The following is a 72089-nucleotide window of genomic DNA, read 5'->3' as shown; positions in this document are numbered from 1 at the left end:
TGAGGGAAATTATTTTTTGAAAAACAAAAATTCTTTATCTTGAATTTAAACACAAATTACAAATAGGTTTTAAATTTTATCAAAATATATTTAGACGCTCAAAAGATACAGCCACATAAAGTTTAGGACCCCCTCATTTTTTGAAGGTTTTTAATATTTAGAAAAATGGTCAAAAAATGAAAAAAGATGCGGTTTTTAATTCGTTTCCAACGGTTTCTATTTCATGCCAACTTGCTCGAAAGAGTAGTCAAAAAAAATCTGAAGTAAAAGTAACTTCAACTTAAAACCTCTAAAAATGAGCAGTCAGGAATGAGAATAAAATGTCATCATTTAGAAATATAAAGCTTTTTACTAATAAAAATAAACACTTTTAAAATACTTGCTTCAAATATTAGGTCTGTTTATTGGAATCAAATGAATTACTATTATGAGTTTGTGTATTATATTAAATGTATTATTTACATAAAAAAGTTGCTTATTTTTAATACGTAAATAGATGAAGTTATCCGCAACCACCCTCCAAACATGTGTCCGATACCACCAGATTATACTTCATTCACAAACACTAGTTTTAAAACCAGTGAATTAAAGTATTAAATGGTTTTTTTTTTAATAAATATTGTAAATAAAAATGTATCTTTAATTAATAAAAAGCTATCAGTTTACATAAAAATTAGGTATATTAATATACGAATCAAATATGATGATACATCGCTCTTCTGGTGTTGGGAAACAATATCTTGTACACTCAGCCAATCGCTTTGGCATATTATGATAGATAATTTGAATATGCCATATTTTCAATCAAATAATGATTTTATAGTATTTAAAATCACACAGCTTCTTTAGTTTAAGCTGTATATCAAGTGTACGGAGTTACTCGCCGACCGGGACTCACCAACTTTCCCCTAAATGTTAAATAGCTACTGTTTTTTTTTCTATTACTTTTAATGCTGCTTTAGCGTTCACGTATCCTAGAATAGAAGAATCCTAATCTAGGTAAGTAGAACCTTATTCTGGGTAGAATCTTAAATAGGAGTGCTGCTGTATATGTTTTAAACAAAAAAAAAATTGCAATAATGTTAGACTTTTAAATGAATGGCTTTATTATATCTGATTATATTTGGTACCTTATGTGGATTTTTTTTATTTTCTTGGTTCGTCTATTACTACTTGATTTTTATGTATTTATTTTCTTGGTTCTTCTATTATTAGTGCGAAAACTAAAATTTGTTAAATCTAACCAGTAAGAAATTTTTTTCTGTATTTAATGTTGTGTATTAAACTTTTAAATATGTTTTTTTCTTTTTTTCAAAATATTTCCCTGTTCACACAACTAAAAAATAAAAATACAAAGAAACATTTTCATAAAATAAAAATACAATTTATATAAACAGACAGGACTTCAAAGAAGATATGGATAACCGTAGCCACCACAATCTTTTCAAAGGACTCCTATTTGGGCTTTTAACAAGTGTAAAGTAAAATAAAGTTATTATAACAATTATTCAAAACTCCGTTAAAATATGAAAAAAAAAAAACCTATCTCCATTATATAAGTAAAGTAAAAAACAACAAGTAAAATAAACTCCTATAAATATAAATTAAGTTAAACAAAAAATAAAACATAATATAAGATAGGGGAAAGGCGCCTATGATGGCATACCGGTCATATTTCCATTAAAATTGGAATTTGGTAAAAAAATGATTAGACTTACATGACTATACTGACTTTACATTAGTTTTAGTGAAAAAACGTCCCTTGTGCACAAGTATTGTTTTTATAATCAACAAAAATCGATTTCGGGATATGCTGTTGTAGTTTTATTTCCTTCATATATTTAAGATTGTGATTTTACTATTAACAGTGCAGAAATGAAATTTTCATGCATTTTATATTCAAGTTTTGTGCATTTAGTGGAATAGTTACTTTAATTTTATCTTTTGAACAAAGCAGACACAGCTTGTTTTAATGAAAATGATGACTTTTACCCATGATGGCATACTGACGAGTTGGGGGTGTTGAAATATTGACGAGTTGGGAAAACCTTTTTTTTTTAAAAGAAAAACTTATTTTTAAGTAAAGTTAAAGAAAGCGATGCTCCAAAATTCTTTTTTGGTCCAAAAATAACTAAAACGCAATATATCCTATGCGCATGCGCAAAATTTTACAATGCTGGTGCATTTTACAATGCATGAAATGGTAAATTAGGATGGTTTCGAGTAATTTCTGGCTTTTCTGAGGGAAGACTCTAAGGTTAAATGAAATCATTAAGTTACCCTCGATCCTAACTAGCCCCATCCTCCCCTATGCCATCATAGGAGCAGTGGTTGCCTATGATGACATATTTGTGCTTTTTTTTGCAATAAAAATAACTTATAAAAAAAATAAAACTGATGAAAACTCCCAGAGTAATTATTGTTCTAGATGTAACAAGGAATGTATCCATATCAAAACTTTTATTATTGGTCTTCAGGATACTGAATAATGAAGCTTCAAAGTTAAGTATGCCATCATAGGCGCCTTTCCCCTATTAAGTTAAATAAAAAGGTAAATATGTATCAAATTTCAAAGCTTTTATTTAATATGAAAATTTCTCTTTTTATATGAAACTGAAAATGAATTTAAATCTAACCATAATGAAATGGTTAGTTTTAAAGCTGTATCATATCCTAGGTCCTCGATATATTATGCTGTACTCTTTATATTTGGTTAATTTACAAGCTGCGGAGGTTTCAGACCATCCCGTAATGAGGGAAGGGGGGGGGGGACGGAAACATTTTACTTTTTTTTTTGATTTAGTGGATTCTGACCATCTAGTAGGGGGGATATTTTTTTAGAATATAGGATTTGTGGGCAGGCAAGAGCACAAATTTTAATATAATTTCACATCATTTTTAAACAGTCTGCATATTTACGTCTTCTTTTGAGACTCCTATTAGATCTTAAAAAATAGTTATTGTTTTGATTTATTTTAAATTTTGTTTCAAAATTTTTTAGTGTAAGATTTTTAAAATGATTATAAATGAAAATCATGTGTTGAAATCTATTTATCTCATATACACAGAGGCAATTTTAGGGAGGTAGGAGAATGGGGGTTGTGGGGGGAAGTTTTCTACTGAAACTTGAAAATCACCTTCTTCTCCCCAAAGAAGGTGATTTTCAAGTTTCATTTGGTTTTTTGACAAATATAGTTGGGTATTCGATAATTTAAGGATTAAGCCCCCCTCCCTAATTTTGTTCGTAGAATCGCCTCTGCATATACATGCATCATTTTCATTTTCCTCATTAATGGCTCTGCGTGCTCTTATCTATTTTTTGATATATAACTCTGCTAAAATGTTTTTGCACACTAAATATCTTTTTAAGTTTAACAGATTGTGGGCTAGCCCATGCAATGTTACCATAACTAATGTAGCTATGAATTAGACTAAAGTATATTAATTTACAGAAAACAGATAATACGGATAAGGTCTCTAATTTAAGGTATTGGAACTATCATTGCCTTGATAAAATGGGCAAACTTTATCTACTTTTTATATATATGGAAATGCGTCTTTATTTATTGAAAGTTTAAGAATTTAAAACAAAGATTTCCAGTAGTTTTTTCCTGTAGTAGATGACACTACTATATTAACTGATGTTCCATCAAGATCCGGAGATTTATTCATTTTTAAAGATTAGAAGACATCCTCATTTCTTTTACCGTTAATTCACTGTCAAATAATAAATTATTATTCAATAAATTTAAATAGATTTTAAATGAATCAATTGGAGATTCGATTTTACTAACTAAACTTAGAGCAACGTTTGTAAAGTAATTGTTGTAAAGTTAGTAAAATAATTGTTGTAAATCACTTTTGAGATTTCGATAGGGCAGTGGATAACGCAGTCAAAAAATATGTCGTATCAACTTATTTATGGTAATTTTTAACTATCTATTTTGTAACAAATTCTAAGCTGATCATTTATCTGTGTTTGCTTTAGAAATCATTTTTAAAAATCAAACCAAAATGCATCAGCGAACGAGACGTGAAGAAAACGTGTGTACGAGTTTTATCTAACCAATAGATCAGAGGAAAAACCATCCACCGTTAAGCAATTTGTAGCTGAGAAAATGCCAAAAAGTACCATCTACTGGATTATCAACCAAGCTGAAAACGAATCTGGTCATCAAAGAGCCAAAGGTAGAAGCAAAAAACCGGTAATCATGACAAAAATTACGTAAAGCGACTAAATCGATGTTTGACCATAATGATAACGTTTCGTAACGCCAAGCAGCTCGATAATTTGAATGTAGTCTTTAATACATCTCTTTAAAAATAAGTCTTCTACAACTTCAAGAAAAAAACCCAGAAAATACCGAAGCGAATAGAGGACCAGAAAGCAAAGATTAGACCAAGATGCTGTCGGCTGTGTGAAAAGTTGCGAAAAAAGTGTTGCATTTTGGACAATGAATTGTGCTTCAATTTATCTCATTTGCTTATTTGCACATTAAGGACAACGACACTTTCTACACCAGCGTTGTTTAGTATGACCCAACAGCCAAATACGAGAAGAAATTGCTCGTCTGGTTTTGCTTTTCAGAGCACGACATCTAAAAGTCTTTCTTCCTCCCAAGAGGCAGTGCAATCAACCAGCAGGTCTACTTGAGCGAGTGTATTTAAATTTTATTAATTCTTTTATTAACGCTGTTCATTGCAGAGCATCATTCAGATAATGTCTATATATTTTGGCCTGACTTAGCATCGGTGCATTACGCGAAACCCGTTACTTCCTATCTGGAGGCCAAAAAGTGATCCTTGTCCATAAAAGAAGATAGCCACCAATTGTCAGAGAATTGCGCCTAACCAAAAATTTCTGGAGCATTCTAAAAGGCAAAGTCTATGCAATGAATTGGAAGGCAAAAAGTTAAAATCATCTGCGCAAAAAGATTGAGAAATGCCTCAAAGAAGTTGAGAAGGTCAGCGTACAACGTCTTGCGCAACAGGTTTCAGCTCTTGTTGATTCTGTTTGGCGACATGGCCTAATTAAAGATCAATAAAACTTTTTACAATAAAGAAGCTGATGCTTTAATCGAACCATTTTAGTTTTTTAAAAAATATTGAAAATTAGAAAGTAATATCTCTTTAAACTTTGTCCCATTTTCAACCTGCCACCCGTTTGTAATACCATTAATAGTAATATTTAGAGGAAATGATGAACTACTTTTATTACGACCCAATATGACTTTTTCCCATTTCAATTCATACAGTTTTTGCGAGAAATTATTAGTATTTACCGTTGATTGCGTTTTTTTAAGTTAATTATTTTTAAAGGAGTATTTAAAGTTATTTTAGGTAATTTTAATGTAAATAGGAAAGTGGTCACTATAAATTTAAAACAAATATATATAATTACAAGCTGACTGGGGCAAGTAGAAGTCAAAATGACTTATCATCAAGCCCCTTTGTGAAATACAAAAAAAAATACAATTAAATTTTACATTTTCCAATATTGCATAAAAGAGTGAAATTAATAAGTTTAAAAAAATAATTGGTTAGAAATTTTAGAAGGTTAAAGAAGAACTTAAAGTTAAAAAAAGAACTTAAAGTTAAAAAAAGAAGAAATTTAAGATAAAGTTAAAATATAAAATAACAAATAAAAAATTACAAATCTGTACATATTCGTATACATATTAAAGACAATAAACAAAAAAAAAAAAAAAAATTTAATTCGCTTCACATGCATATACATATTCAATACAATATTAAAATTAAATAAAGTACATAAAAAATTAAAAATACAAAACTATTTCGATTTTTTTTTCAAAAAAATGAGAGAATGTACGTAATGTTTAAACTTAGTAAGTGTTTTTTTATAGTTCTTTTAAATGTAGCAATAGATTTTATTTTTTTCATATTTTCGTCAAGAACCGAATTCCACAAGCGTGGTCCCCGGCATATAGTCAAGAAGTCAGATTTTTTGAGTGATGTTAGTGGGATGTAGTAATTACTCATTGAATGTCTTGTTTCATATTTATGATTAATTCGAGTGAAACTTTTAAAAAAATATTTTGGAATCATTTCATTTTGAAGTTTAAACATAAATAACAAGTTATGGTATATATTTAGTTTGTATACATTTAGAGCATTTATTTCCTTGAGTAACGGCTCGGCACTTTCGTATCTACATGCGCCCAAAACTAATCTACTTGCTTGCTTTTGTTTTGTATAAATAATTTTTAGGAAAGATAAATGATTGTTTGCCCAGGCAATATTACAATAGTTAATATGACTATGTATAAATGAAAAGTATAAATTTTTTAAATATAAATTATTTAAAAGATGTTTTGTCTTGTACATAATCCCCAGGGTCTTTGAAACTTTGTTCTCGACTAGCTTTATTTGGCTTTTCCAATTTAAATTCTCATCAAAATTATTCCTAGTATTTTCATTGAAAAAACTCTTTTTATTTTAATATTGTTAATTGTTAGTTCAGGTAATTTGAGTGGAAGGTTCTCGGATTTAGATGACTTAGCAAACAAAATATATTTCGTTTTTTCAATATTTAATGAAAGTTTATTTGCTTCAAACCACTCATTAAGATATATTAACTCTGTGTTTACAATATAAAAAATATTTTTTAAATTTGAGTCAGAAAAGAAAACATTTGTGTCATCAGCAAAAATAATATAATTAAGTATTTTTGAAGACAAATAAATATCATTAATATAAATTAAAAACAGCAGGGGTCCAAGTATTGATCCTTGGGGAACTCCGCAATTTATTGATTCAAATGGGGAACATGTTAAGTCATATGGTACTCCTTGTTTACGATTTTGTAAATAACATTGCAGCCACTTTAAATTGGAGTGAACTACTCCATAATTGTGTAGTTTATAAATTAGAATCTTGTGGTTGACAGTATCAAATGCTTTTGATAGATCTAGAAAAATTCCGAGTGTGTAACTGTCGTTATCAAAACTATTTAAAATTTGGTTGGCAAGATCAATTACTGCATGTTCCGTGGAATGGTTGTTGCGAATAGTATTAGGACTATTGTAATTGTAATGAAAACAATAACAGTAACAATAATTATTGTTATTGTATTAACTTAGTTTAGTAACAATAACAATACTTGTGATTTACAACTACTGTAATTCTGTAATACAATAACAATAAATATTGTATTGCAATTCATCTTTATAAAACAATAACAATATCTGAAAAAAATATGTATTGTAATGACCCACTACAATAACAATAAATATTGTATTGTAATTCGTCTTTGTAATACAATAACAATATATTGTTATTGTAATAAAAAAAGTTATTTTAGTGTTTAAATTTAATAAATGTTTTAATAGTCCAGTTGCCAACTATATACCCTTGTACCCTTGAAATAGGGTACAACTATTATTTAATGATTGGTCCTATTTTACTGAAACATAATGGGAGGGGAAGGTGTGCCATGTGCAACTTTAAATATTGAAAATCAAAGTTAACGGGATCAAAAAAAAGGAAACCACCATTTTTCTGCAAATGAAAGGGATTCGGCAGACCTAAGACAGCGATTTAACATAAAATACGTCCTAAGAAAGGTAAAATAAATGATAAAAATGAAGTTAACAGTTTTCTTTAAGTTTAAAAATTTGAGAATATTTTACAATAATAAACTACAGAATGTTCATCAAATTAATATCAAGATAGGTGAAATCTAAATATGTAAAAATAAAATTTGCATTATATTGCAATACGTTAGCTTTTCTACTTTAATGTAAAGTAATACACTACAATAGTTATTGTAATTGTTTTCATCAAAACAATGCAATAGTAATTGTTTTGATGAAAAGTTATTGTAATTTTATTTCATTAAAACAATACAATATAATAGTTCTCGAATTTTATTGTATTGTTAGAAAAAAAACAATACAATACTTATTGTAATTGTTTTTTATCGCAGCAATACAATACCATTAATTGTTTCTGTAATATTACAATACAATATTATTGTATTGTAATGTGTAATTGTATTTAATTTTTACAATTACAATTACAATAGTCCTAACCCTAGTCACTAATATCTGTCTTAAAAATTCTTGTTTCAATCGACGTTTCTAAAAAGTGGCTTAAAATTATATTGTCTATCGCGGTTGCTGAACTTTTAATTACCCGAGTTGGCTTAGTAAAAAGTGAACATATATTATATTTAAAAAGCATATCATAGAATCATTTTGTTTTAGAACATTTTTCGTAAGTTATGGAATTGAATTTATATCCCCGATAATACACACATTTTTATAATTATTGTTAACTATTACATTACTAATAAAATTTTGGACAATTTTTACAGTATTCCGAGGACGGTATTTGCATACAATGACAATGTTTTCTTATTTTAATAATAATTTTTATTGTTAAATATTTATAACTATTTTTGGTTAAGCATAATTGCTTTTTAATTTTTAATTCTCTAAAATGTAAAAACAAAGTCCACCGCCTTTTTTTACCACTTCCTTGTGATAGACTAGTTATGCGGTAATTTGGTAAGTTGAAATTGGAATTAGATTCAATAAAAGTTTCTGAATCGTGCTAAGTCTCTGTAAGAGCTATGACATTAAAACTGTATTTTAGAACATTTAAAAATTCTTTAAATTATGTTACATTCTTCGAATATTGATGTGCAATAAAAGTTGAATTAGATTGATTTATTATCGAAATCATATGGGTTAATATATGGTGCATTCAGTAAATTCCTTAGAGTTTCATGAAACATATTTTGATTTTCATTAGAAAAATTATTGAAGAAGTTTTCCTAAAAAGGATTAAACAACAGTTTTTCATAATATTTGACGTTTAAAGCGTGAAAAATTATCGATAAATATTGGAAAAAAAGACATAAATAAAAAATAGTTTCAAAAATTAAAACAGTCAATTATAAAATGACACTAAATTCTTACTTATCTCGATGATCTGTTATAACTCCTCCAACATAACTGTCCTCTTTGTTTTCATGTATTTTTATTCCAATGGCGAATAATTAATTTATCATAGGAGATGTATGCAAATTTATCAGATTGCTGGGCTACTTTCATTTTTTCTCTTAAACTTTTTCTTATTGATTTATTTCACCACATAAGTCCTCATTAATAAATATATTTTTACTTTTTAAAATAATAGATTTTCATAGATTCCAACTTTATCTTTATAATTCAAAACTATCGCTCTTGGTTTATTGTTTTATCTAAATCTTTTACCATGAACGTTGTGTTATTTACCTTCTACTATGGATTTGTGTTAATAACCTTTTAGTGTAGTTAACGTAGCGTAGTAACGTTGCGTAGTTAAAAACTTAGAGGTGTTATAAATTATTTATCTATTCTATATGCCAATATTGTCTGGAGAAGCACAAAAAAATTTAAACTAATTTTTCTTTATATACATCAGAAACACAAATCAAGATTGATTTATAATTTAAAAAAAATTCACTCTTGCCGACCCTTTATTTAAAAACTTGAGTGCATTGAATATCTATCGAATTAACATCTAGCAAAATACTTTATTTAAACTCAAATGTAAGCACAGACTTGTTCCAACTTATTTTTCTAAAAATTTTTTCAGATCAACAATAACATATATATTATACGAGAAACGGGAAACTTGAAATTGCCCATAAAATAAAAACAAAATTCTCGAGTTTTTCAATCTTTCAAGATTTTGTAAATATGCGTGGTTTACATAATATGTAAACCACATATTTTGTTTGCTTGCTTTACAACAATCACTATTATATATTTAAAAAAATAATAATATATATATTATACATAAACTGGAGACGATATATTGGAGAAAATGTTATTATTTTTTAAATATACCATAGTGATTGTTGTAAAACAAACAAACAAAAAAATGATAAAAACTATATTATTGTCAAGTTTTTTGATTTTTATAAAACCTGAAATCTTCATCAAATTATACATATACAGTAGTCTCTCGCTTAATTGCGCAAATTGAATCAGGCACTGCGGTGCGCAATTAACTGGGAGTGCGCAAATAAGAAAAAGATAAGAAAAAATTTAGCAAACTAAATTAGTAACTATATAAACAAATCTTTATTAAAAAATATATTATGCATGACGGAAAAAGTCATGAATTGTAGGCTGATATGCATTCTGCAGCTTTCCTCGTTTAATTTTCACAATTACTGACCGTATGTTTGATGATAGTTGTTCGTAGCTATTCATTAATTTATCGTTGTCGTCTTTTAAAATTGCTTTAGCTTTTTAACATTTTAATTGGTTGCCAATATCGATCAGAGATAAATGTATAAATTCAATACCTAAAAAGTCTGTACCATCGTCTATTTCATCATTATTAGCTTCTTCTTCAACAGAATTGTTATCTATAGCAATTTCGGGAGACAAATAATCTTCAACATCTTCCTTGTTTGTTTCAATATACGTTGAAGAATCTTCACAATCAATTGATTCAAAATTGCTGATATCTTCCGAACTGATCATATTCCCTATTCCTTCAATTGAGTTAAGCAGCAAGAGCATATTAAAAGATGCAAAGTCAGCCTCCTCAGAGCATAGTTCAGTGTTAACGGGACTGGAAATCTGAAATAATTCTGCCTTGTCGAAGCAATTTTTGAGAGATGAAGGTTGAATTGATTTCCAAGCCAAATCGGCATACTTAGCAGCGTCAAGAAGATGTGCGGGCTTCCCGTATTTAACTCCTGCTGCACCTCTTTTGCACAAAAGACTACTTTCTTTCAGACATTCCTTTGTATTTACATCGAGGCTGTAATATGATAATATGTCTGAGAGATATAGATATTTATATCGCTTCTTGAGAGCCGCAATAATCCCCATATCACATGGTTGCTTCCAACTTGTGCAATTTGGAGGGAAGAAAACAACTTTTACAAGATTTCGCTCAAACGCCTCAAAATGTCCAGGTGCATTGTCGAATAATAAAAGAACAGGCAAGCCAGTTTTGCGTTTAACTTCAGGATGAAAGACTTCATTGAACCATTTCCAACATATAAAGACATCCATCCATGCATTTTTCTGACAAAAATACGGTATAGCCTATGTTCTACCGACTATACAAGCAGGTCATGCAGCTTTTCCAATCATAGAACAGGGTATTTTGTTTGATCCTGTCGCGTTGGAGCAAACAGCTAAAGTCACTATTTCTTTAGATTTTTTTTTACCTCTTGTAGTTACTAAGCTTTCAGTAAGCATTAACAGAGAATATCTAGACAGCAAGTGAAAAAAAAGTCCAGTTTCGTCAATATTATATACATTTTCTCTGTACATATTAATAACTGAGTAAAGGTCCTTAAGTTGCTGAAGAAGAACAGGATCATCTTTGTCAACTTCAGCTCCTTCTCCAAAGAGATGCATCGATTTTAAGCCTCGACGACAACGAAAGTTTGCGAGCCATTGCCAAGAAGTTTTAAATTCTTCTTCTTTTATATTTAATTTTTGCGATATTTCTTTTGCTTTCATAATTGCTAACGATGGAGGCACTTTAATCTTCGAATGACGCAATGCATCAATCCAAATATATAGCTCATTTTCTATTGCTTCAAATTTTCCAGACGATAATCGAAACACTTTTTTCTAGCTTCTTCTGTCATTAGTAAACTTCTTTTTTCTATTTGATCTCAATTATTCCAGAGAGATCGAATTGAATTTTCAGTTACATTATATTCTCTTGCAATCGCTCGTTTGCTTGGCGCATCACTTTTTCTAAGTTTAGCTATAATTTCGACTCGTTGATCTTCTGATAATCTTTTTCCTTTTCCTTTAGCCATAAGAAGTAAGGATAAAAAAGTTGGAATAAGAGAACTGTGAATAGACGGCTAAAATTAAAATGAAGTTTTTTCAATGAGGCTTGACTAATAAATTGTTAAAACTTATTATAATCTGTATAAAACAAGATTTATCATTTACTTCGATTCGAATTCGAATTCGAATTATTTATCTATTTACATTCTGATAAAATCATTATCTCAAAATATTTATGATAAAAACTAGTTTTTAACTTAACACAGGAAAATAATAGTTACTTTTTCTGATCTAATTACACTTTCAACAAAAAACTCAGTAAAAAATTGAAACACAAATATTTTGGGCCTAAACGCGCAATTAACTGGGATGCGCAACTAATTGAGTGCGCAATTAAGCGAGAGACTACTGTATGCTATCTAGTTATGTTTAGAGATAAGTGGTCGTGACCAGGACCACTTATCTCTAAATATAACTAATATTTGTATAATATTTAGAGATAAGTGGTCCTGACATGGACCAATGATCTCAAACTAATCTCTAAATAATTTTTTGGTAATTTTTTTCAATTTGTCTTTCGCACACCTTTACTAAAAATTTTTTAAATCAAGAAAATATTAAATAGAGTAAATTGGGGTAATTTCGCCACTTTAGAAATTTCGCCACCAGTTAGTGTATATCTACTTTTATAACTATAACTTTAGTTAGGAATAAGATTTTTTTAAAATTCAAATTTCTATTAGTAGAAAAACAAATTTCTTATCAAATTATGTAAAAAAAAGAAATCTCGTTTTTGTGAAAACTTGATAAGAAAATTAATTGACAAAAATAATCTAAAAATAGTCTAATTGACAAAAATAATAAACCTATATAAAAACAGGAAACTTAAAATTCTAATAAAAATCAAATTATTTATTTCCATTCAAAATTTAAAAGACTAAAATATTGGACATTTTTCAAAGAACCTTTGCATCGTCTTTGTCTTTCTAATTTTGATCGGTTCCAAAGTAAATATGGAAACGCTAAGTGAGGGAATTTCGCCACCTATTTATATTAAATAGAAATGCGCTTTGATTGGATAATTAATATTATTTCCCTTCCTCTAGTTTTTGTAATTATTTTATTAGATCATGTTGGTCATCAATTCAAATAAATTAAATCGATCAATTATCAGCAACAATGCCGCGAAACTACAAGAGAAAACCCGTCACCAATTATATAGAAGGGCTAATGGAAAAAGCCATTGCAAAAGTTAAAGCTGGCGAACTGAGTTGCAAGCGAGCTGCAGAATTATACTGTATACCTCGAAGGACACTAGGTGGAAGAATTCAATATCCAGAAATGATATCTGGGACTGGTACAAATCTCCTAAAATATTCTAGATTTCTTAAAAAAAAATAGAAAGATAAAGAATACGTAAAAAAGGTGTAGAGGGGGGGGGGGATGCTTCGAAACCTCTCAGCATGGCTGGCCATGCCCCCACTTATTGAATATTGTTAGATTTCTTTTATTTAACTGATTGTAAATGTGTTTTTAAGATTTATGATTTAGAATAAAAAAATTATGTTGTAAATAACATAGGTGGCAAAATTCCCCCAAACTAGATTTTATTGGGGTAATTTTGCCAACCCATCTTTTCTGTTCTAATTATGAAAAAAAAAAAAAAAGGTTAAATTATGTAAAGTTTATAAAAATATTATTAACAATCAAAAAAAAATTCCATTTTAATTTTTAGTTCTAAAGTTATTTAAATTGAAAGAATTAGTGGCGAAATTACGCCATCTTACTCTACTAAAATTAATTAATTTTGCGTATTTCATATATTTTCCATATCAAGATAAACCGGTTGCACACATCAAGACAAGTGTAGACGGCTAATTTGAAAATCTTTTTAATGTTCATATTAATTCTTTTTAAATTGATAGTTCCTTAGTTTAAAATGGTTGATTGTCTGTATTTAAAAAATGAACATGTTTAGCAGAAAATCTGTTTGCGCAAAGAAAAAGAAAAAGCAAACAGCGTTTTAGTAACGTTACTCACCATTTGTTTATCTTGGTGAAGAACCATGAAGCATTGTTATTGCGTTTACAGTGCAACTGTGAGTAACAACTGTATGTAATTAATGGAGTAAACAATATATGCACTGAGTATAATTTTTTATTTTTCACTTTTTGACAATTCATTTACAAATTCACTAAACTATACGAAAATAGTTTCTTAAAGATGACGCGTTTATATGTCTTATTCGCCTTGATACTATCAAACGTTATTACGCGTAAGTGTTCAAATTTTAGTTCTTTTTTTTTTAAACGTGATTTCTATGCTTTTAGCTTTAAATTTAAATCAGTTTCTAGTTAGTTTGTGTAATAGATAATTTTGGTTATAGAGGAGGTTACAGAAGACACAAAAGTTGAAGATGACTTAGAATTGAAAGAGTCTCTCTTGGATGAGCAAGAATGTAAGAGAATATCGTAAGATTTTTTAAAATAAGTAGTTTTGAATAAAAAATTGTGCTTTTCATTAAAACTATTGATTTTTGATCTAATCTAGATCAAAAGCAACATCCTCTTGACGCTCTTGAGGGAGATATGAAAGCAATGACATTACATAGATATATCGAATCAAAAGCAAATGAGCCAATAGAGCCAGAAAAAGTAAAAAGTCCCAAGAAACCTGGTAGTTTACCTACAAAGCGTTCAATTCCATTCAAAATAAAATTAGATAGGCCGATGATAACTGCAGGTTAGATATTTCTTTTTAAATTAAATTTAAAAATTACTGTAATACAAACTTTAGGGCCGTAGCAAGAACTATTTGCTTATTTATCATGACTTGTTCTTTTTTTTACAAACTCTTCTTTTCAATATGAATTTTAATTTATTTATATACTAATCAATAATTACAAATATTGATGAAGAAGAGCACACCACGCTTCTCTCTTCTAACAAGTTTGCGATGTAGACAAAGCAGCGGATGGTCAGCGGAAAGGCAGTGAATGGTCTAGACAATTTATTCCTTGTAAGAGTTAACTTTCAAGGAATTAATTTCTTTTTAACTTTCAATTAATCAACTACTTTGTTTTCAAAGAGTGACAACACGATTTGTGAAGAAATATTCACGAACTGGACTGTTTTATCTCTCAATTTGCTTATCGTTTCTGCACAGTCCGATATTTGATTGTAATGACTGTTTCTACGGCACATGAAAGCATATTTATTTTTATATTGTTCTATAGGTCCCCGCTTGTTCGCTTTTGCTCTAGGGTGGCAACCTTGAGCCGCAGTAGTCACTTCTCGTATAATAAATGTTTAATTGTCGCAATAATCTTCGTCGCTCATTCCAGTATCTTTTCAAGGGTAGCGGTAGAACAGCTTGCACGTTTAAGGACCTTCTAGTTGATACTTTGCTAATTATTTTAGGCGATTGAATTATTGAACGGATACTAGAAGCAGACTTTGAAGATCCAGGTTCCAAAGTATTAAATTTGTAAACATCAGAATTTTCAGCGTTTGTTTAATTATGAATTTCACTGGGAGTAAAAGCTACTTGCAGGATAATATAAGGGTTGAAAGGATATATTCTTGTAGATCTAAATCCTGATAAGGATTTAGATCTACAAGAATAGCATGATTGCGTAACGCTGCACCATTTACTGGTGCAGCGTTACGCAATCATGCTTCATTAAATAATAGTGGAAACTTAAGTTTTTGACAGTTTTTGACAGTCCAGGAAAGTTTCCTCAGAAATTATCAATGGCAACAATCCAGTAAGTTTTCAATGGTTTAAAAACACTTTTGTCCAAAGATTGAATTTCATGACTACAATACGCTTGAAGACGAAGCATATTGATGTTTAACTTTTCGGCTACCTCTATTGCAGCAAAATCCAAATGACTGCAATGTCTGTTAAAAATTAATAAAGCTCTTGCTGGTAATCAGTGCTGATTAAAATGACGCAAAAAAGCCCTAAATTCTTCCTTAGTAAATATCCATTTGAAGTCATGCGAAAAATACTTCCAGATTGGGGGATTAAATCTTATTTATCAAATTATTCGCTATCAGCATTAAATTGTTATTACTTAAACGCAACAAAAGAAAAGAGAAAAATATATCAGCAAAATATATTTCCATAATCAACTAAAGCATTTGGATGAAAAATAATTCTTATAAATTATAAAAGTATATATTTGTAAATCTGCCTTTTCTCAATGCAAACACAACGTTGATCCACTCTATTTAATCCAACGTTATTCTTATGTATATGGATTGGCGTTGATCCAATGTATATAATTCAGCGTTAATCTATACGTATTAGATTAAAGTTGGTTTATAAACATTGGATCAACGTTAATCCATATACATTGGATCAATGTGGGGGTATACACATTTGGTCAACGTTGATTTATATACATTGGATCAACGTTGGGTTTCGATCGGAAAAACAATCAACTTTTGCAATGTTTTTACATGCGTTGGACCAATGTAATTTTGCTAACTATTTTTAATCACGTTGTTGTTAAGGTTTTCATTAATATGAATACGATACAACTAACATTAAATCAACGTTGTATTTGCATCGGAGAAAAAAGCCGACGTTCACGATATATTTACATACGTTGGCCCAACGTAAGTGTGCTAGCTCGGATACACCTTCATATAATATAATATACATCTTCACATGATAATAATATAAACATTCACATAATAATAGTATACACCTTCACATAATAATAATATTCACCTTGATATAACGATGATCACACGATAATAATATACACCTTCACATAATAGACAAATATACTTTTGAAAGCTTGTTTTAATAAACTAAACAAGTATACACATTTTTTAGTAAACAAATAAATTACAAGGAAAAGAAATACTCCAAACAAAGTTCTAGGTCATCTTTGTATACTAAGGCTGTGTTTTTGATAAACATAGCCTTGATAGTCAAAGATAACTTTTTAAAACTTACTCGGGGCAATTCCACATCAAACCACCCAGTCCATTGAACCATGTGTCTTCCTTTTGTGTTATATTTTGACACATTATTCCTAATTATAAAAAAATATTGCATGCAAAATTTCAGCTAAAAAAGTTTAGCGGTTGACAAGATACTGCAATTTTAATACTGACCTGGTTTCCCAAAATGACCCGGTTTTCATAACACTCTGAAAAAACATTTTCCTTAAAATAATAAGAAATAAAAATGGCAAAAACATGAAAATGAACATATATAATGTTTTTTTGATGCTTAATTCAATAAATGTACTTAAAATGCTCAAATATATAAAGAGCATGCATAAAAATTAATAAAACAACTAGTTTCTATAAAACAACTTTGGGGCCCAATATCTCAAAACACCCCCATCAAAAAAAATTTTTTTTTTGCTGTTAATACTTCAGCTGTTTATAATCTTACTAGGCACAAAAAATCTAACTGGAAAAACAACTAAAACATACGGAACTTTAATTTCAAAGACGTATTACTTTCTCAAGAAATTCCCAAAAAATATTTGTAAATAAAATAAAGTTAATCGTAGTTTAAAAAGTTACTTAAATATACAAGATTTTTAAAGGTATCAAAGATGAAAGTTATTTTGACTGTGTTTGTAATAGTTTACAATATTGCTCCCATTTTACTTGTACTTCCTCTATTTCAGCATTTTCAAACACATAGTTTCTACCAGAACTAGAGCAAGCTTGTGGAACAGATAGTTTTTTCAATATGTTGGTGTTTGGAATAAAACAGTAGTCGTCTCTTTCAGGCCAGTTAAAACAGATTGATGGACCATTTGGATGAAGAAACTTAACTTTAGCATCAACTTCTTCTAAGTTGGTTTTAGTTACAATGCCGATCCACCACTTATAATCACAGACTACAGCGACATAACAACCTAAAGTGACAGTATCAAGTTGAGATATGTCTTGTTTCTTTTTAAGATTGTGGATTATTGTATAATTAGTGTCTGTACTACACCTCTTTGCCCCAACCTTGTTATCTCCAAGATGTATAAACTGATGAAAGCTACGAGTACCAGGTAGAGTTGTTACACCAGTGTACCTTTCTTTTTGCTCTTCACGTTGCAATTGTAAGTCTAATCCCTTTATGTAAATGAAGTTAACAACTTTGATTTTATCAATACAAAGTTCATACATAGCTTCTGATGTGAGAATTTGGTTTCTGTACGGTCGTTTTAAACTTTCTTGTGCTGTTAATCTTTTTCCAGTACCACCAATCCCATCGCATGGTGACTTTCCGTGGGACGTGGCAAAAAAGTTCCATTCAATTTTAAGGCAAAATTCGCTCTCTAGTTGGCATAGATTGTAAAAACTTTTACAATTTTTGTACTGTCCTGCGCAACCATCAGTGAATAAATTTAATTTGGACAGATTGGAAAATTTTATTTTTAATATTGGTACGATTAGTTGGAATATTTTGTACACATAAGTTACATCATGTATAATGTCATCTGATATAAAACAGCAAGAAATATGTTTCAGTTCACCTTTATTTCATCTTGGACAACAAAAGCATAATTTTCAGCAAAGTCGCCAATAATGATAATGTTTGATTGATCCATATATTGTTTCAGTTGGTTAGGGTACTGTGATTGAGAGTGAGCAATAAAAGAATGAGCTTGTAGCTTTTCAAAACAAGATGCTAATAGTTCAACAAACGTTGGAACATCAGCTGTTAAACTTAATAGTGTTGCACGGTCAGTAGTTTGCCATTGCTTGTAGTGTATCTCAAAATCATCTTCGTATTCTCCAAAAATCTCATACAAATATTTAGTGAGGGGTTCTTTACCAGGACAATCATCCCACTGTGCAAGCATGCATTCTTTGTTTTCTACTGAGCAAGCGGTTTTTGAAAGTAAGTCCTTATACTTTAGTCCAATATTTAAAGCATCTACTAGCAATATGGCATTTTGGTGATAAGAACAAACACAAACAGAATGTGTACCACTTGCACCTGGCAAAATGCACCACTTTGGTCTAAGTGAAGCAAATTTTGAGTAACTTATTTGTATTTCTGGATTGTTTTCTTTGTATAATAAATATAGTTCCTTTAAATTACACAAAAGCAGTTTTTTTTGTTTATGGACGTTCTTTTAAATGCTAACATAATCTTTTTTTCCAGGCATAGTTCTACATAAATCACTTGAATCATAAAAAAGTTTATCAGAATCTTTTTGTCAATTTCTTTTTGTAAGACTTTCCCTTTATACAAAGGTGAGATAGCCAACAATCCTTTTTTATTAAAAAGTTGTCTAGCCTTTTTTGCTTGGTATTCTGTAACTGCAAAGTTATTTTGTACTTCTAATATTGACCAATTTGCGGGTGCCAGTGTTAAAAGTTGAACAATAGTCCTTTTGTCAGAACATAGAATTTTTTCTTTTATCAAGCTCATAATTTCATCAAAGTTTTTACCCTTCTTTTTAATGTCATTTGATTCATAATGGTTGTTAATTTGTTAAAATTTAAATAAAATTTACGAATGCTGTTTTTTAACTGAACTTTTTATAAACTAGTTATTATAAACTTTTACAAAAGTTGTCAAAATTTTAAAAACAAATGCACATCCATATCACACTAATTCAGTTTTTATATAAAACAAAACAGGATGTTTTTTTCAGTTGTTAAGTTCAAATAACTAAGTTATCATATAATTAAGACTTCCTTAAATATAACAAAATTGTTTTTTTTTTTTAAGGAGTCTTTTAACTAAATATAATATTTTACAGAATTCTATTTGAAAGTTTTTTAAAATAGCTTATTGAAAATTTGATACATCTTTGAAATTAAAGTTCCGTATGTTTCAGTCGTTTTTCCTGTTAGATTTTTTGTGCCTAGTAAGATTATAAACAGCTGAAAATATTAACAGCAAAAAATTTTTTTTGATGGGGGTGTTTTGAGATATTGGGCCCCAAAGTTGTTTTATAGAAACTAGTTGTTTTATTAATTTTTAAGCATGTTCCTTTTATATTTTAGCATTTTAAGTACATTTATTGAATTCAGCATCAAAAAAACATTATATATGTTTATTTTCATGTTTTTGCCATTTTTATTTCTTATTATTTTAAGAAAAATGTTTTTTCAGAGTGTTATGAAAACCGGGTCATTTTAGGAAACCAGGTCAGTATTAAAGTTGCAGTATCTTGTCAACCTCTCAACATTTTTAGCTAAAATTTAAAATGTTAACTTTTCTTTTTGAGATGCAACAGCCAAAGAGGTTTTTAAAAAATTTGAAGACCCATGGTTCAAAATTTTCTAAATTTTGGGTGATTTGATGCGGAATTACCCCTCGATAAAACATAAAAAAAAAACATTGAAAAAAGGTATATGACATAAAGACATAAGCAAAAATAAAAAAACAACTAGTAACTAGACTGTAGTTATTTACAATAAATACATAGAATAACTTCAGTCTAAAAGAATAGAAAAAACAACAGTCCAAAAAGTCAAACAACTCAGAAAAGTTACATAAACAATACGCTTAAAGTATTTTTACCTATTATATATAAGAACATTTTAATGCAAATAGGTAAATAAAATATAAACAAAGATTGCAAAGTTTCTTGAAGTTCACATAATAAATAAATATACGCTCATAAAAAACCTTTAAACAGAAGTTTTATAGTTACTAAAAAAATTACATAGCTAAGAAATGCAGAAAATATTTAAAACAATGTATTGAATGAATTTTAAAATTTAATTAAAACACAGTTAGTCAAAGATGATCTGGAAAAAAGTAAAAATTACTTTGAACTTTGAGACAAAGATGACCTACAAACGAGTAAAACTTACTTTGAACTTTGAGGCAAAGATGACCTACGAGTAAAACTTTAAACTTATTAAACTTAATTACACTGAAAAGTTTAATAATTTTCAGTTGTAAGTCTTAGTAAAATATTAGAAAAATTTATATAAATACTTGCGGTTATTAATATATTGTTAAATGATTTTATATATCAAGCAATATTGGTTGATATTTTATAACGAAAATATATATTAATATAAAAATACGTATAATTTATGCAAAAATATGTATTAATATAAAATATGAATAACTTATGCAAAAATAATTAAGTATCCTGCAATGTTTTTTACAACAAAAATGTTTAACCTTTTTGTGACGAGTGACCCGTCACTGCGGTTAATAAAATCTGTTCTTAAATGACGAAAGACCCACATAGCTCTTCGTCAACAATTTAAATGTTCCAAAACATCTGTAACAATTGGGGAAAACTTTAAATATAATTCTGAAACGGAAATAATTTCTTAAATTGGTTCTTGAAACCGTTTGTTAATTGTATTTAAAGATCGCTCAAAAATCAAATTTGAAAAATGTCTAAAAATAGGACAAATTATACTGATATCTTGTTATTTTTTTTTATGATTGTGATTAAGATAGCGTGATCTTGAGATAACGTGATCTTAGTGTCTCTTATGAATCTTAAAGTATTTTAGAATGCCTAACCGAGAACTGCTACCTTGTCTGAGGATTTACCAAATCAAATGTTAGTTTTTATCTTCAACATCCGTTAAAAATACACTTTGCAATCAAAGTTTTTTCAGTGATATTTTGGCATTTAAGGAGCAAGCAGATAGTGACTTGAATATAGAATCTAAGACTAAAGAAAAAGTTAATGATAAATTAATTAGTAATGTGAATCTGATAATGAAATTTAAAATTAAGTTCATCAACTTCTTTTTATTTAAAGAGATGTCTCCCTTTTCGGTTGCCAACACAAAAAGATAAATATTTTTGACTAAATCATCAACTTCATCTCCTTTTTTGTTTGATCACCACTCTAAATACTTATTTAATACCAAAAACAATACGTTTATGTGTTTTTTTTTTCATTTTTTTAAGGTTAGGTTAAGGTTACATAAAGAAATTATATATTTTCGTTTATTTTAACATTGCATAGTTTTTATTATGTAATCAAGATAATGGAGATTTTTTTTAGATTTTTAATATTTTGAAAGCCGATTCTCTGACAAAGTATTGAAAGTAGTTTTTATTTTATACCCTTTCAATTGATCATGATAACAATTCATTATTTTTATTTCTTTTTTTAATTCGATATTTTTAAATTTTAATTTTTACTCAGTTGCGGTCAAACTGCCCTATTATAAATGCTACATTTTTACTCAGTTGCGGTCAAACTGCCCTATTATAAATGCTACATTTTTTTAAATTTCAAATGGAGATTTTACGTTGTTAGCCAACGCCGTTTTAATAAAATAATTTTTCAACCAAAATCCAGCCTGAAGAAAATAGTTGGTCGACGTTGCATCAACGGTTGGCGCGTTATTCGACATTTTTGACTTTATAACAACGTTGGGTTAACGTATTGGTACCATCAAGGACTTTCTATAGTAGTTACTTTGAGTAGCTACCACTCGTTGAGACTCTTTGATACTTGGGCTTCTTTGCAAGTTTAACATGCATTACTTTACATTTATCAGTGTTAAATACATGTGCCAACTATATGAGAAGTCGACTGCAGCGTCAACATCTACTTGAAGTGTCTGCACGTCGACTTGATAATACCTATGTATTTACTATCGTCTGCCAATAATTTGATATGGTGAGCATTGCTATCTGGTAGGTTCATGATAAAGAAAAAGAAGATGAACAATAGAAGACAAAGTACTCTGCCTTGTGACACCCTGAAACACCCAGCTTCTTTAAGAAAATCACGCGTTTTGATGAGATTCAATATACAGCTTTTTTTGTTTTTGATTTTGTGTTATGTTTTGTTGATTGGCATTTGTGTTGTTGCAAATGTCATTATTCGATTGTGTATGAAACTCTCCATGGATTTACACAACACATGCGTAATAGAAACTGGTTTGTAGTTGTAGAGTGTATAGCCTTTTTTACAGATTTGTGTGATATTGGATTTTTTCCACGACGCCACTGCTAATTGAAAATTTAAAAATGAGTGCAACTGGTATAAAGAAAGCTTTGGAATATTTGCCTAAGACCGTGGATAGATACCATCTGCTCCCACTGACTTGTTTTCTGTGAGATAGCGTAGTCTTAACTTGATATCTTTAACAGCTACATCTATTGCTTCGAAATTGTAATTATCTTTGGTTTTGTTAGTGAGTGGAAGAATCTTGTGTGTTGTATTTGTGACAAATACCAATTGGAAGTTGGTGTTTAAAGTGAGATGATTTCCTGACCAACTGTTGTTGTTCCGTCCGTAATCTCTATGGCGCTAATTAGTTCCTTAACTCTCTTTTTACTGTGGACATAAGCATGCAGTTTCTTTGAATCAGACTTCGCATTATAAACTAGCTGCTCCTCAGATGTGTACATGGATTGTTTAATGACTTTTTTAAATTTATTTACATGCGGCTTGTTTGTTTTTGTAAAAGTTCGTGTGGATGGCATCCTGAGACTCTGCAATTGCCCAATAATTTTCGTTTTTTTACAGCTAATTTAACCTCTGAGGTAAGCTCACAGTTTCTTTTGGCAATAAGTGGCGCAATCGTTGATGCATCATGTAACTTTATGGATTTGTTATATAATATATATTTTATAACATATAAAATTGTGGCAACATTTAATTTAAATTCATTATAAAATATATAAAGTATCTTTGCGATAAAACTATAAATGTTTAACACTTAATTTAGTAAACAAAAAGCTTGAAAATATTTAATCTAAATAAACGTAAAGCCATAGAGTAACTTTAAATAAATGTTTTCAATAAAACATAAACACATAAGTTTAATAACGTCAAATGTAATAAAGACCTTTTTAATAAAGATCTTGAGTTAGTTATATTACACTACGACACAAATATACATACATACATACAAGGGCGGATTATAGCGAAGGCAATTTAAGCACGTGCCTCTGGCCCTCGAACCCTCTGGCCACCGAATTTTTTACTTGAGGTATTTAAAGTCAAGTGTCATTGGAAAGAAAGAATAAGAAAGCAAGAACAAATTCCGTAATAATATACGTTCCCTTTAATACATAAAAACATTTACAAAAACTCCGTAACAACCACGAGCTGACTAAGTCGAGAGCTGAAACTATTGAAAATGTAGCGTGCTCATCTAAAATAGAATTTTTTTTCTATTTTACAACAGTTCAAAAGAAAAAAAGTAAAAGTCCAGAACCAGAAAATCAAGGTGAATGTGAAATGAGAGAAGTTCAAAATCAAGAACTAGTTGATCTTGAACCGGCTACAGCTGAAGCAGACGTTGACACTGAACATATACAAGAACAAGCAGGGCATAATGGCATACCTGCTAATTAATTATGAAACTGATCTGGGTTTATGAAAAACAGTTTCATCAAACATGCAATCTCATTTTATCAGCAACGGTGGTATTGAATGTTAACATAAAAATGAAGGATTTTTGCAATTGAAACTTTCGACAGTAATATAAATTGAAACCGGTGTTGTACTTCTTCATTATTCACTCGATCATATAAATTAACTAGTGAGAATTCTAAACGTAACCTGGTGTTGCTACTCACCATCAAAAAGACGTGTTTATTATTTCAAGTTTAAGCTTTTATTATCGGATGAGAAAAATAATTCTCCTTTTACACAAGGGTGTAATAATTGAAAAACGGACAACGTGATGTCAAGTTACAGGAAAACAGTGAAAGTCATATATTGGCTTGTTTAACATATGCACAGCGACGCGGTGTGATTAGCTGTGTTGACAAGGAACAAGAGAAAGCAATCTTAAATGTATCTTAGTATTGGTTATCTGTTCATCAGCGGTGGATGTATACAATGGTAACTTTATGGGCACCCATGAGCTATTAGCCCTTTATGATTCTTTTATGATCCTTTTTTGGTATTTTTGGACCTATGATAATGCATCAATTATGTCTGGATGTTACAATGGCGTTAATACTTTATCTGTTTGCGAGTATGCTATTTAAACAACTTGCTTTGCTCATTTATTAAAGTTTGTTGGTAAAAGTGCTGTTGGTTGTTGTAGTGCAGCAGTTGGTATTTTTGATATTGTGCAACGGATCTACACATTCATTAGTGCCTCCACTCATCGATGGACAATCCTGACCAAAGCGCTAGCCAAAGACAAGACACCAGTGCCTAAAAACTGTAAGAAACACGTTGGTTAGCACATGCTGATGCAACAAGTGCTTTGCGGAATGGTTACAAGAATATTTAATCTGCTCTAAAAACCATTGCAATTGACGAAAGTACATAAGGTGAAACTCAATAAGTGGCGCTTGAACTAGCAAAATTTTTTTAGTGAATTGGAAACTGGTACTTTGCCTGTCTTTTGGGACGCGATACTGCAAAGATTCAATAAAACAAGTCTAGTTTTACCAAGTGCCACTTTAGATTTGAGTAAAGTTGTTGGTTTGTTACAATTATTGTCTAAGTATGTTCAATCGTTAGGATGTTCGACAGTTAGATTAAATTTGAGAAACATGGAAATGAGTTGTCCTAATGTGAAGTTTATAAAAAAGAAGTCAAAAGAGTCAGAAAAAGAAAGCAACAGTTTAATGAAAGCATTTTTAAAAAGGTTTTCCTGCTTGCAAAAGATGAATTTTGAGTTAATGTGCTAATTGCTATTATCAATGAATTAAAAGCAGCATTGGCTCACAGATCTGCCGCATATTTAGATGTGGAAAGCATATTTGGGTTTATGAACACTTTGCAAACATTAACTTGTATAAAAGTGGTAAAAATTTGTGACACTTTAGCAGCACATTACTCCAATGACATTAAAGTCAGCTTGGAGGAGGAAATGGTTCAATTTTGGTCTTACGAAGTCACATAGATGAATTCTGATGATACAAAAACAAGCAAGGAGTTATTGATGTACCGCATTTTACTCAATGAATTTTTATAGAAACTGTTCCGAATGTTGCAGTAGCTTTTAGAACTTAGCTCAGCCTAACGGTGGCAAATTGTTAAGGAAAAAGAAGTTTTTTGCTATAAAAGCGTTTATAAATGAATGCCGTACTAGAATTAATCAAGAGCGGCTCGACAAGTGAGGTGACCAGACAACTCTTATTTGATGGCATTGTTGAACAACTTGCAAGACAAAAATCCAGAAAATATCACTTTAATTTTTAAATACATGACTGAAATATTAAATACTACGTGTCTATCACTTTTTCTTTAGTCAAAATGGCAATCTAAAGGTCTATCAAATTTTGCAGTCTTACTTCATTCTAATCATTTCAAATAAAACATGTTTAATATGTAATTTACATATTTAGTTAAGCATATTTTAAATAGATACAGTGCTGGCCAAAAAGATCCGACCACTAAGGTTTTTAGACAGAAACGTAATACCACTTCAATTTAATGATAATATGATTGAATTAAACGCAACAAATTACATCCGCATATGTCTATGACACACTTCTGAAGAAACCAACAAGTAGTTCGCATCAGAAAAGAGTTTATAGTACCTCGAATGTCTTCCTCCGGCTTTGAGGACAGCTTCTATTTTTCGAGGCATAGAGGCAACAAGAGAGTCACAGTAATCAGGCGTTATTTTTTGGACCACGTCTCCAGTATAGCCTCCTTCAAAGTTGTCGCCGACGTCGAGTTTGCTTTTGCCACTTCTGCTTTCAATCTTACCCAGCAATTTTCAATCGGAATCAAATTCGGTAACGAGCCAGGCCACGGAGCAAGAATATTGATGGAATTCTCTTGAAACCATGTCTTGACAATCTTTGCCTAATGACCTGGCGCGCCGTCATGCATAAAGATGTCACAGTTGCGAGTTCTGAGCTAAATAGTAACATTTTCCTTTATTATTTGCAAATAATTAACAGCTTTGATAGTTTCATCTGGCGGCATCAGATGGATTTCCGCTCGACTTCTGGCAGTAATTGCTCCCCAAATCATAATTGCAGGACGATGTTTTACCGCTGGAGCAACATTGTGCGTGTGTTTGGTGGCCGTTGAACATTCACTTTATGCGTAGCAAATTGTTTCACCTGCGGTTCGTCTTAGAACATAACACGTCGCCACATTGCCACAGGCCAATTTTTATGTGCTTTACAAAATTTGAGGCGGTCACGAATATTTTTCTGAGGTCGTGGTTTTAATGCAGCGCGAAAGGATCGAAGGCTGAAATCGTCCACAAGACGTCCTCGAATGGTGCGAGAGCTCACATTCACATCAGGAGGCAGTTCATTGAGAATTTGTGAAGATGATGCCTGTGGGTCCTTCGTGACTGCATGGTGGATCATAGCGTCAGTTATTGATGTGGTACATCTCGGTCTGCCACTGGACCTTCCTGCAGCTCTGGTGCCTGTTGACTTGATGTGCTGAATGACGTCGTGAACAGTTGTACCATTGTATATACGATAATGATACAACTGTTTTGATTGACTGATAACTAGCCAATCAAGCATGCAAAGCGTGATGGTAAAATTTCGAGGAAAGCGCCTACACTACAATGTACATACTTTATACATTGATAAACAATGTGTGGTCGGATCTTTTTGGCCAGCGCTGTATAACAAACTTTTCCAATTTTATATATAATTAAACAAATCATTTATAATTTTATATATAATTAAACAAACTATTTATAATTTTATATATAATTAAAAGTAAATATATCCTAACCAAAAACTTAAGGTTTTGTTTAGGGTTGCAACATTTACAATTTTTTTTAACGATTAGTATGAATTCTTATAATTAAGTTGAAAGCAATAAAGCAAAAACGTTTTATTTTTTCCTTTTTAAAAATTTAAAAAACAGTTTTTGTTACTCCTTTGGGAGCATTTAAAGTTTAATAAAAACATCTTTAGCACTTTTTCAATATAGGGTAGACCGGGGCATGTTGGCCCGGTTTTTTTCTTTGATGTGTACCCTTTTAGCTTTTCTTGTTTTATTTTGTTATTTTATGGAAAAAGGTTGAAAACACCATAGACTACTCAAAAATAACATTATTAAATTCATAAACGGTAACGTTGCCCGCTATGAAGGTAAGTTGGCTCAGGGGTATAATACAAAGGGAAATTTAATTTTTAACAATTTTTTTTCATTATTTTATGTTTTATTTTTTTTATTAAAAAAAAACCATAATTGAAATTTAATCTGTGTTGAGCTTTAGTATGAAACCATTTAAATATTAAAAAAAGGTAAATTTCTTATTTATTTAATTCTTATTATTTACCCTAAGTTTTGTTTTTTATTTTCAAAACAATTCAAAATGCAAAACATTATTACCGAAAATTATTTTTAAATATGACCACCGTACCATTTGCATTGGGCCAACCTGCCCCGTCGTACTGGGCTAACCTGCTCTTCTGGCCATCCTGCCCCTATGGCTATAGGGGCAGGATGGCCAGATATCAATACAATTCTAACTTTCCAATTGCTGAAAAGACAATTAAAATAAAAAAAGTTAAATTTTATGTAAATTGCTAAAAAAGTTACATCAAAAGTTAAATTTACTTGAAAATTTACTTTTTCGAATTTTCTTGAAAATTTACTTGAAATTTTTTTTTTTTTTTTCAAGTAAATAACTTGAAAAAAATATACTGAGTAGTATATAAGTCATTAAATAATTTTTAATAATTTTTAAATATTTCACATTTGAAACTCTCCTCTAAAGGTTATTAGTTTAAATATTTTAGAAAATGTACAGTTACTAAAAGTTTGCAACATTTGTTTTCAATATTAAATCGTTGTTAAAAAAACAAAACAAGAAAAGTCTTGGTATTTCTTGATTAAGTTGTGATTATATAAATTTGATTAAGTTGTGACTATATAAAGTTGATCTTGATTGATTCAAAAGTTCAGGAGAAGATATATTTAGTTGTGTGCAAACCCAATTTTTCTTGTCTTTTCTTGCTTAAAAGTGAATAACAAGGCTTTTTTGTTTTTAAGACGCAGATGCTTAGTTAGTTAAGATACTTAGTTACTTTAACAACAGTGTTATTCTTTATTACTATAAATACAGGTATTTTAGGTTTGTAGTTGGGTCAACTGCATTTTAGTGTTGATTGGTACAGTTGCACCGGACTTGAATTTGATCAACCACTTTTTGCACTAGTTGGCAAAATAGAATTGAATAAACGAGCAAAATAGAATTGAACAAACAAGCAAACTGCATTTTTGTAATAACTGTTGTAGTTTCATTGGATTTGCAGTTAGGCAAATTGAATTTTTTTTATAAGTTGGCTCAACGAAGCAGTTTAGCGTTACAAAGCAATTTAGGCTTGATAAATAAGTGGCAAATACTTTTGTTTGAAAAATATTGTTGCATTAGAAATAATATAATGTAAAAATGTTTTACACAAATATAACTGAAAACTCTGTTAATTAAAAATGTAAATGGAAGTACATTAATCAAATAAATCAGCATCTATAAATAAATTTGTTATTAGTAATTGTTGTGAAGTCTTGTAGCTTTTCTGATCTATAGCTAATCTGTTGATCGAATAGTTTACGCTATCGACGTAAAAGTGATATTTTTTGTTAGGTAAATAAAAAGCTCCTAAAGAAATATAGAATACGAACTGCAATAACCACATTGACCAACACTTCCACTATATGACGCTAACTTGCACTATGACAATATTTAGCCAATAATCAACTACTTATATGTTAATGCGACGACCAGATACGCCCATTTGCAACTATTAACCGAACTAAAATAAATAAAATTAAAAAACAAACAAAAAAACCCAAATGTTTTTTTGCTTTTTCTAAATGTTATTTATTTATTTTACATTTGTGATGTTTTAATAATTTTAACAAAACTTTTTACAATTTCTTTATTTAAAAAAGCTTTAATTATTATTATTATCGATTATATATAAGGGTGAGTCATTATGATGTAAATGTTAAGTTAGTGCTGTGAAGCATTACTAAAAAGTTGCATTATAGTCTACTTATGAAAATAATTTCTTTGAAATAAAATAGAAAGCAACTTTGCGAATTAAAGTTACTGTATAATCGTATAATGTAAATACACGTGGTTTAATGCTCTTTTCCATTACTCGACATCTCATTACATTAAATTTAAAAATGCAAGCAGTTGTTGAAGGAAAAATAGTCAGAGTGTAGGAGGCAGCACAAAACAGAAAACTGTTACAGTTATTTGCTATTTGTTATGACTCAAGAAGTGATGTAATGGAAATGTTCAAGATCGTCATCAGAAACAGTTGATAAGATTGGTGGTGGTGTTGCGATAGCAAAAGACCAGTCGATCATCTCTATGAATGGCAAAACTTCCAGATCAATCTTGATGCTTGATTTATTAATAACATTTTGCTAATTTGTGATGTAGCTCTTGCGTCAATTATTTAGTCACATGAAAACTGTCGATTGTCTTTGTTAGCCACCTTGCATGGTGGAGATTTCCTGGCATAGCAGTCTGGAAGAACAATATTTGATCATAAATAGTTTATCCCTGCTGAACAGCTAAGCAAGCTTTGAGAAGGTATATCTGATCAGAGTTTAAATCTTTCTTAACGCCAACATTTATATCCTCAACTTTGCTAGGTATATGTTTAAATTTCCCAATAAATATATCTTCTGCTACAAATCTGGTAAAATGCCTACTTTATCTGTTGAAGTAGCTGTTGAACATCCACCATCCAGAACGAAGAATTATTCAAAAGGTAATTCATTTGCATGCAACAAGCAGACCTTTTAATTTTCTGATTATTTTATTGTGTTGAACAGCGTTATTCACAGCACCATTGCAAACAACTGCTGCTAAAGTGCCTGGTGATTTGATGTTGTTGATGCTCAATAATATCTCTTGTGCTGTATCAACAACTTTTCCACTTTATGGCATGATATGATTGAAATAGTTGTTTTTCGGAAATGACACTATCGAATAATGTTCTTCTTTGAAAATTTGTCAGACGCCACTTGTTTTATCAGAAGTGATATCCTGCTTCCCATCATATCCATTGCAAAGTACTTCTTGGACTTAATAATTTTATCAAGCTTTTCAAGAGCCCAAAAAATTTTTTTGTATGCATTTTGTATGCACGCCAAACTGTTGTAAACGGCCAAACAAGTAGTTAAAAACGGCGTTGAATGGATTTTATATGGTTATCACATACACTTTCAGCTATAATCACAATACTTTTTTTAAAAGACATTTGGTTTTTCAATGCTACATTTTCTAAGGTTTTAAAGTTTATCAATGGTACTGCAAAATATGCGTTTAGTGAGGCGATTATGTAAACCATAAGTTATTCACGCGCTAGATGTCATAAAGTAAAATTAAAAAAAATACCTCTAAATAAACCACTTTTTATATAATACTTTTGTAACCGCATAAAAGTTTAACACATTGATGTGAATGAAAATTTAATGATAGGTCTCCACATTAGCACCATTATTACCACCTTCATATGCTTATGCTTGGACGTGCCAGTGCCAGTGCCAGTGCCGGTTTTCTTGTTTAAACTCTTAAAATTACTTTTAATTAACTATTTATTGTTAGTACGTTGCTATGTTACTATACCGTTACTATGTTACTATACCGTTACAAATATAAACTTCAAACTTTTTAGATGCAATTATTGAAAAAACTAGATGTCAATTAGCAATACAGGAAGCAATTGGAGAAATTAAAAAAAAGACTTGCATAGATTTTAAGCCACATGAAGATGAAGCCAACTATATATCATTTGCTTTTAACAATGCAGGGTAAAGTTATAATAAAAATATTATAAGATTATCATCAGCTATTGTAGTTTTCTATAAAACTTTTGATTTCTGATTGCTGTTAACAAATGTTATTTAATTAATAGTGTTACTAGGGGCGTAACGATAAATTAGCCCCGAAATAAAATAAATTAGCCGCAAAAAAGTGATGGGGCCCTCCTCTCTTAAACTTTGTTTTCTTTTACATTTAAAAATAAAATATGCAATATTTTCTTTTTTATAGTTAGTTAATAAAACACAATTAAATATATAAATAGTATTTTATAAATTAGAGAAACATGCTAGAACCTCTGCTCCAAATAATTATAAAAAGGAACGAACATTGAAAAATGTGTTTGAGAAAAGCTTACTTAATATCAAAACTAACTTTACTTCACTTGTGACTGTTAAAGAACTTTTAAATTCATAACAGCTATACGTTCTTCTGACGTAGTAATTCTAAGAATGCTAACAAAAATAGAAAAAAATGATTGAAGAAAATCTTAAGAAATTTATTTAACTACCTTAAATATGAATTTTTCTTGCTTTCTTATTCTCAAATTCCACAGTATCTAATTTTAATGTTTGTGCTTTATTGTTCTCTATTGCTAAAATTACACAGTGTTTGAGACGGTCCTGAAGCATGCTGTTTCTTAGATATGTTTTGATTAACTTTAATTTACTGAAGGATCTTTCTGCATTAGCAACTGTCACAAGGACTGTCACCAATAGCAATATTGATGTGTTTTCATCTGAAAAATCACACTCATAAACTGTATTTAAATGATCAGTATTTTGACACCTCTTTTGTTGTAGTTTTTTCTGCGATATCATTTTTAACAAAAATGATTGCATTAACTAAGTTGGAAAATTTTTTTTAAATCTCTAGATAATTTTGTTTTAACAATTTAGCTGATTCAATTAGATTATCTTCCGGCAATTTTATAAAGTTTTGAGGATGCTTAAAATTAAAAAAATTTTAAAATTTTTTTTCTATTTCAGTAAATCTATCACTTATAATATTCATATAAATAACTTTCACTTAAATCATAAAAATGTCCTTATATTTGGGTTACCTCCTAAACTTAAAAGTTAATTTTATTTGCCACTATCTACAAGTAGAAATAGCCTCTAATTTAAAAAGCATAATTTACATACGTTAATATGTGATACAGATTTACACAAATTCAAAGATTGATATTTTTGAAAGATTGATATTTTTGAAAGATTGATATTTTTGAAAGATTGATATTTTTGAAAGATTGATATTTTTGAAAGATTGATATTTTTGAAAGATTGATATTTTTGAAAGATTGATATTTTGTCCCTTAAATTTAGAGCTTTAGTTTGTTTTTCTCTTTTCAAACTTTTTAAAGAAATTTCTTTTATGATTTTAACTATATCTAAAAAGGTTTAGCTATAAAAAATTCTTGAAGATCATCTTTCCAACCCGAAGGACTATCTTTCAGCAGGATTGTTGGGTTCCACTTATGTTAAAAAATTGAAAAATGTTAATTACATGAGTAAGATATGTAAATCTCCATTGGGCTCCCTGAGCTCTACCCCTACTGCCTTGCAGAGTTACGCCACTGAGTGTTTCTCTTAGTATAGCGTTGATACTCGCTAAGAATTTCAATGGTTTTAGAGCTGTTTTTATCTCTTCTTCAATAAAAATTAACTAAGTATATTAGACTAAATTATCAATAACTAAAGGATAAAAAAACATAATCCAGTTTATTTTAGTTTAGTTTTATTAGAATTGAATAAAATGAGATGATTGTCATAATTATGCTTTAATGATTAGTTTGTGGAAAAGTGACAGAACTTATAAACTTTGATGTCATCTATTTGATATTATCCATTAATTTAATAGATTTAATATCATATGTATAAATAAAACTAAAAACGTAAAATACAAGATTTTAAAAATACCTTTTTTTAATAAATTTTTTTAATGTTGGCGTTTATATCTAATAAATATCCTTATATTGTATATCTTTTTAGTGCACTTGCAGATATAGGTGTGGAGCCTGGTGAGCAAAAGATTTTGATAACTATACGAACTTGCTACAAAGGTCTCATTATTACTTTTTTCATATTTTATTCTAATAAAAGAAAAGTCAATAAAAATTTTTCATTTATAAGTTAATGAGGAGTAATAAATACTTTTTTGTTTACAACGTTGAATTTGTTATTACAGTTCGTTCTAATTAGTTATTATGTTTGCAATAGTTACTTATTCTATCAGCTAATATCAGTATGTTAACCTTGTTTAGTCAGTTTTCTATCAGTAATACTAATATGTGAGCGACTGTCCAAGTAGAAGAATATACAGGCGCAATATTTTTTATATAGTTTACATATTGTAAACAATAATGTACCAATACTCTTTGCTAACCAGGTCGTATAATGTATTAATGTGTTACTTTAGCTTTCCTGTAGTGTAAATGTTATTTTAGCGTGAAATGTTAGTTATTCGTTAACTGTCAGTTTCATATTAAATAATATTTACATTATTTTTTATTACTATTTACCTTACCCAGGCATGTTTTTTAATGTTTTTTTCTCTTTTTTGCTTTTGTTAAAAATGAAGGAAAAAAAGAGGATTGGAGAGAGGGTGAGGGGAGAGCAGAAAAGATGGGTGGGTGGAAGGAGTAGGGTTTAAAAAAACTTAAAAAACTATTCAACTTCTGAAAAATACACTTCATAGACAGTAGAAACTCTTAATTTAAAAAAAAATATATAGATTGACTACAGGTTGAGTTTTTTTTTGTTTGTTTACGTTTTATTAACCGTATTTAAAAAGATCATGTTCTTTTTTTTTTACATTTTTTTCTTTCCTTTTTAGTTCTTTTTTTAGCAAAGACGTGATTTATTACAACACGTAATCTATGTACAACAGTTTACAAAAAATTAAAAAATAAGTTTTTTTAATAAGTTTTTTTTAATTTAAAAGTTTAACATTTAAAGTTTTTTTTTCATTTTATTTTATTTTTTTTTTCTTTTTCCTTTTATCAATTAAAACAGACCCATAGATTCCTATAAAGTACACATTCTATAAGAATTTTTAAAATACTCAATTATTAATACAAATATAATAATAATATAATAAAACAATAATATTATACTAACAATAAATATAAAAATATTATATGAAATAAAATATAATAATAAATATGACAATAACAATAACAATAAACAATTTAATATTACTAATAAAATGAAGTTAAATACTTCGAATAAAATTATAACTGTGACCGCTAAATATTTTTCTTAAAATTTTCTGGTACCACCAATTTTATTAATTTCCTCCTTATTTCCTTTTCAGCATACGGGTTTGTTGACTATAAGTTTTATCCAAAGTGTTATTGTTATGTTAGTTATTTTGTTTTATGTACCATTTAAATAAGTGATCGTTTTTAATTATTATTGTCATGTTTGATTGGATTTTTGCGATTTCTTAAAATATGATTAAATGCCAAATAGGGAAGGGATTGATTTAAAAGCTTTTTAAAAAGTGCCACGTATTATTTTTTAGTTAATGGTATTATGTTAATTTATTGTTATCTTAGTAGCAATTTAGTAATTTTTATATTTATTTGCGTTGTTCTTTGTTATTGATTTAATACAATATGATTATATTTAATCAATATGATTTTAAACTTGTATTTTATTAGGTACATATAAAATCAATTAAAAATTATTTAGGTACTATGTTGCATGAGATTCTTCATACTCTTGGAATGATGCACGAACACACTCGACCAGATCGCGATAGTTACATAAGCATTAATATCACAAATATAAAAGATGGTAAAACTTTCTTTATATATATAGATATGTGTGTGAATGTGTGTGTGTGTACGTTGCTTTTACATAAAAAGTGTCATTCTTAAAATAAAAAATAAATGTACACAGTTTGTTAGCAGATTTAGCTCAAACATGTTGAGAATATTTAGGGTGTCCTAAAAAAGTGTCCGGAGGAAGAAATATCCGGAGAATTCAAGATTTAACAATTTAACATTGAGTAATTTTTTTATAGATTAAGAATCATAAGTAAAAATAAAAAAAATAAATGAAAATCTAAACATAAAAAATTGTCTAAATTAAAATAATAATACTTTTATACTCAACAACTGGTTACATAAAGTCTGGATCAATCTTGAATAAATTGAGTTATAATATTTTTCAGACAAACTAGACTGAAAAAAAATGAACTTAAATTTTTGAGAAAATTTATTTACCCAAATTACAGGTAATTATAAGTACAATTTTTCATTAGTCCTTTTTTTAATTCACAAAAGTCGTGCTTGCTTTTGTGTCACCAGTTGATCTACAGAGCCCAACTTTTAAAGGACTTTTTAAAACATTCCTTGTCATTATTAGTTTTTAATTTTAATTTAAAAATCACAAAATTCAAACAAAGATAAACGTAAGGTAAGATTAAATAATAAAAAAAAGAAACCATACAGCATGAAAATGAATAAAATCCAATAGTATAACCTTAACATGGTTCCACCAAGATTACATTAATATCTATTTTTTAATGGTGCAACTTCTGTCGTCGAGTATTTGCTATTATCAAAAATTTAATTGTACATTTTATTATTCTGCGTTTATCACGCAGAATATATCACGCAGCACGTATCTGCATTATCACGGTTAATCAATTTGGTATGAGTAACTGTCCAATTCGTATTACCGAATTTTGTGTCGTGTTTTTTGTTACATTTTTTTCTTCTTGTTCTGTACACTGCTTTTTCTTTAATTTCTACTGCTCTTATTAATTTTGCTCTCTTTAATTTCTACTGCATTTATTAAATTATATTATTATATTATTATTTTTAAATTAAATTATATTATTATTTTTAAAGGTATGATGAAGAACTTTGAAAAGTATGCTCATCTTATTGGAGATGACTTGCCGTGAGTAAATGTTTTTAGATAATAGAAAAAAACTTTTTGTATTTTATTCTATATGCAATAATGCATAAATAATCCCACATTGAGAATATGTTAATTAAAAAGTCGATATTTTAGGTGCCTGGTATTATTGAACTTAAATTCCCCCCTTAAACTAGAAAATTAATTAAAAAAAAAAGGGGAAAAAGTCAAATAATGTCATAAAAGTATTTTATATGGTTCTTCATACTTATTAACACTCGATGCACCAGCATTTGTAATTCACTCTCTTGCCGCATCTGAATTAGTTTATAATTTTGCACACTTTTAGAATGTATAAAATTTATAAATTGATCCTGTTGCGGCAACAGATAGAGTTTCAAAGTTTTTAACATCCAATGCACCGGCATTGGATGTTAATGAATTAGAAAAACTAAATAAGCATAAAGAACTTTTTTAATGCAACATTTTTTTGTTTATTAACTATTTCATTCTTTATTACTATCATGTTTGTGACAAATATATGCTTAAATATATATATATATATATATATATATATATATATATATATATATATATATATATATATATATATATATATATATATATATATATATATATATATATATATATATACACACACACATTACAAGCATACATACATAGATACATACATACAATCATACATACATGCATACATACATACATACATACATACATACATACATACATACATACATACATGCCGCATTTAACGAAGCTGTGGCGCAGTGGTTAGGGTTCTGGGTTAGAACCCAAAGATCCGAGGTTCGACGCCGGCTCTGTGATAAGACCGTAAGGACTTCTTGGAGCACCTTAATAACTTCACAAAAAAAAACAAAAAAAACATCATAAAGGCAAAAAACAGACTCAATATGAACAATAGAAAAAATGAAAGACTATATTATCGTCTTTTTTTATTATAAAATTCCAGAGGGTATTAAGGCCCACCTAACAAACTTGTTAGGTGGTGTTCATATTGTTGTTTTCTAAAACACAATATGAATTAATTTACAAATTTTTTTGATTACTATGTAAGATTATTCATTTCTAGATGTAAGTATACCATTTTATTAAATGAAATCTGAATATTTTATAAGTTATTAATATTATTCTTACACATCCTCAATGGTCCTTATAAGCCTTAGTAAAGGGTAATTAGATTGATAAAAATACATTAATAAAATTTTTATACAAACGTTAATTATAAATTCTCTAAATCATAATACCTATAAAAAGGACATCAATAAAGATTTAGTATTTTTGGGTATAAAAGTTCAGAAAACATTTCGCAGATTCCCTAAACAGTGCCACTTGACATATATCTATGTCAATGTAAAAAGTTTAGTAAAAATACTGTTATTAATGTTTGTTTTTTTTTAGTTAGTATTTTTTTGTTTTATTTTTTTTGTTTTTGTGTTATTATTAGTTTTTTTTCATTTATTTCTTTTTTACAAACAATTTTGCAAAAGTTTTATTTCATTTATTGCCATCTTTTTTACAAACAATTTTGCAAAAGTTTTATTTCATTTATTGCCATCTTTTTTACAAACAATTTTGCAAAAATTTTATTTAATTAATTGCCATCTTTTTTACAAACAATTTTGCTTGCCGTTGAAACGACGATATTCTATTTAAGTCTTTTAATTTTTGATTTTTTAAGTTTTTCTATGTTCTAGGTTCTGGAGAAATAATTGAAATTTCAGAATACCGGGTTTTAGTTTTTAATATCAAAAGTTTTCCGTAGTTACGGAAACTACTTAATCGCTAGTTATAACTTGGAAAATTGGTGACGAAATTATGTCTAAATACGAATTGAATGGCATATTAGTTTTATTTGAACATGAATATGAAGTTTCTATACTTTTCATCACATTAGAAAGATTGTTCATTCTAGTTAGATAATGATTACATTACTTAAATTTCAATAGATTGGGTACAACTGCAAGCATGGTTTTGCTTTCTAGTTTGTTTAATTTTTGTTTCTATTAGCTCACACTATATTAGCATATGTGTGAGATGACTATGACTTGGACTAAAGTATATTAGCATATGTGTGAGATGACTATGACTTGGACCAAAATTGTTTTTTTTGAATAGAAAACACGAAGTGGGCAAGATTCATATAAAATACCTGTTGCAGATGATATTTTTGATTCAATGTGCCCAATATAATTTCTCCGTGATAAACTTTTGTCTATTGACACAAAGAAACTTTGCATACTTTTCTGGATTTATTGTTATGTTGGTAATGAGCAACTCTGGAATTTTTAACGGTAGAGACATCGGTTGACTTGTTTTATGAAATAAAAGTTTTTTTAAAGTTTAAGGATAGTTTCTCTGAGCCATAAATTGAAGTTTTCGAGTTTAGTATTGATTGTTCCAAACATCGGTTTCAAATACCATGATTATAAAAAAAGTTGTGTTATCATCGTTATTACAATCTCCATTTTTATAAACAGGATTAACTTAAGCAATTTTTAACATATTAGAAAAGGCACTGCGTTCAAAAGAAGATGATATTAAATAAAATAAGTGTTTTCTTATAATTCAATGACGTGTAATTCTACAATGCTAGTAATATCGTCAGTGCTTTGTTAAATTCATTAGAGGATATTTTTTCACTTGATATACATTATAGGGGTTTTTCTCCTAAAAAAATAAGGAAAGATGGATACCTATTTACTCAATAATAATTTGGCAATGAAAAAAACAAAGAATTTCAGTTCCTTCATGTTGAGAATAATGTTCCAGAATCTAATGATCTTGCCAGCAAGAGACAATACAGCAGGTGTATGTAAAAACTTACTAAATATTCTACGACTAATCGAATTTTGAACATAATGAACAGCCATGGCAACAGCCATCGCAAAGTGGTTAGAGCGCTTACTTTAGAACCTAGAGGTTCAACGTTCGATGGTAGATCTGACCACATTTGCAACGTTGCTTAGGAACGATGCGTGAACTTCCTAGTTAAAAGCTCTTTTGCGGTGCTCTGTAATTAAACTGTAAGAAACTTTTGATGCACCATAATCACCATAAAAATAGGAAAAAAAAAAGTTTGATTTATTACTAGTTACAACAGACTATTTACTCAGAAGAATCAAACTTACGATAAACACCAACACAAAAGACTGCCTTGTTTTAAGGTGTGCATTGTGTTGCATACCAAGCTAAATATTTTGTGGGTTAGGCGTTTATTAAAAATTCAAAACTAACCAATTCAATTTACCTGGACTGAAAAGAAAGAACAGATTGCACATCATAAAAACAATAATCCGAATGTGCACTTTTTAAAAGTTTTTGAAAAATGTTGTAGCAAAAATGTGGTAGATGCTCATGTTCCGGCTTTCCACGTCTGTAGAAATTTTGTATTTTAATGAGTTAGTATCATTGTAGTCCTAGTTGAATCATTAAAATCCAACATTTAAAAGTATCATATTGAAATATTTTAATTCTTTTTTTGTGGCAGTAAATGTCAATTAGAGTTACTTTTTTTAATTGCGTCCTCATTATTTATTGTGATAAGTACTGCCATGGCAAAAATGCAGTTGAAAATACAGTTTTTGTTTTAAATATGCCAGTATAACAAATCTACTAATAAATCTTTTTAGTAAATTAAGTAAGCAAACAAGGAGTTTGCCTACTTAATTTACTTAACACGATAACTGTATACATATACGCAATTATAATGCAGTTTACACGTATATGTAGGTCGTTACAATCGCTTGACATTTAAAAAATACTTTTTAGACGCGAGTTTTGCCTAAGAAATTTAGTTTAGCCATTATTTGTTTGCTAAATTACCAACAACTTAAAAATAATGTGAAATAGCTTAGGTCTTTATATTGTTTGAAACATTTTAAAACTTTTGATGAATGTTCTTGATTTCAGGGTACATTGATTGATCGCAAACTCAACTTGGTTGTTTAAGTTTGTTTACGCTCTAAAGTTTACCGCATGTCGACTGACTGTCTTTATATCTTGATTTTTTTTCTTTTATTTGTGTTATTTATACTTAAAAGAAAATTTCGTTATAAAATTTAAAAACATATTAAAACTTAAAAATAAAGATTGTAAATAAAAAATAAAACACGAGGACTCGTAAAAGACCGGTCTTGTCGTCGAATACCGCTAATAATGAACATGTAAAAATTTTATTAAAACTAAAATGATATTTTCTTTAAGGGCGTATATATTTGAAAATAAAAAATAGTTAAGAATTATAATCATAAACATAAAAATTTTTGTTAAAGATATAATATAACAACCCCATTTACAGCTAGCAAAATTCGTTTATCTAAAATAGCACACTCACAACACCTCTTGCATTTATTTTTAGACGTTCCTTCGAAACTGGGAATGTTTTAGATCTCTGGAGCAAATCCAATATCACGCTAATTATCTAAAATAGAAACAAGCTCAAAGCTTGCAACTATAGGTCAGTGTCTATCACTCTGTCCTGTGCAAGTTGATGATGAGTGTTTTTAAAGAAAACGTTTTTCGGTAAAAGCTCTAATTCTAAAGTCTAAATTTGTATATAACAAAAGCTGCCTAACAAACCTAATAGAATCTTGCTAGACTCTCACAGAGAGAGTATACCGTGGACACCTCGTTGACATAAACTTTGTCAAAACATTTGACTCAGTACCACACAAGCAACTTCTTCATAACCTTAATACTTATGGCATTTGGAGCCAGCTATTAAATTGGATCATTGCTTGGCTCGCCAACATACAACAAGGAGTAATCACCAAAGATCAAACGTCCGAATGGAAAAGGATGAAAAGTGGCGCCCCTCAAGAATTCTTGAAACATCGCTACTTTTGCTCTTTGTTAATGACTTACCACCAGTAACCATACCAAATTATACGCCAATGATAGCAAAGATTATATGAGTTATAAATATCAACTAATCTTCCTCTGATTATGAAAGTCTATAAACAGGCTTTGAAAGCGCTGTAAATTGGTTGCACAACTGGCTTATGTACTTCAACGTTAAAAAGCGCAAAGTAATACTTGTTGGTTGTCGCAACAACAAACCCACACACATCTACACCATGGCTGATATCGGCTGGCAAAGTAATTCTTTGCCATCCCAAAAAAATAGAAAAGATAGAAAAACGTTACAACTAGCACCGGCCTTTCCTATAGTTTGAATTCTATTTCCTATAGTTTGAATTCTATTCGAAAACTCTATTCTTAAAAAAAAATTGGCTTAAAAATATGAGAAGAACAACGTCGATACGAAATTCGCCAACCTATGGTATGTTGGCAAATTTCATGCATTTTAGTAAGCATTTGCCACAAAAGTTACATAATCAGACACCTTTGAGAAAGAAAATGAGCTATATTTATTATCTTCAAAATAATAATAATTCAGACAAAAATTAAAGACTATATCTTGTTTATTATTATTATTTTTTTCATCTAATGATTTTTAACGATTTTGCACTAATTATAGGCACCGTCACTTGATTGTAGTTTTGAATTTCAAACTTTTTTCAGTCACCTGGAGATAACAACTTAGATTACAAAATTAGAATTTCAACAACCATTTAGTTTATGCAAGTTTAAACTTGAATTCGAAAGTGCATAACTAAAAGATAAGATTTTCAACAGAAAAAGATATCATCATGGCTTGATTTCTTTTAAATTTTTTTCAGCTAATTGTTAATGATTTTTATATTATTTTATTTTGCTGAAGCTTTTTAGTAAACTTGAGTGACTATTAATTTTAAAAAAGTCCTACACTTCACTTATTGCTCAGTAAAATGTAAATGTTGGGTGTAAAAGAATATAAAACATTTAAGTGTTTTTATTTTATGCGGAAAACCGTTATATAATGACTTATAACAGCTTTTTTAATTAAATTTCTTTGAACTAACGACCCCAGGTTAGCAGTAACAGAATGGATATAGGTTGCATTAACTGAAAAATCAAATAATACTGCAATAGAAACATCAGGGTGATTTTTCTTATGCTAAAAGCTGTATGCAGAAAATTCGATGCTACCCGAAAAATTGATTAATATTAACTATACATCGTAGCAATGTAGTTGTTTGCTTTATAGCTATAATGTTTATATAAAATATAAAAATAATAATGTTTATATAAATGTTTAAAAGACTAACTATTCTTTTAGGTAACAAAAAACTAAAAATGAAAATAAAATTTTGTGGGATTTTCAGCTCAAAAGTTGCTGCGGGATTTTTAGCTGCTGCGGGACTAGCGAGACGGTAGCTAATCACTAATCTCTTGCTCGAGATATTTTAGAGCCTGCTCGGTGTAGTTAAGGCGATTTATAAGCTATTTGAATTCTTTTATTTGGAATTAGCATGATTTTGTCAGCGTATTATGTCCAAACAAGAGCTTTAGATGCTATAAATTTTAATGCATCAAGTTTTTATAATGTTTAAAAAAGCCTTTCTTTTTTGTAATATATTTTTCAAAACTTTTTTTATTACCCCTAATTGTGAATCTAAAGAACAACTTTCTGAGTCTTTAGATCAATTCCGCTCAACAGCGTTAACTTAATTTTAGTTAAAAATTTTTGTTTTAGTTGAAAATTTTTGTAGTTGAAAAGATAAACATAGGATATGTTGCGAATGCAATTGACATTTTAAAAAGATCATCCTATATTTTGAACAAAAAAACAATCAAGCATATACCTAGTTTAAAATACAGAATATATTTATCTGTTTAAATTGAAATAAGGTTAGTAACTATTGATTAATGCTTTTTTAAATAATTAATTTAATTAATTTTACTAGATATGATTATGAAAGTATCATGCATCCTCCTATTAACTGGTTTTCCAAAGATCCACAAAACCTTAATACAATTAAACCAAACAACATTATTTACCAAGATCAAAAATTAGGTCAACGCGATGGATTAAGTAAGCTAGATGCAGCAAAGTTAAACGCAGCTTTCCAGGTGAGATATTCATACTTCTATCATCTTATATTTAGGTTTCTAGTCTAGTATTAAGTTTCTTTGATTAAGGTTGGATGGAAGTTTTTTAGTGTTTGAGATTTAACTTTTTTTATATCCGCTCAAGACATCAGTCTAAAGCAAGTGTGCTTTGAAATATCAGATAGCAAAAAATTGTTTTTTTCACAATAATTAGTTCCTAATTGCAGCTGAGAGTAGATTAGTACAGACTTAGAGTAAACCAATGCAGACTTAAATCAAAAGGTAAGAGGTTTAATGTCCATTTTGATTGAAAAATGAGATCTGCACAAAATGTAGCGCAAGACTTCTTTATTAAATGCTACGATGTGGGGAGCTCTACTATGTGAGTAGCCTCTGTAACAAGACTGGAGTACCTTAAAACAAAATAAAAAATTTAAATGTATTTTAACTTTTATTAAAAAGAATTTTCTTTAAAAAAAAAGATAAACGTATAAAGTTTACGGCCAAAAATTTTTTAATATATTATTTGTCTTTTTAAACGCCAACAAAGTTTTTTATAAAATTTAAACTTGTCCGTGAATTTTTATATAAAATTATAAAAATCTTTTTTTTAAAAAAAACTTGTTACTTCTACAGGAAGATAGAGGAGCCTTTCTTCTGTTTCATTGAGTACTTACCAGACACAAAAACCTTGGAACAAATATTTATTTTACATAATGCAAAAGTTTTTATGCAAAAGTTTTAAATTTTGTAAATGTCACTCGGGTTTTTTTTTCAATGCTATCTCGTGCACAAATAACCTTGGATCCGTCTTTGAGTTCAATATATAAATAGGGGGAATTTTGATACTAATTATAAAAGTTCTAAACCAAAAGTTAAATGATAAAATTAAAAAACTAGTAAAAATAGTATAAAAATTTGTATTTATACCTCATTTAAAAAGCGGATTTTTTATTAAAAATCTTTATTTTAAAGTCTTGTAAAATAGTATGGCGCATATGTAAAGAATCTTTGCACGTGTTTTTTAATAAGACGTAACTTATACGGCTTTTTTTTTTAGTGCCCAGAAAAGTATCTTGATAAACCAGAATTACCGGAACCTGAAAAACCACAACTAAACTCATCTCTAATGGAAGATCAGTTTTCAACACCTGCACCAACATCTACTTCTACAACTTCAACAACAACAAAAGATCCGTTTAATGTTAATCAAGATGACTCTGTTACAAATCCAAGTATTAATAACGATGAAGACGACGACGATAAACCAAAATCTGATGACAACCCATTTCCAGAACCAGGGAGTGATAACGAACCCCCTATTCCTTTTCCAATGCAGGAATCTGATAACAATAACGAAAGAAGAAAAAAAATAGGAAAACACGCCGTCAAATTAATGAGGCGACGAAAGCACAAAAACTGAAATACAAAAAAATATGAATAAAATATATTTAGTATTGAAAATTAGATTTTTTTTTACTTGTTTTTGTTTTCTTTTTCTTGGTTTTGGCTACTTCTTGATAGCAACTTAATAAACTTCACTTTATATAAATACATCGTCGATGATAAGAATGTTTTAAATTTATTTGATAAGTGCTCATTAAAACTCATTCAATCAGAAGATAAACCATAAAATGATATTTAAAATGTACAAGTATCACGAATAATGCATAGAGCGTTAAAATTATCGTTAAACGTTACATTATCGTTAAACGTAAATTGATTATAGCAGCAAATAAAAATTTGCAAATAAAACTTTAGTTGTTCGATAATCGATGCTGAAAAGGAAACTGGAATTCATTATTCCTAAGACCGGACATATTTATTTAATCTATTGATAAGTAGATAAAAAACTTCAATATCTTGGCTTTATATTTAAAGTTCGTGCACTTCGAAGTTGTCTCCTGGACAATAAGTGTTTAATTCATCCAAATCTAAAAGTCAATAAAATAGTAAGTTGTTACACAAGTAATATTAAAAGAAAATTAACAAAATGTAATAAAAAATAGTTTGCGAGAAGCACAAATATTGAAAAAAAATACAAAATACTTGTTTTAACATTTTTAAAAACAAAACCAGTTGTGAAGTAGTTATAATTTTAAACTACTTTCTACTGTGAGTTTCTAGTGTGAGCCGTTGTAAGTAGTTTTAAAAAAAGATCTATGCAAATGTTTTATTGTTTATTTTAAAACAAACTCGTTTTCAACAAAACTGCAAACTGTTTAAGTTGGAAGTTCCAAAAAAGATTGTTCAAGAAAACGGTTAACAAAAAGCTATAAATTATATGAATCAGGAAAACTATAAGATGGGAGAGAATTCATTAAAATCATTGAAGACACAGTAGAAATTTAACAAGTGTTCCATACAAAGACGGATAAAAGATTTATAAAAATAGAGTGTGTAATCAGAAATAACAGAGTATTACCACAATAAAGTAGTAGTAACTCTAATTTTGCAATTGATTAGGTATACAAACCATATATCCAATCATAGCTGAGTGATAATCCAAGGTCAGGAGTAAAAGATAATCCAAAAATACTTTATGCAGCCGGAGTGTAGTAATTAGATTTCTGGCTTCAGAAGCGGAGGACATAAAAAAGTAAGCTCAGTAAGAGTTTTGCCATCAATGTGATAACATTAACAGTATTTGTTGAACATTATTATCATTACTCATGTAGACGCAACATTTTAAGACCCTGACATTTTAGGTTCAAAATTTTATTAGCACCACCATCAGATCTAATAAATCTCAAAAGTGATTTGATGACCAATCTAAGCGTTGAAAAAAATTGAGATTTTTAATTGAACCCAGTTTAACTATCTGATATATCCGATTCAATAGCTTTATCGAATTAATTGAAAAAAACTATTAACTAATACTTAATTTAAATTTCAAGAGCAAAGACAGTCCTCAAGAAAGACAAAATCTAAACTAATTGACAGAACAAAAGTTATTAGAAATCAGATGAGATATTAGAAGTTTGCTAATTGAAAGACTTGCTAACAGTAATAATAAAAAAATAATTGAAGAATAGTATAGAAAGAAGATTTATATCTACTTAAAGGTAATTCTGCCTTAAAAAAGACAGATCCAGGATTTTTTTATGTTTCAGATATGACACTTCCAGGCATAATAAAAACTCCGAATTTAACTACGTTTATGCTTATGCCAAATGAAAATGCTTTGCAAAATATAGAGGTGATTAGAGGTGATTAGACAATAATACCCCAAAAGATTTATCCCTGCTCTCTGTAGCATAAATGCAAGGAAAATAAAAGATTTACAAGTAACCTGATAATAAGGAGGATTAGGGTTATCTAAGAATAATGTAGTACAAGTGAGAGTAGCAAGCATTAGGATTAGACCTTAAATTATAAATGTATGAATATCCTATCTTATGCTTTTTTGCATTAAAGTGATAAAATAACCTTTGTTTAAAGGAAAATCATTCTGAAAAAAAAAAATGAAAGAAATAATTTTAATTAAAATATGAAAGAAATAATTTTAATTAAAATATGAAAGAAATAATTTTAATTAAAATATGAAAGAAATAATTTTAATTAAAATATGAAAGAAATAATTTTAATTAAAATATGAAAGAAATAATTTTAATTAAAATATGAAAGAAATAATTTTAATTAAAATATGAAAGAAATAATTTTAACTAAAATAAGCAGTCGCACCAAAAAAAGGAAAATTGAGTTGAATGAAAATTGAGTTGAAAGAAAACAGAATAAAAAAAGCTAACCAACATTAATCCAAGAAATTGCACTAAAATCACAATTTTCACCAAACAGACAGTCCAAGGAAAATTCCAGTTAGTCTTAAGGTAGTAGTAAAAAGTACAATGATAGGGTGATGTAGAAGCAAAAAGGAAAAATCAAAGAATGGGTAAGAGATCATTCTGGGTAAGAGATCAGGAATAACAAGAGTTTTGAGATCTAGTGCCAATGGAGGCACTTGTACAAAAGTCAAACCATTTGGATATAGAGATAGGCCATAGTCAATTTAATTGAAAACAAAAACCTTGAAAAGAAAAACTGAAGATAATTTTTGATTACAAAACATACTTTAATAAAAAAAATAAAAGCAAAAAAAAATAAAAATGAGTTGAATTGATGATGCATGTAGCAACCATCTGACATTTTATTATAAATCTAAATACAAAAGCATGCTATATAGGATATATTTATCCTATATAGCAAGAAAATTTATTTAAATTATATATTCTTAAACTTTTCCGCGTTTTGTATTGACTTCTAAACAGTATCCATTTTTATCCCAATATTCACTACTGTATTGTCTTAAAGGCTACTTCAATCAATAAAACTAATAGAGATTTAAAGTTAAAGTTAGTTTGTGATATGGTGCTTACCACCCAATAAAAATATTACAATGGGTTTCACTATGGGATACAATCCCAATGCATTAGTAAATGTTACCATAACATCTTGTTCAATATTGTTAATTTCATTTATCATACCAATCCAATGAAACATATCATATTTACACAGAACAAATTCATCAAACGTCAATGTATTGGTATTAATTTCCTGATTAGGTTGAATACTTTGAATACCAAAAAAAGAAAACATGTCTGTCAGATTAAAATCTTCACTTGTTCGTTTAAAGCTAATAGTATCTATAGATTCTAGGTTAAATTAATGATAGCTCCTAGTTTCAGGAATTGTTCTACTTAGCTGAAAACGTTTTTTCAAAGTGGTGCATATTTCTGTCTGTCTTTCTTTTTCAACCTTGAAAAAAATAATCCCTTTAATATTATTTGTACAGTAGCCAAACATTTTATAACAATTTAATATCTGATCATTTATGGGCCTTTGTAGATTTGCATTTGCAGTTAATCGTTTTACAGTGCCACCAATACCATCACTTGTGGTAAAATATATCTACTATGCATCAATGTCAAAATCTTCTTTATGGATATTGTATAAATTTTTGTGGTTTTCATACTGTGCAGCACAACCATCTGAAAAATCAAGAATCTTTGAAATACTAGGATGATTTTTTTTTAAATAGTTAACTATTTGTGTCTGAACTTCATACACAAAACTAATGTCATTATTTTCTGACATAAAGCAAAACAATTTTTCTTTAAGCTGGTCAATTTTGTTTAATAAATAGAGGGCAATGGGGTGTAGCATACATTGACTTTGGCACCAATAGTATCTTTGGATTTCATCTTGAATCACAAGCGTGTAGTTTTTCGCAAAATCACAATACAGAAGTCTTTTGCTAATTTTTTCTCTTGTCGACTTATATAAAGCAAGATGCTTTACATTTTGCAATGTAGGAACGAGCTGTTAACTTGTTTATTGCCTCTGATAACATCAATTTGTATTCTTTAATTGTCGTTGCCTGACAGATCAATAATGGTCTGTCTGTTTTCTTCCACTGATTAAATGATACCCCCTGATCATTGTCATTGTCAATTAGTTGTGCATCCAAAAATTTGTTTAAAGAAACTATACCTAAACAGTTTGGACACTGATGAACCATGCACTCATTTCTTGTAAAATCACAAACAACTTTTGCCATCAAATCTTTGTAAGTATATTTTAACTGTATAGCATTGGTCAAGAGTATTGAATTTTGATAGTGTGTATGTACACAAACGGAGTGAGTCCCTGATGCTCCAACAGTTATACATCATTTTGGCTTTAAAATACAAAATTTAGAAAACCCAATAACATTTTGAGTATATTAAGTTTTAAAAGAAAAAGTTCTTTAAGATTACATAAAGTCAAACGCTTTTGCATGTGTTGTTTCCTACTAATGCATTTGACGCTTTTGCATGTGTTGTTTTCTACCAATTCATGTGACGCTTTTGCATGTGCTGTTTTCTACCAATACTTATGTAACCTTTTTTACCAGGCATTTGTCTACCAAATTCTTTGTCATTGTATATATTGTTGACTCTATTTAATGTTGTTTCAAAAAATATTTTTTCTTCCTTAGTGTCTGGAACTGCAAATATCCCATTTATTTTCTTTAGTTTGCATACTTTTTTAATTTGGTATTCAAGGACATTGAAATATCTCACAGCATAATTTTTTGACCAAAATTCTGGTGTAAATGGTAACATCTGAATTTGGGTTTTTTGATCAGAAACAACTAATTTTTCTTTTATTTCTGCTGTAAGTTTGTCTAAATCATCACATTTATCAATTTTTATGATATGAGAAACTTTATGTTGAAATTCTGCTTTGCTAACATATATACTTTTGAAATATGCTCTTCATACTTTGCCATTGTTTTTTTAACATTAACTTTAGCAACAGGTAATCATTGATGCTTTGAAACGCCATGAAGTTTTATGGGGGATACACCTATTATTTCAAGACTCTTATTTAATGCTTCTTGTGAGTGATTCTTTTCAGAAGTTGAAAAAGATTCCTCAAATTCACAAGTATCTTGTTTATTAAAATTACCATCTATAGCATCAAAGCAGCTCTAGTCTAATGTTATTACATGACAACCTGAAATGAAAAGTACACTTTATTTTTAGTGATTACCTATGAATATGAAAACAATTTGTTCTTATTTCAATATATAATGCATAACCAAATCATCTTATTTATAAACTTTTACAAACTAGTAGATTTTAATTTTATCTTTTAAAACAGATTTTACAATGATTCTTTATTTACCTTTAATTGGTTTACTTTTTGATTTATACTTTTTCACTGAATTACAACATTTTGTTTCTTTTCAAAGTTTGAACCAAAAATCTTTTCATGGTGAAGGCAGATTGTTAAAATTTTGTCATCTATTATTCCAGATCTCCAAATTAATTCTTCTCTATAACAATCAAATCAGTCTTTCTACAATAAATTAGTTTATGACAAGTATCATTTGACGGTTTTCCAAAATCACACGAATCCATTTTTGCTGTAAAACTAACTAATAAGTTGCATTTCAGATTAAATTAAAAATGAGAAACCAATCATAATTAATATAACTAAAAATAAAAAACCAACAGAGAAAAAAAAAGTAATAAATATAAATAAAGCAACTTAAACACCATTGTAATGGTAAACAGCGATTGATTTCTTTTATATTGTTTTAAATGTAAAAGATAATTTTTGTCTCTTTAATATGGTTATTTAAATGTATTTAAATTGTTACTGTTAAAAATGTTAATGATGAATTTAGTAGGTAATAAATTTCTTCTTTACTAATGTAATGACAGGATGTTTTTTTTTTGTTACTATTAACAGCTCTTATTCAATAAAACAACTTGGTGTTAACATTTTATAATTAAATATCAGTTAATTAAACAACTTGGTGTTAACATTTTATAATTAAATATCAGTTAATTAAACAACTTTTAACATTTTAGGATTAAAAAATATCAACTTCTTTCAATTCAAAAAGTTTTAAACAACATCAAAATCAGGTGTATGTAATTTTGCCCAAATTTATTTAAATTAACTGATATTTTTTTACATTTCTGATTATATCATTGGATTTGCCACTCCTGAAAATAGCCAGGTATAAATTTTTAAGTAAAAAAATCAAATATTTTTCAAATTATATAGTTTGAAACCTCTATATAAATGTTACAATTTTGAAAAGACAAGAGGGGCCTGACCAACATCTGTTAAAATTAAAATGGTCATACCTCAGGATCTTCTTGGAGCCAGAGGCTAAAAAGTTTTCAAGGAATTCCTATTTTACTAAGTACTTTAAACTGCATAAAATTCAGCAAAATCTGAGATATTGAGCGACATTTTTAAAAATTTCTAAGTCATTTGACATGGAATTACCCATTAACTTGTTCCACAAGTTAATGGGTAATTCCATGTCAATTTTTAGTTTGTATTTCGTTGACAACATGTAACAATATTAAAAAAATGTTTCAGCTTTCCCATTTAACTAAAGATAAGTTTTAAAAATGACATAAGAAGAATATGTTAGAAAAACTATTGTGCACAAATATTATGGAAAATCCAAATAGCAGTTACAATTCAGTAGCAAAAAAGTTGCAAATACACCATTAGTCACGTTATTTAATATTTTTCCCAAACAAAATCTATCAAAAGAAAATATGGTAATGGAGGCAAGGAGATTTTTCAAAATATAAAACTGGTTAAAAAACTAGTTAACAGTTTTATGAATAATCCAAGCCTCTTACTAAAGGAACGCACAAAAAGATAAGGATTTTCTTATAGATTTTTGTAAAAGTTTGATATATCGGTTGAACACGATGAAATTTAGCACCTTTTAATCATTAATTACTCAATAACTACTTGACAAATTTTTTTTTTTTTTTGCACACGGAAGCTAATGTGTTGTTGTTTGATTATAATGGTAATAAGTATTGGTTATTATTGCTATACAAGTAAACAAATATTAAATCAAAAAAAAGTTTCAGAAAATTTTCTTTAAAATCTTTAATTGTCACAAGTTGACATTTCAAAATTGATTGGTGTTTCTTGATCATCAGTTGGATTTATTTTGCGGCGATATAAACAGACTCAATCTATTGAAAGAGAAGCTGGAAGTGGAAAAAAGAAAAGATTTAAAGATAAATATAAAGCAAAATCAATCATTTGCTCGATAAAGGCAAATCTATGTCAGTCGCAGAGAGATCTTGCAAGAAAATTTAAATGCAGCCAAGCTTTGATAGGAAAAGTACTTAGATCTCAACAATATAAAGCATATCATAAAAAGAAGCGATCCATTGATGGAGAAACTAAAGCAAATCATTATTCAAAAAAGCTATACAAATTTTTAAACTGAGAACACTTGTGCATAATAGAAGACAATGAAACCTATTGCAAAAAGGACTTTTCACAATTGCCAGGGCAGCAATATTCTTATCAGTCGAAAGGGAGCTATGTTGCCAAAAACTTCAAGTATAATCAAACTGAAAAATTTGCTCCCAAGTTCCTTGTTTGGCAAGCAATCTGCTCCTCTGGTTTAAAAAGTACACCATACATTACTCATAAAACTTTGAAGGCAAATTCATATTCAAGGCAATTATTGAAATATTGAAGGCAAATTCATATTCTTTGAAGGCAAATTCATATTCAAATGAAAAGAATGCTTAAAGAAACGCCTTTTGCCATTTATTAAAAAGCAGGAAATGCCCTCAATATTTTAGCCTGATTTGGCTACAATTCACTACTCCAAGAAGCCTCTAGAATAGTATAAACAAAATGGCGTCGAATTTGTTCCTAAGAAAGCAAATCCTCTAAATTATCCTGAGCAGCGAGTTATTGAAAGTTATTGGTCAATTATAAAAGGAATCTTATTGAAAAGCAAGAAACTAGCTACACATAAAAAAGATTTTAAGAAAAAATGGATAGCCGCCTCAAAAAAAGTAACTCAAAGCAAGTTCCACCAGATGATGTCAAGTACTCACAAAGATATTCAATTTCTAAAGCAAGAAACTGAACTGAAAAAAAGGAACATGCTAAAAAAAGTTGTATAATTACTAAAAATTTCTGAATTATTAAAGATGATCAAACTTATATGAAGTATGATCATCAGCAAATTTCTGGTGCTGTCTATTATAAAGCCAAATATAGAGAAAAAAGTAGAAAAGAAATTTAAATACACAAAACATGATAAGTTTGCTAAAATAAGTCTCGATTTTGCAAGCTATTTGCAGGTACGACAAAAAATCTATAAATTTTACGAGTCCACACTTTCTGGTAAAATATATGTTAAAGAGTGTTAACAAAAACGTCTTTTACCTCTTACTAAATAACATGATAGTAGACATGTGTTCTAACCTGATTTATTATTGTTTTTATTATCAATTCATTATTTTATTAGATGTCCATAAGAATAAATTAATTTCTTTGAAATATTTTATCTTCTTATAATAATGTATTAAAATTAATACCTTGTTCTAAATAAAAGTTGATGAATAGCTTTTCTTAATTGTTTTTCAACTTTCACACTTATTTTATGTACATGCTTTAATGTTAGCAGATGAGCTGAAAATCTTTAAATCAATTTTTATTTGGTGTAGTTCCAATGTAGAACTACACCAAATACAATTATAAAAAACAAACCTTGAAATGTGGAACCACACCAAATACAATAATAATGTGTATTTCGCAGATAGCTAGTTAGTATCTTCAACTTTGAATAGATCTAAAGAAACCTATTTTTTTACAAAAGCTAAATAATTAAATAAAAATTTCTAAATAATATAACCAAAACAATATAGCAAAAATATATTTAAAAATGTATATATATATATATATATATATATACATATTATATACATACATACATATATGTATATATACAGGGCTTGTGATGAAGAAAATCGTCAAGCGTGTTATATCGCGCTCGTAAAATTAGAATATGTTTTCATCGGGCGTGATTATGTGCGCTCGAGATAACGTCGGCGAGCGCGATGATGAAAATTGCTAAAGGCGATACTCATAAAAAGCTTTTTTTTTATATATCTTTTTTTATTTGTTACATAATTCTTACGTCAAAAAATGTTTGAATTAGTATCACAGTTATGAAACTACTTCGACGAAAGAGATTTTTATACTTCCAAACTTCTTGTATATTGTCAGATCGCGATTTTATTTTTAACTATTTATGTTATAAAAAAATAATATCAAACAAAAACGCAACTTCTTATTGATTTAGTATTGAAGTATAATTTAGTGACTTAGTTTTGCTTCATTGTTTTGATATATGTATTTTAAAATGTTACTCTGTAAACTTAATTAACGGTTAATGGTTTTTATATTTCTTGATATTTTTTATTCAAATTAATTATTTAATTTTTTTCTAAAATTTCTTTTTAAATTACGTTTTTTTATCTTAAAAATATAACACAAGAATAATTTGAAATAATAATAAATAAAAATAATAACTTTTCATTTAATAAATATTGACATCGTTACTTAGTTTTCTTTTCGAATGTCTTTAATTGCGAACATTCTAAACAACAGAATCGTTTTAAATTTGAGTTAAAATCAATAATAGTTTGTAAAAAATCTATACTATGAACAAAAACTAATTTTAAAAATTACTCTATTATTAATATTTATTTTTATTATAAACGATTTGTGGAATATTACAAACAATAAATCAAATAAATTTTACTTGATAATTTCACAAGATTAAAAATATTCCGCAGTTTTAATTTTCTTTTAATGGTTTTCTAATTTTCTATTCTTATTTTATTTGCGCATTTTTGTATTCACATTGCGTTTCCACGTGCACATTCCATTATTGAAATTAGTGACGATAACGACTTTAAACTGCTCATTCATTACGTTAGTGCAAAAGAGAACGACGTTGTGCTTTTTATATTTTATATCAGTTGTTTGATAACAGAATATCTTTAATAAAAATCTTTTTTAAATATTTTATGAAAATAAAAAAATAATCTTGAACTATTGGACGAGCGTTATTTTATACGCTCGTTATAAGCTGAACGAGCGTTGTTTATTGCGCCTAGAACGTTTGAAAATACCGTTTACGGGCGCGTTTTACGAGCGGAGCGCGATCGCGCTCGCTTCATCACAAGCCCTGTATATATATATATACACATATTATATACATACATACATATATGTATATATATATATATATATATATATATATATATATATATATATATATATATATATATATATATATATATATATATATATATATGTATATATATATATATATGTATATATATATATATATATATATATATATATATATATATATATATATATATATATATATATATATAGGGGTCGAAATAAGTGTTGGACATTGCCACCCCTTGAACCATTCTGGAGACCTACTAAAGGAGGGCATAAAAACACTGTTCATTTTTTCAGTAAAAATGAACAATGGTTGGATGCCCCCAAAAATCAGGTCTCAAAAACAAAAAAAATATATATATAAATATATATATATATATATATATATAAATATATATATATATATAAATATATATATATAAATATATATATATATATATAAATATATATATATATATAAATATATATATATATATATATATATATATATATATATATATATAAATATATATATATATATAAGTTCGCATAATAATATAGCATATACAATAATTACATCAGGCTCATCAAAGTCTTCATCTTCTTCATCACCTGTATCACCCTCATTTGTTTCCTTTTTAATTGCTGGCCATGACCATGAATATGCAGCATCTAAATTCTAAAGAAATAATTTTGTTTAGTAATAATAGTTTATAGCTTCTTTTAAAATCCAATTTTATCTATCTGTTTTGATAAAAAAAATTATTTATATTTTCTCTGTAATTCTTATTTCCATTTTTAGGCAAAAACTTCTCAATCTTATAAAATCATAACAAAAATATAAAACAGATGAAAATAAATGTCAATTTTATGTTTAAAACAAACATTTTGCAGCATAAATATCCATCTTATCAAAGCGTCAAACTTTTTATGGATTTAAAATAATGTAAACTTTTTAAAAAGAATTGCAGACAATACTTTTTTAATACTTAATCAAAAAGAAACTTTTGCTTATAAAGGGTGTTTTTTTTAGAGGTATAGAACTTTAAATTGCAATAAAACAACGATGGATTATTCGATTGACAAGAATTTTTTTTTATTAGAAAGATAATCTTGTGGCATTACATTTTAAATATCATTTCTGGCATATGACCGCCACGGCTGGCTCGGATGTAGTCCAATCTGGACGTCCAATTTTCGATAACTTTTTCCAACATTTGTGGCCGTATATCGGCAATAACACGGCGAATGTTGTCTTCCAAATGGTCAAGCGTTTGTGGCTTATCCGCATACACCAATGACTTTACATAGCCCCACAGAAAGTAGTCTAGCGGTGTTAAATCACAAGATCTTGGAGGCCAATTCACAGGTCCAAAACGTGAAATTAGGCGGTCACCAAATGTGTCTTTCAATAAATCGATTGTGGCACAAGCTGTGTGACATGTTGCGCCGTCTTGTTGAAACCACAGCTCCTGGAATCATGGTTGTTCAATTCAGGAATGAAAAAGTTTGTAATCATGGCTCTATACCTATCACCATTGACAGTAACGTTCTGGCCATCATCATTTTTGAAGAAGTACGGACCAATGATTCCACCAGCCCATAAAGCGCACCAAACAGTCATTTTTTCTGGATGTAACGGTGTTTTGACATACACTTGAGGATTATCTTCACTCCAAATGCGACAGTTTTGTTTGTTGACGTAACCATATAACCAGAAGTGCGCTTCATCGCTAAAGAAAATTCGCTTATGAAAATCGGGAACAACGGCAATCTCGTTTTGGGCCCATTCGACGAATCTATGCCTTGCTTGATGATCGTTTGGCTTCAATTCTTGCACGAGTTGGATTTTGTAAGCACGCATACCAAGATCCTTTCGCAAAATCTTCCATACAGTGGATGGACACAGATCCAATTCCTGTGCTCGATGGCGGATAGACTCATTCGGGTCTTCCGCAATGCTACGCTCTACAGTAGCAATAGCTTCTTCTGTACGCACCGTACGGCGTCTCTGGGGATGCGAGTTATCAATAAGAGTAAACGTGGTGCAAAAACGTTCCATGGTTAATCGAATTAACTGCTCTGATGGATGATTTTGTCGAGGATAAAATGGACGTAGAGCGCGATACGTATTCCGCACAGAACCATTATTTTCGAAATAAAATTGAACTATTTGCAAGCGTTGTTCAGGCGTGAGTCTATTCATGATGAATTGCCAAACCAAACTGAGAAGAAATCACTTGTCACCTGTTAAATCGGTCGCCATCTTGAACAGTAATGCCAACTTAAAGTTCTATACCTCTAAAAAAAACACCCTTTAGTTGTAAACCTAAGTTATCCTAACTTAAACCTAAGTAAATTGTTGCTTGAACACATGCTTATAGCACAGTCTTATACTACACTTTTTGATTTACTAGTTAATACTTGCATTATTAACTAGTAAACATGACTTGTAGGGCGACGAAGTAAACAAGCCAAAATAAACATGACTTGTGATATTTTGAAAGGACTTGAAAATTCTGAGTTTGCGCCTTAAGTTTAACTTTATTTTGAACTTTTATTTTGTGTTTTAACTATAACAAATTTTAAATTATATCTAACAAACTTTCAGTGTTTGAAAGTTATGACAAAGTAAAATTTACAACCCTCTCAAATTATATAATAGTATAAGATAGTAAAATAAAGATAGATAGTAAAATAAAGATAGATAGTAAAGTTAAATATTTTATTAACTTTTTTTAGTATTTTATTCCTAAGCTTGGATTATTGAAAATTTTTGCAAACCATTCTTGTTTGACAAAACTATGAAAATATTGAAAGTTTGGATTTTGCACAACACCTGAAAGTATCATATCTGAAACATCAAAAAATCCTGAGGATGCCCATGGACAAGTCTGTGGTTTTAGATGCAGCAGCATACTAGTGGTAGAACACTAAGCTCACAACAGAGAGGTTCAAGATTCAAATTCACTGAAAGTACTGAGGTCGCCATGTTTCTTCACACAGCAACCTTGTTTGGTGAGTATTTTTGAGTTTAGAATTGAGAAAGGAGTTGCAAATAATATAAAAACATATACATTAAAAAAAAAATTTTTAATTTTTAATTTTTTTAATGGGTGGTTACTAAAAACCTGGGCTAACTTAAACTGACTTTTAAACACCACAAGCAAAACATTTTTTTCTATTCTTTTACCAATTTTAAAGCTTATTTAATTCTCTATAAGTTAATTTACTTATTTTTAGATAATTAATAAAAATTAAGAAAATAATGATCTCCAAGCAAGAAGAGATAAGAAAACGGATTTACAAGTTCTATTTCAACAATAGTTACAAGGTAAAAAGTTCACAGTAGATTACTACAATGCTGAACAAATTCCAAGAAGTACTATCTATGATATAATCAAATGTGCTGAGAATGATTCTGGACACAAAAGAGTGCAAGGAAGTGGTCGTGTGACCAAAATAATGACCCCCAGGGTGATTAAACGTCTGAGAACAACATTTGACCACTGGCATCAAAACATTTATGAAACAGGGTATACCTGATTGAAAAGAGAGCCAGATTGAGCAAATCAAGACTGGGATTAATCGTCTTTATCAGGATTTTCAAAGAAAATCAGCCATCAACAATTAATGGAAACAGCACCCACCGAATGTTAAATATAGCAAAAAGCGCAAGTTTGAACCCAAGCTGCTCATGTGGCTGACTGCTTCTGACAAAGGTATTTCCAAACCATTTTTCGTCCCCAGCGGCCTTGCAGTCAATAAAGCCATCTACAAAATGGATTATATAAAGGAAGATTAGTGTCGTTAATCAACACTCTCATGCTGATGATAATTATGTAATTTGACTGGACCTGGCCTCATTGCATTATGCCAAAACCGTGACCAACTGCTATGAGACTCTTAACATCAATTTTGTCAAAAAAGTTGACAACCTGCCAGCCGTGCAGGAGTGTGGCCCAAACCAAGACTTTTGGGCTATTTTGAAAGGCAAAGTGTATGAGGGCAACTTGTATTTTCACTTTTTGGGTCAACTTGTCTTAGAGTTGATTGAATCCGAAGAAACAGAGTGGTTGAATACAAACTTAATTAAAATAAATTTAATTAAACTAAAAACTTTATCTAATGATATTTTTACTTAATCTCTACCTTAAAAATTATGGAAGTAATTGCCTTTGAAAGTAAGTCCACATTTTTAGTAACTACTCATTACTTTAACTAATTTGCTGGGTTATTTTATGCAAAATCATTTCTTTTTTTATTCAAAATTATCTTTTTTTAAAAAAAAACTTTTTTTTTTTAATCAAAAATATTTTATACAAAATAAACAATTTTTTTTTAATTCAAAAATATTTTTTTCTATTCAAAACTATTTTTTTATTCAAAACTACTTTTTTAATCAAAAATATTTTTCACATAACCCGTAATCAATTTATTAATTTATAAAATTATTTTCATTTTTACTCCGCAAAAAAAAAAAAAAAATTAAATTCAATATTTACCTCAAAAATATTGAAAAATATATTGCTTAAAAATAACTATCACATAATAAAATCACTTTCCAAATTATACTTTATCATTTTCAATCAATTTCAAATTTAAAAATAGTATGAGATTATTGAGAACAGTGATTGTGTTGTATGCTTGTTGCCCAATGCAAACCATTTACTTAAACTGGTGGATGTTTCTATTTTTAGTCCCATAATGATAGAATATTGCAGAATAATAAAAAATTATGAATCAAAAGATCAACTGCAACATCAATTGAAAGGCAATAAATTGAAATCTGGCTTCAAGACTTCATAAATGTTTTCCATCAATAAAAAAATGCCAATGAAACGCTTGCCATAGGTTAACAAAGACATTAAAAGAGACACTGTTAAAGAAATATTCAATGAAACTAATACCAGGCAAAGAAATCACACCTGACAAATAAATAACAATCCAAGATCTAGTAAAAGACACAACTGTCAATACAACATAATAATAATAGTACCAAGAACAAAAACAAAAGTGCTTTGAACTACGTCATGCTTAACACATCTCATTAAATGTGTTAAGCATGTTCAAAGCGATTTGAACAAATATCATCATAATGTGTTAAGCATGACATAGGCATGCATTACTAAAAAAACTCAGAGACACTATTTTTCTTTTTTTTTCCTTATATTTTAGTTCAAATATAGGTAGCTAATTCTTTACTCATAAAAATGCTTTTTTTTAAGTTTTTAATTATTGATACAATTTTCATAAGCTTCAGTTGTGTGCTGAGTATTTAATCAAGCTAAGCACCATTTTAATTACCTAGCCTCTTCAAAATATTGAATTGCTCGAATAATAGAAAGTGTTGTCTGTCTTTTTAATTTGCCAATACCAGTTGTATTGAAATAACAAAAAAGCAGTCAGTAATGTGGTTTCATGGTTCTTGCTGAACCATTAGGACTCCAAAATCTAAATTCTTTCTTTTTTATATTGTCCTTTTTCAAAGACTCATTTCACAATTATGATGCAGTGTGTGTGGAACTTACTTTTCGTCTTGATCACCAATTCAAGTATTGAAATAAAATTTTTATACAAATTTTATAACATTTAGTAATGTTTCATTGTCAGAAAAGTGTAGCAGGTACAGATGAGTTAGGCTTATTTTGCATATATGTTGATTTAAAAAAATAAATTACATTTATGTTGAGTTAAAAAAATTTAAATATGTATGTTTGTATTTTGTGTGAGCATCTGGCACAGTGTTTGCCCACCAGTAAGCTAATATGAGCATGCTTGTGTTCTCTATAAACCTCTTGGGCAGTGTTCAATCATCTCAAAAGTTACTACATATATATTAGAGTTTTGTGTGAACCTCTGGCATGGTGTTAGCTCACCCATAATTTACTATATTTGAAATTGTGTTTTGCTTGAACCTCTGGTGCAATGTTAGTTTAGTTACCAACTAGTGTTAAATAGTTGTAGTCACATTCATAATAACTTCTAGTTTTCCTTATACAAAATGTTCTGACCATTCTTTTAGAAATGTTCTGACCATTCTTTTAGAAATGTTCTGACCATTCTTTTAGAAAGGGGGTTGAGTGAAGAGATGCTTCTGCTTAGCATCTCTTCACTCAACCCCCTTTCTCTTTTTTTTTATTGCCCTTCTTCTTCTCGAGACTGCACTTTTTTAGATGTAACTTCTAATCAAATTGACCAAATCCTTTTTATTTATCCCTCACAAAATATTTTTGTTATTAGTAAATGCTCATCACACTGAATGGCTTGACTCGAACACTACTAACCCTACTGACACTCATATTTTCTGTTTGTCTCGCTTACTCATATAGTTAACTTTGTGACACATTTTCCTGACAACCCTAATCACTTACTTTTACTCCTTGATTTTTGTCTTGTTTTTAACAGTCAGTTTTTTCTTGTTCTCCTTTAGGTGGTTCCAACCATTCAATAATCTCAATAAATTTTTTATCATTAATTTTTTCTTTGAACTCACCCTATCATCGCATTACTACTACTCTAAAGCTGACTATAATTTTTTTTTGATTACCTTTGTGACGCTTCTTGGGCTTATGTCTTTTGCCTCTCTGCTGATAAACGCTCCTCCTACATAACTTCCTGGATCCAGGTATATATAAAAGTTTTTATTCATTCTTGTCAGTTTTAAGTCAAGCCTAATACAACTTAATGGTTTTCACCTTCTTACGTAGCTGCTATACCTAATCATAATTAATTTTTTCATCTTTTCCACACAAAAAATTCTATTGAGAACATCTTTTTACTATTGTAAGAAATTAATGTAAAAAGGTGGTGTTTGATGCTTAAGTTAAACTCGAGAGTATTTCGGAAAACCTTCAACAGTGTCAATAACAAAGGTAAGTCTAACATTCCATCTCTAATTCATGGGTCTGATCTTATTACCTCTCCCAAGAATAAGGTAGAACTATTTACAAAGAACTTTTCTTCTAATTTAACTATTGAATCTAATGGTCATAATCTTCCTAATATTCCAATTAAACAAGTTAACCTGTTGTAAAATATCCAAATTACACCGGCTTGTGGCCTAGGCAACATTCCTGTCATAGTCTTACAAAATTATTTTCTTAAACTCTCTTAAATTCTCTCAATATATTTAATAAGTTCCAATTTTTAAAAGCTCTAAAAAACACTCTGAGACTTTTAACTATTGCTTGATCAGTCTACTGACCTGATCAGTCTGAGATCTTCTCTCCAGCAAAGTCTTTGAGTCTTTAATTAAGAAATAACTAACATCTCATCTTGAGTCAAATAACTTATTCACTGACAATCAATACATAATTTAATATTTTTGTTCTATGGCTGACTTACTAACTGCTATTACTGAAAGGTTCTATGGTGCATTAAATGGAGGCAGTGAGACAAAGGCTATTGGTCTTGAAATACCAAAAGCTTTCTGTAAGTTTGACATGCTGATTTTTTTCATAAGCTTGCTTCATATTGCTTCATATCTGGGAAAGTTTTCGAGATTATCAACTCAGTTCAGTCTAGCCCTGGTATTAAAGTCATCCTCGGAGACCAACAATCTTCTTCATTTACAGTAACTTCAGGGGTACCACAAGGTTCTATTATTGATCCTTTATTGTTTTTTATCTACATTTTATCTACACATAATCTTCCTGACAACTTTACATTTAAAGTGGCTCTATTTACTGATGACTCAACTTTATACTCCTGTATAGACAAAAAATCTTCTCTTTTTGATTGCTTAGAACAGGTAGCCGAACTTGAATCTGATCTCACTTCTGTAACAGATTGGGGCTTGCAGTGGCTTGCAAACCTGAAACTCTTCATATCTTCTATCAACCATTTCCTTGCTATTTAATATTATTCTTTGTTTGCTAGAAACTCCTAACCTAATAGTGGTTGCTTAGCAGCCTTATTAAGAGTGAATTAGTTCCAAAATATATAAATTAAAAAAAAACAATCATATTATACATTTGATCTAAAAAAATAATGACGTAATCACCTTTTTTCATAACTATGGAATGTTTTTTCATTTGTTTTCACTGCATTTAGCAATAAAATGTTGTGATAATGACAGTGTAAAAAAAATATTTTGCAATAGTTAAAAAACTTTGTTCTTTACAAGCACCTTTTAATACTAATAAATGATTATAAGGCAAAATAAAAAAAAAAGAAGAATGAATTTAGACTTTAACAAAAAAAATTTATTACTAAATATTAAAAACTAAAAAAGTTATATATAAACAACAAATTATACAAAACATTTTAGCTTTTAAAAACAGCTTAAATTACCTTTAAATTATCAAGATGTTGACATGCCTTTTGACTTTTGTATAGATCACTATTAACTTGTCTCTCACATATTTTTTCTTTCATCCTATGTTCAAAATTTCCTTTAAGAGTATCTTCAACTATCTTTCGTTTTTTTGACATAAATACAAGAGCATCAATCTGTTTTTGCTTACGCATGTTTTCTTCGGCTTCGGTTCCTAAACCTTTGCGACCTATTAGTACAAAACTATAAATCATTTATTTTTGAACTATTTTCTTATATTTATATATCTTATATATGAATAATATTTATACTTATATGTTAAGCTCCTTTTTAGAGGTTTTCAGGAAAAGTTATTTTTATGTTTTTTTAAACTACTTTTTCCAGTATATTGATATGAGATATAAACTGTTAAAAAGCAAATTTTTTTTATTCAAAATTAATTTATCTCAATCAAGGGATTACTAGGGAGGTTTTTTCAGGGCATTTTTTTTTTAGCTCTTAAACTAGCTGGAGTGCGGAGTGTGGTTCAAACCAAAGTTTTTTTATTTAGAGGATAGTTGCAAAAAATTGGCATAAATAAGTCAAAATTATTAATAAAATATAAATTATTATCATTAACTAATGCCAATTGTTTAATAACTTATTTAAACTAAAAATTTTTTGAGCTATTTGCTGTCTAAGACAGAAATCAAGAAATAACTGTCACCTGAATCTTACTGAATTCAGCTGAATATAAAGAAATATATAAAGAAAATCTTACCAAATTCACCTACAAAGAAAATTTTACCAAAACACACCAACCTACTAGAAGAGTAGTTTAATAAATCTGATGCAAAAAAGATTAAAAACCTCTACAAAGGATCAATCTTTATCTATTTACATTTAATTTATATTTTTAAAATTTTGCTAAACATTAAAAAAAAAATTTTTCCCTAAAAATCTTAGTTAATCTTTTTAAAAGAATGATCAGTTTTACTCAAATAAACTTATTCAAAACAACATGAATTTTGGAACAACATTTTTTTAGCAGCGCAAAACCAAAACTTGATTATTTGAAATAAAAAGTAAAACCAAAGCAGAAATAACTCAAGTGCATTAATATAATAACAGCACATTGACAAATCAAAGATTCTAAAATAAGATTGATAAACGATACATTTCAACTGACAAACAAAAAAAGAATTTTATAGTGATAATAAAAAAACAGGCAGTAGCAGTCATTATTATTAAAAATCATTTTTTGAAAATCAAGTTTTTAATTAAGAATTATTTCAATTTCATGTATGCTTTCCAGCAAGCAGAAATTGAAATAAGCGGTATAATGTGGTGGTGGTAAGGTGGTAGAGCACTTGCTTTATAGGAGGTTAGAGGTAAGACCTACCATGTTCCTGCAAGTTTCACATATAACTTTTTCAATCAAAGATAGCCTTTGTTTGATTATTATTTTTACAAACTTTGCAGACAACACCTTGATTGAAATGTGATAAACTAGTCATAAATGAATGGATGCCCTGTAAATAGAAATCTTTAGACTTGGTACCCCAAAAAACTCTGGGTTTATCAATGTATATATATAATATTTAGTAAAAGTGTAAAACATAAACAGTATGTTATTTATGTTTTACACTAACAAATTTATTAATACAATTAAAGAAGTAAAATCTTAAAAATTTAGTTTTAGTAATAAAATAATCTTTTTTTACATCTCAATCAACATTTCAAATTGAAATGTCATTTATGATGTAAATATATCAATTGGTTAATTTTACATCTAAATTGGTTACTCTTTATACATAAAGAGTAACTGATTTAGGTGTAAAATTACATCTCAAATTGAGACATCAATTGAGCTGTAAAATTACATAAAAAAATAATGAGAAATAAAATCTCGTTTTTTTATGTTACATTATGTCTCAATTAGTCACACTTTTATAAATCATTCTGCATTAAAAAGTGTAAACAATTGAGACTCTTTTTTTGCGTCAAAGCAAACAATTGAGACAAAGCTATTTTACAATAAAAATAAAATAAAACAAAATAAATAGGAGTAAAACAATAAACAAACATTAATTGTTTTATTGAGTTGACTTAATATTTAATAAACCTTGTTACTGATTCTAACTGATTGAAACATAATGTAATATTATTGGGGCATACATACATATATATCATATCATATCATATCATATCATATCATATCATATCATATCATATCATATCATATCATATATATATATATATATATATATATATATATATATATATATATATATATATATATATATATATATATATATATATATATACATATATATATATATATATATATATATATATATATATATATATATATATGTATATATATATATATATATAAATATATATATATATATGTAAATATATATATATATATGTATATATATATATATATATGTATATATATATAAATATATATATATATATATATATATATATTAGGTAACCAAAAAAGTTCGTGCGGTTTTTGGTAATTGAATTGTTTTTAGCATTTTTTACAACACCCACATCGCACAAGGCAAGTAGCTTTGTTGCGTAATAGAACGCGTGTGTCACGCGCAGTTGCTGCATATATAATGTAGGCTTGTAACGAGCTTACAGGAAAGGTTTTGTGTAAAGAAAGGATGGCAACCCAACCAACGATTATTCGATCTTGCTTACTTTACGAGTTCAAACTTGGAAGGAATGCAACACAAGCGGCCAAAAACATCTGCACAGCATTTGGAGAAGGTACAGTAAGTGAACGCACAGCACAGAAGTGGTTTCAGCGATTCTCTTCGGGAGATGAGTCCATCGAAGACCTGCCGCGTTCTGGACGCCCATTGTTGGTTGATGAGGATGAACTGAAGGACGCTGTCGAGTCTGACTCCAGCCAAACTTGCCAAGAACTTGCAGTGAGGTTTGCTGTGAGTGTTGAAACCATCCGCCTGCATCTGCATGCGATTGGGAAAGCGTGGAAGCTGAGTCGGTGGGTTCCGCACAAATTGTCGATCGACAACAAGAAGCAACGGCTTACGATCTGCACATCACTCTTATCACGCCACAATGTTGAGTCTTTTCTTGATCGTTTATTGAAATGCGACGAAAAATGGATTGTGTACAACAATACCAAGCGTTGCTACCATTGGTTGTCCCCCGATGACCCCATCCCAAAGACACCCAAGCCCAATCTCCACGAGCGGAAGGTTTTGCTCTGCATTTGGTGGACTACAGCTGTTGTGGTGTATTACGAGCTGCTCCCAACATGCCAAACCATTACTGGACTGGTCTACTCAGCACAGCTGCAACGAGTTCACGACCTGTTGCTTGTAAAGCAGCCTGCACTGGTGCACAGGAGAGGAGTTCTGCTTCTCCACGACAACGCGAGACCGCACACCGCTCGCGTGACTCAGGACAAGCTCCAAAGCCTTGGTTGGGAGAGTTTGCCTCATCCACCATACTTGCCAGACCTCTCCCCTACTGATTTCCATTTTTTCCTTTCCCTGGGAAATCATTTAAAAGGACAGCAGTTCCGAGACCAGGACGCGGTTGAAATGGAGTTGAAAGCTTTTATAGACTCAAAGGACCGAGAATTTTTTAGAAGTGGAATAAATAAGCTTGTTTTACGTTGGGAAAAGGTTTTAGATGCTAATGGTGACTATTTTGATGAATAAATGTACTTACTTTTGTCGTTTTGTGTGTTTTTATTATATACGGAAAAACCGCACAAACTTTTTTGGTTACCTGATATATATATATATATATATATATACATGTATATATATATAAATATATATATATATATATATATATATATATATATATATATATATATATAAAGATATTAAATATTATGCATTGCATAGAAAACTTTTTACCTTCTTTAATTTCTAAAGGTAATGGTTCAGATCTCCCCTGACCTAAATTATTGATAAATTAAGTTATAATCAATTAAATTGTTATATAATTATTTTTTTAAACAATTAATCAATCAACTAAAAGTAAATAACATAAGCATAACACTACCTTCTTTTCCGAGTCCCATTCCTTTTTTAAAACCCATCTTGGAAAGAAGTGCAAATCCTTTGTTTGTTTCATCTAACGCCTCATTTAGTTTTTCATTACGCTTTTCAATTTCTTTTAATTTGATAGGCTTAGTTTTGTTTTGAATTCCTTTTAACTTTCCTTCTTCAATTTTTTTATGTTTTTGAAGAAATATTTTTGGCATCAAGCCAGGTTTATGATCTTCAGCTAAAAACTTATCTGACATATAATCATTTTCATCGTCAGACATTTAATACAAAGTATACAAAGAATACTTTGTAATTTATTGAGTTGATCTAATAAATAAAATTTATAAAATACCAGTTAAACATAAATAAACAAAATATATGACCAACATAAAAAAACAAAAAAAACTAATATAGTTCTTTAATTAACTACATAAGTAGTAATTATATAAGTAGTAACTATAAGTAGTAATTATCTAAGTAAATGAGTAAAAAAAATACTTAAACTTTGTAACTATATGCACACAATGACACCTTAATCAAAAAATTAAAATACATGTATATTGAAACAGGTACAACTTTTTTCCGTGTTTAAACCAACATGCATAGGAGAAAGAAAAGTCTTACATATTAATTTAATTGTTGGAAGGGAATTAGAAACTTGTAAACTTGAAAAAAATCTTTTGAGTAATAATATCACAATAATAATACTCAGTCCTGATATACAAAACAGTTTAATTCCAGAAAGAGCATCAATTGTAAAAAACTTTAATGTCATACTCAAACTATTAGTTTTGTTCTATTTAATTGCAATATTGCTTGTTAGTGAGTGCGAGTGTGTGTGTTCTAAATTGCTATTTTTTTATTGTTGTTGACTTTAATCTGTAAATCTATGGTTAGTTATTTTCTTTCCTATAATTCTGCAGAGTGAATGTTAATTGTAATGGATAAGCATAAATTGTTTATCCAGGGTGGCCAGCCAAAAGTTAATTTAAAATTCCAGGACATTTCCAGGACTTTTCAAGGATATATTGATTTTTTCTCGACCAGAAAAAAACAATACATGTTGTCTTCAAAATATGTTTTATATAAATATAAACATATGTAAATATATATATATATATATATATATATATATATATATATATATATATATATATATATATATATATATATAAAATATATATATATATATATATATATATATATATATATATATATACATATATATATACATATATATATATATATATATATATATATATATCAATATATTTATATATTGATTTATATATATATATATTAATATATATATATTAGGGATATGACTTTTTAATTTTTTTTCAAATAAAATGTTTCCTGTATCATAAATCGATGAACTTTTACCTAAAATCATGAAAAAAGACCCAAATAGCTTTCTGCAACAAAAAAAGGTCACCCCCAAAATAAAAATTTGATTTACCATTTTTATACATTCATTTTTGACCGATGTTTTAATCTTAAGCTTAATTCTCAGCTTAATTCTATTTATTTCATTATTTTGTTATGAATTTATAAATATAACGCCACACGTTACCATGGCAACGAAACGGCCGTGTGCCGGCAAATACTTGGAATTGTTATGTGATGACGTCATTGTGTTACCACGGTGATATAGACGACTGTAACAGACTGTAGAAGATTATAGAACTTAGTAGAACATTCTGGGAGCTCTAAATAATTATATAAGCGAGCTGCTGTCAGAGCTCAGTGTTGATAATGTGAATAGTTCTATGAAGTACTCTGCGTGTAACTGAGCTAATAAGGAACTACTGTAGCGAACTAAAGACGCTGTAAGTGTACGAAGTATAAGTAGTTGTAGCATTATCGTTAGGATACGGACTGGATTATCGAACTGTTATCAACATTGACTGGATTATCGAACTATAATTGGATTACTATACAGTTAAAGTATTTTATTAATTAAACGACTTTATTAAACGGATATTTACGCTCAGCTATCCGTAAAGTCGTAACAATATTATATGATGTCTCACAAGAAAAGTCATACCACAGTAACAAAGAACAAGAAGACTTGGACTAAAAATTTGGTGAGATTTCAAGAGTCACACAGAAGAAGAGGAAGCGTGGCTGTAGAAGAACATTCACTCGATGAAAAATCCAGAATACCACTTCAATTGCAGATCGTAGGAAGATACCAGTTTCTCGGAGCATATGTTAAAGGAAGAAAAGAACGAATAGACCAAATTTCTAAGGAAATTACAAAATTGTGGGACAATAAACTGAATTTTCCACGTGTGTCTGATCAAGTGATAAGAGCAAAGCTTATGAAGGTGCTGAAGGTCTATGATGAATGTGTCAAGCGTGGAAAATATGATGTTCTCAATGCATTATTTGACATCACGAAAGTGAATGGCCAGTGGTTATCCTCGGAAGATAAACGTCTATACCACCTACAAAAAGAAAGTAAAGGACAGGTGGGGTACTCAACAGGACAAGTGGCAAGTAAAGAAACCATTCACCCTTCCAAGAGAAGGAAAGTCCAGTCTGGAACAGCAATACCTTCCACATCACAAGTCCTGTCTACCACAGACAGTGGTACTGAATCTGAAAACTGCAAAAGTAAGAGTGAAGATGATGAAGACGACGACGGTGATAAAGACGATGATGAGGACACTCAGAAAAAAACTAGAAAGCACTACAAAAGTAAATTTGCTGTAAGTATGGTTACATCAAGTGGAGTTTCCACAAAGAAAGCTGCTAAAATATGCAATGTATTATCACAACAAGGTATTGATATTCCAACTCCAAGTCAATCAGCAATTTACAAGTCCATATTCAAAGAGGCAGGTAAATTAAAAAAAAAAATGATACAACAACTTAAAATGGAACAGTGGTCCTTACACTTTGACGGCAAACGAATAGATGATAAGGAATATCAGGTAGTTGTACTTCAGAATGAAAGAACTGACGTGAAACTTGATGCACTGCGTTTAAAAGATGGCAAAGCTGAAACTGTTGCTGAAAAAATTGCCAAACTTATTGATGAATACAATTTGTGGAATTCAATTAAGATGATCATTACTGATACAACAAACATCAATACTGGGAAGAGAAATGGAGTTGTTGTGAAGTTGCAACGTATGTTTAAATTAAAGGGTGTCACAATACCACAATTTATCGGTTGTCAGCATCACGTACTAGACAGGATTCTCCGTCTGGTGATGGACGAAGAACTTGGGGGTGATACCAAATCTCCAAACATTGAATACCCACTTGTGTCTGAACTGTTGAATAAGTATGATGAACTGAAGGATAAGTTTGTGAATGGAACTGTAGAAATTCTTGATAAATCAGGGTGGAGAGACGATATGAAGTTTTTGTACCATTTAACAAGAGTGTTTAGGTTCTATGAAGAACAAAGAAACTTCCCTCTGATTCACTTTCAGAACATTCCTAATATGAGCAATGCCAGATGGAACTCAAGAGCCATTCTCGCCATTCTGGCGTTCATTCTTATGCCTGAAGCGAGAAAGAATTTGGAGAAGGTTTGCAGGTTCAATTCATATGAGTGGGCAGAACATTGGTTTAGTAGTCAAAAGTACAATGACAATGACTTCAAGAATTTATCTGATGTATTGAAGCCTTACAAAAAGGCATTGCAGTCATTCAAAAATCACTGGAAGAAAGAGCCATCCGTCATCGACATACCACGAAGTAATCAGATAGCTGAACGTGCAATCAAGGTGATGCAAGACCTGTATGCTTCCTGCAGAAAGAAAGACAAACTGCAACTTCGATTCATTCTAAGTAATAAGCGCTAGACTCTTTATGAGACGTGAGCATCATGTGACCCATGTACTAAACACAGTAGGCCTATAGACACAGACAGTTATGTATATTGTTGTACTAGACGCTTTGATACTGTTAATTTTGTAATACTTGTATAATTATATATCACACAATGTTTTTTGTTATATCACAGTACATGTTGCATAAATAAATAAAATAACAACAGGAGTATGACTCTTACAACATCTTCAGCCTTTAATATTCATTTACTGTACAAAAGTGTACCTATTGAAAATTCGATTTTTTGGTTTTGGGGTGACCTTTTTTCAAAATATGTCAAAATGAAACATCTATTCGTTCTTTTTACATAAAAGTTCATTGAATTACGATACAGGCCTAGTAGGTTGCAAAAAAGTCATATCCCTAATATATATATATGTATATATATAGAACCCTTAGATGTTGTCCGAAAGTTTTTTCCATATTTTGTTGACAAAAAGTAAAAATTAAAATGCAAGACCGGAATTTTTTTTTTAATAATGATAGACTGCCTGCCCCAACCAAACCCTCAGTCGATGTAGCAGCACTCCCTTGCGGGTCAGGCTATTTGTCAGTCGATGTAGCAGCACTCCCTTGCGAGTCAGGCTATTTGTCAGTCGATGTAGCAGCACTCCCTTGCGAGTCAGGCTATAAGATAGTCGATGTAGCAACACTCCGCGCATGATTTACAGTAAAAAAAATTAAAATAAAAACATTTTATTAAAAAAAATAAAAATAAAAACATTTTATTAAAAAAAATTAAAATAAAAACATTGTTTATATTGTTAAAAACATTTAAAATGTTTTAAAAACATTCAGAATGTTTTTAAAAACATTCTGGTCAATTAAATTTGCGTTTTTGTGGTTTTTTTAAAAAACGATTAATTTGTAATTAAATTAATGGTTTTTACTTTCGTCCAACACGGAAATGTTGGACGAAAGTTAAAAGTAATTAAAAGTGACGTAAATGTTGGCGTAAGAATCACTTTTTTCCTTCCGCTCTTCCCAAAGCCAACAAACTATAGATCTATATATATATATATATATATATATATATATATATATATATATATATATATATATATATATATATATATATATATATATATATATATATATATATACTTACATATATATCA

At 29.1% G+C, this 72089-nt stretch overlaps 4 protein-coding genes across 4 annotated transcripts; 1 reads left to right on the top strand and 3 right to left on the bottom strand.

Moving 5' to 3' along the window:
- Positions 1-10265: 10265 nt before the first annotated feature.
- Positions 10266-11042, bottom strand: LOC136088270 (jerky protein homolog-like). Its single transcript, XM_065811955.1, has one exon. The coding sequence runs from the start codon at positions 11040-11042 to the stop codon at positions 10266-10268; it is 777 nt and encodes a 258-aa protein (XP_065668027.1).
- A 60-nt stretch (positions 11043-11102) lies between these two features.
- On the bottom strand, positions 11103-11498 carry LOC136088269 (jerky protein homolog-like). Its single transcript, XM_065811954.1, has one exon. It carries the CDS (start codon positions 11496-11498, stop codon positions 11103-11105), a length of 396 nt encoding a protein of 131 aa, XP_065668026.1.
- Positions 11499-13883: 2385 nt separating this feature from the next.
- LOC100199265 (zinc metalloproteinase nas-14) lies at positions 13884-44775 on the top strand. Its single transcript, XM_065814072.1, has 9 exons — positions 13884-14055; positions 14167-14238; positions 14331-14522; positions 31305-31440; positions 33442-33512; positions 35146-35250; positions 36312-36363; positions 43152-43317; positions 44357-44775. The coding sequence occupies exons 1-9, from the start codon at positions 14004-14006 to the stop codon at positions 44717-44719; spliced, it is 1209 nt and encodes a 402-aa protein (XP_065670144.1). The 5' UTR covers positions 13884-14003; the 3' UTR covers positions 44720-44775.
- On the bottom strand, positions 44685-67484 carry LOC100213493 (G patch domain-containing protein 11). The gene is made up of 6 exons (XM_065814073.1): positions 67136-67484; positions 66988-67029; positions 63112-63323; positions 55394-55495; positions 53344-53425; positions 44685-45230 (listed from the first exon to the last, which is right to left on the bottom strand). The coding sequence occupies exons 1-6, from the start codon at positions 67401-67403 to the stop codon at positions 45172-45174; spliced, it is 765 nt and encodes a 254-aa protein (XP_065670145.1). The 5' UTR covers positions 67404-67484; the 3' UTR covers positions 44685-45171.
- Between the last annotated feature and the right edge of the window lie 4605 nt (positions 67485-72089).

This window comes from Hydra vulgaris, chromosome 12 (assembly GCF_038396675.1).
Source record: "Hydra vulgaris chromosome 12, alternate assembly HydraT2T_AEP".
In the NCBI taxonomy this organism is placed as follows: Eukaryota; Metazoa; Cnidaria; class Hydrozoa; order Anthoathecata; family Hydridae; genus Hydra; species Hydra vulgaris.
Note: the sequence above shows the minus strand (reverse complement) of the source record. Positions and strands in the feature narration are given on the sequence as shown.

Excerpts from the sequence above, each read along its gene's own strand:
- LOC136088270 (XM_065811955.1), bottom strand. The coding sequence starts at position 11,042 with ATGGATGTCTTTATATGTTGGAAATGGTTCAATGAAGTCTTTCATCCT.
- LOC136088269 (XM_065811954.1), bottom strand. The coding sequence starts at position 11,498 with ATGAAAGCAAAAGAAATATCGCAAAAATTAAATATAAAAGAAGAAGAA.
- LOC100199265 (XM_065814072.1), top strand. The coding sequence starts at position 14,004 with ATGACGCGTTTATATGTCTTATTCGCCTTGATACTATCAAACGTTATT. Across the intron at positions 14,239-14,330 it reads TCTCTTGGATGAGCAAGAAT|ATCAAAAGCAACATCCTCTT; the intron begins GTAAGAGAATAT and ends GATCTAATCTAG. Across the intron at positions 14,523-31,304 it reads TAGGCCGATGATAACTGCAG|ATGCAATTATTGAAAAAACT; the intron begins GTTAGATATTTC and ends CAAACTTTTTAG.
- LOC100213493 (XM_065814073.1), bottom strand. The coding sequence starts at position 67,403 with ATGTCTGACGATGAAAATGATTATATGTCAGATAAGTTTTTAGCTGAA. Across the intron at positions 67,030-67,135 it reads AATGGGACTCGGAAAAGAAG|GTCAGGGGAGATCTGAACCA; the intron begins GTAGTGTTATGC and ends TCAATAATTTAG. Across the intron at positions 45,231-53,343 it reads GTGTGGTTCCACATTTCAAG|ATTTGGATGAATTAAACACT; the intron begins GTTTGTTTTTTA and ends ATTGACTTTTAG.